General features: G+C 35.9%; 1 long non-coding RNA gene across 2 annotated transcripts; it reads left to right on the forward strand.

The window, feature by feature from the left end:
- The first annotated feature begins 24,639 nt into the window (after positions 1-24,639).
- Positions 24,640-49,140, forward strand: LOC106030468 (uncharacterized). 2 transcript variants are annotated; one of them, XR_007168719.2, is made up of 6 exons: positions 24,640-24,736; positions 27,224-27,282; positions 32,777-32,818; positions 37,528-37,647; positions 38,161-38,446; positions 48,445-49,140. It is a non-coding gene; the product is annotated as an uncharacterized lncRNA (long non-coding RNA). The 2 variants fall into 2 exon arrangements; XR_010830561.1 differs by lacking the exon at positions 37,528-37,647 and having other exon boundaries at positions 38,380-38,446.
- Positions 49,141-72,089: the final 22,949 nt, after the last annotated feature.

A 72,089-nucleotide genomic window follows, 5' to 3' on the forward strand; every position in this document is an offset into this window, starting at 1 on the left:
TCCTCTTCCTCTTCCTCTTCCTCTTCCTTTTCCTGCCTCAGAGACCCAACTGCAAGAATCCTAAATCCAATCCCTGGCTCTCCTCTCATAAATCTGAGTCTCTTTTCACCTGTTTCCAAATCCCATGTGACTCTCAGGTTTTAGTGTACACGCATGCATGTGCCTGTTCTGGTAAAATGCTAGAGGAATTTGACCTGCCTCAGTAGGAAAGTTAAACCTGGCCAACAGAAAACTTATTGGGAATGGTTTTTGTATAGGAAGAACAGGTTAGGTAGACAGTAGGAATGAGACATCGTGCTAGGATTCATCCTGAGACAATGAATCTTCTTCCTCAAGTACTTCTCGACAGAGCTTGAAAGCTTTGTTTGTGAAACACTTTCATGCAGAGATGCACATCTCCTCAGAAGAACATAACCCCACAGGAGGCAGGAAGACTACAAGGAAAGGAAGAAAGAGCATAAGCAGAGTTTTCCTCCTTTCAGAAGTCATGTTTTCACAGTCATAATTTCACAGATTCCCATTTTTCTGCCTTGAGCTTTAACTTTCCAGCAGTCCACACAGAGTGCAGCTGGTGACACACAGCTGTAGTGGGGTGAAAAATTAACTGATGATTTGAAAAAGTCCTGTGGGCTAATTCTTGTGTGGAGAGAGCTGAATAGTGAACTGATTAAGGGTATGAGATTAATTATAACAAAGAGCCACTAACCTATGAATATATTGGAGTGTGTATTCGTGTCTGAAGCTTGGAGTATATGGCAGTGGAGTAAAAGGAACCCTAATAAATAGGAAAGAAATGAAATCACTTTTAATTTTTCCCTCAGCAAAAAGGTAGATTTCACAGGCAAAATATCTATTTAAAATTCCACTGTCCCCAAGGGACTTCTTGCATTCCATTTTCATTATTTTTCCTTATTAATCAATTAGATTGAGAGATTTAATGCCACTCAAAGTTCAGACCTCAGTGTTGCCTTAATATGAAGTCTTCACTGCCACAGCTGGATCACTTAAAAAAAAAAAAAAAAAAAAAAGTATACATTTGATTTTCTCTGAGGCTTTTCTCGGAGGAAGGACTACTCTAGCTTTTCAGAACTGAGACAAACCCCAAAAGCTTAATTGGTCTCTATAGGGAAACTGATGTTTAGGATGCAAAAAGACACCAACTACAGAAATAGAAAAAAGAATATGACAGTGCTGGGCTATTAGCTGAGTAACGCGTGCCAGTGTGAGCCAGTATGGACCCTAATTGCCTTGATATAAATCCTTTCCCAAGGCAGTAAGAGTTATAATGAGAAAGTACTGTGTAGGACTCAGATTTTTTTCTTAATTTTTGTAAATTTATTTATTTTTTTTCTAGACAGCTGTCTGCAAAATAAATCCCATTTTCTCTCCTTCAAAGCACTGATTTATTGACTCTGTTTGGACTGATATGCATTTTCTTGCACTCTACACAGTACTTTAAAAATAGTCATGAGGGCTTTCTCTTCAATAGGCCTCTTGCTCTGAAGAGATTCAAAAGGGACCTTATTAGTTCTACTGTACTGAAAAGACTATAAGATTTTTCTTGACAAGTAATCTTATACCAATGGAATTATACCTTTAAAATAATAGTTTATTAAAAGTTCCACCTAATTTTCTATAAGATCTTGTAAAACTTTGTGCAGCTGCAAAAATTGGTCAGAAGAAAGTATTTAGTTAGACTGACCCTGTTCTATGCTTTGAAAATCATGTCCTTCCCTATACTGGGAATTAATCTTCCTGAAATCTGTATGCTGCTGAAAAGAATAGAGTATATTTAGCTGCCTTTTTTCTTGAAGGAAAAAGAAAAAAAAAAAAAAAAGGAACATCTTCAGTAAAAACAGGTCAAAAAGAGGTTGGGAGTTACAGCTTTGGGAGGTACTTTATGCTAATTTAGACATTAACCTGGAATTTTGTTCTTACATTTCACTAAAGTGCTCTTTAATTTCTCAGTAATATAAAGCTATCCAGAGAGAGAACAATCTTCTCTTCTCTGCTAAAGCTGTTGTCTTACAGGAAACAGAGGGCTGGTGTTAGACTTTTGGAATTATTGCTCAAATGCATGAAATAAAGTACAGAGTAAACAGTTCACCTTGTACTATATGTATTTTTAACTCTGCCAGAAGAAATTGCTGTACACTTTGAAATCTCTGTCTTTGCACATTTCAGCTATCTGCCAGGTGCTGATAGCAAGAATCAAAGATTTCTGGTAACTGAAGTTGAACCCTATAAACTGGAGTCTGAAATCAGGTTTGAAATAAAAATCAAGTAGCAAATGTGGGTTTAACTAAATTTCATTATGCTTCATTAAGTTTTTCCCTTCTATAATTTTTCATAGATCACTCCTCAATAAAACATAAGTCTTAAATCCATGAGACACTGGGGTACAATTAGCTCTCTTAAAAGGAGAAAGTAGAATACAGAAGATATTACCATTGGGCCTAGAAGATTGTATTGATCTATCTAATACTTTGGCCACTCCAAATATCTTACAGTGGTGTCATCAAACTTGAAATTTTAAAGTGTGATTGCTTATGCCAAAGTTTCATTTCCCCTATTATATTACAGTCATAAGCAATCATACTGAAAATATGCTTGAAAATCTCTGTTATTATGCAATTCATACTCCACTGCACTAAAGTACATACAAATATCCCTTTTCTTCTGCTTAGGTAAAAAAGATTCGTAATAAAGTATTAATTGCCTCCTAAGTTATCTCTTCTGCCACATGTAATTTAATTTTTTTAAATTGTAAACAAAGAACTTGCTCTTGCTGTAGTTTCAGGTTTGCTGAAAAAAAAATTTATAGGTCATTATTGATTGCTCTTATGACTGTACAAACATGTTGACAGTTTAAAGCACAATACAACCCACTCCCAGCTCCTTTGGTATTTGTAACAGCAGCAGTCAGAACTCAGGTGCTAATGAATTCTTACACTATATTAATGTAGAATATTTAAGCATGTTAGGATGGGAAGATAGCGGGTGGGTCGAGGGAGGCTTCCTCAGCTAAAGGAAGAGTCCTAAAAGCACGTACTTTTCAGTGAGTTAAAACTGACTTACATCAAGTAATTCCATGAAACTGAGATTCTTCCTCACATTGCCCGTTTTTGCTTAGCCATATTCAAGATATAACTTTCAAGTCTTTAGCTCAAGATTTATTGAACAGAATACATTACTAATGCATCACAAGAGCTGTCCCAGTAGGACAGTTTGGCAAGAACAAATGCTGTGTACATTTTTAAAAATTTCTTCCCTTCATATTAAAATGTTGCAGCACTCTGAAGAAATTAAATGGATTAGATGACCATGTTAGATCCCAACCCTAAATTTCTATGTTTATTAGAGCTATTTATGTAAGCATATTTAGGTTGCCCATTGATAATTTGTTATCATTTAGTAAATAGTTTACCAAAAAAAGCAAATTAAATAATGCATTGGTCAATTATCTGTTCAGATGTCAATTGATATCAATCAGGGAGTGACATCTATCTTGAATGTTATTTATTTATTTTTTGTTTAAAATTTAAAGTATTGCTGCTGAAATATATTAGTATATAGTGCTTGTTCACCAATAACGTTTTGCCTCATCTTGGAATCATTAGTCTACCACAGGCTTTCTTAATAACTCTAAGTAAAGATCAATAAAAAATTGTCTCATTAATTGCCATTAACTAAGTCAAGAGCAAGAAGGGCAGTGCAAGACCAAATCAAATATCTATTTAATCTTTTTTTAAATCTGTATCTGACAATGGCACATGGTGGATGTTTATGGAAGAGAAGAATATGGTAATATAGTGATATTCCCTAGCATATCATACCTGCACTATCATTTAGTGTTTAGCTTTCTGATATATTCTCAGCTCTATGGGAGCATTCCTTTAAAAAAAAATATTCCCTCAAACCTTAACTAATAGGGAAAAGCATGTTCCTAATTAAGACGTGGAACCATGCAGTATTTGCACATAGGAGTTCTGAGTCTATGCGTCCTTCAAAGGTCTCTTTCTTATGCTGGTGATCTTTTGGATAGACCGGAACAGGAAACAATAAATCCCACACAGGTATCCATAGTCCAGATGTATTTTTGATACCCAATACAAACTTGATATTGTCACCTAGAAATAAACTACATGTTCAAAAATGACACAATTCATACTTCATATCTCTGAGTAATACAGTATCATAACTGTGAAAGTGAACAACTCAGCATCAATTTACTTTTATATTACTGATGAAAATGAAAATTATACCATACCGTACCAAACCATGCCATACCATACCATGCATTTTCCTAAAGATTTTGACCTAGCTGTGCAAAATATATTTTCCTGTGAAATTTCTGACTGTAGTTCTTCTTACCATTCCAGTTAATGTCCACGTATTATTACTGATTTGAAAGGAACTTAGGTTGTTTCTTTTCAGCTACATTGGTGGGGTTTTGTTTTGTTTTGTTTTGGTCTGGTTTTCTGTCACTCTCATTTACCTCATATTCTTTCTCGGGAAGTAATATTTCCCTGATATAATAATAGTAATATGTATAGTAATATTTCCCTTTTTTCAAAATCATGATACAACATCCTAGAATTGTGCTTATGATCAAATGATCAAAGCTTTCTCATCTTGCTGCTTAGGTTGGTATAATGAAAACTTGTTTGTATGGGGACGCTTAGGAAAATTAAGACAAGTAGCTAACAATATAGACTACTGTGCATTAGTTAAAGGACATTAAACAATGTGAACAATCTCAGTCAGAATGTTAACTTCAGGCTGTTCGATTTCAAACTGGCTTGAATGGCAAATCCAGTTTAATTTGTCCCCTAGTGTCATTCCTCTGTCTGCCTGCTCCTGCCTCTGCTCAGTGCTGCCCCATCGATTGTTAGTTTTTGTAAGTTCATACTGTAAGTTCACACTCTCCAGGCAGAGGCATCTGTCTTCTAGTTGTGAGAACTGAACCTCACATTCAAGTACACTCTTACTGGCAGTAGTTAGGCCAGAGGGGGTGAGAGACATGAAGAGACAATGGTTCCTTTTCCTCTCAGGAAAGATATCTTCCTAAGAGGTGAGTGCTGAATGCTGCCTTAGAGGCAGGATGTAAAGCCAAGGCCTCTTCATCTGTTTTCTGCTGTGTTCCAGGAACATGGGTTTTCTACCTTAATGGGAAATAAGCACAAAGAAGATACTTGCTTCCATCACTAGTTTTTCTTCCTCATAGGAAAAGCCCAGGGAAAAAAAAACAAAACAAAAAAAAAAAAAAAAAAAAAAAAAAAAAAAAACACCTGAATCTGGCTAACTTACCAGAATCAAAAAAGTCCAACAATACCACTTTACTTGGAAACCACTGTGTACTGCATTAGTTTTATCTGCTAACATTAGCTTATTGTTTTTATACATTGCACATTGCAAAGTGCATCTTCTGGTATAAAGACAAAGGCACAGCCAAGCTGCAGATGCTCTTATTAAACGTTGCGTACATTACAGTATTCCTGCTAGCTTAATGATAGCCTAAACAGTTAATTTAACAGTTAATTACTGGGAGGATCATAGAGAGAAAACAGTAATTCTTAAAAATATACTAAGTCTAGTGCATAAAAGTGTATTGAAAAGACCAGAAAAGGTTAATGATAAGAGAAAATGAACAGATACACGATAATATTAGTGTTAGGTTTTACAGAGCAGAAACATTGTCTGAAAGCAGGCAAAGGAAACACTCAAGGGAAAAAATATTGTTTTAATATGAGAACAAGAAGCAGAGAAGAGAAACTTAAAGGCAATTCAAGCTTATAAGCTAACTGAATTTAGCAGAAAGTAAGGAAGAAATAATATCTATTTCAGTTGCCTGCAACAGAAGCTGGTTATAAAATGGAAAATGACACTGTCAAAAGTGATCGTTTCAAAAATCAGAGAGAGCTGAAATAAGTTGAAGTTCCAGATTATAGCACGAGAAGTTCAGATATCAACTTAAAAACTTCTGTCATATTTTCTTTCTGTGGTGTTTCAAACACCATTTAAAAAATAGGCATGGGAGCTAAGTTTACTAAAACATGTCTGTAAAAGATCCAGAGGTCATTAAAATCCTAACATTTCTGATGCTGTTTGTAGAATAATTGTGGGAAAGATATTTGCATATTAGTAATGATAGCTTACTTGAGGTGAATATTATGGCAAGTACTTTTAAATAGCATTAATGTGCTCTCTCAAACCCATAGCCACCTGAATTGGGTTTATTGTTCACCACAATGAAAACACAAATAAACTTTGCTTCAGACAAATAATGTAACAACTATTTAATTTAATCTGTTTACATACATGCCTATATATGTTTATTTTACTCTGTTTTTAAAATTCTGCCACATTCAAAGTTAAAGATCACCTGACATTTATTACCACTGAAAAAATACTCTTGTGCTGTGACTTTTATCTATTTCAGCTTAGAGGCATATACATGCATACAGTTGTGAATACAAAACCACATAGCAAGCCTTAAAAAATGTTTTGAATAGAAGGCTCTTTGTAGTTTACCAGTGGTTGGCTTACTTTCCTTTAAAACCCTTAAAACTTTGAAGATAATGTTGTTACTTTGAAAACTTTACAGTGCTCTGCTCATATGTCGACCCATTTGAAAATACCTTGTCAGAGTCTTGGGAGACAACGTCTGAATGGTGCAGGTCTGTGAATGGGACTGGCTGCATTAAATTTCTTATGCTGTGTGGATCCTTTCCTCTTGATGCAATATTTTCTCTTTAAATATCAGTTCGTAATTGATGTCTCAGATGTCTCTGATGTCTCTGATGTCTAACCTCTTGCCCTTGGCTGGACTTGATAAGCAGATGATTCAAACAGCTCATAAAATTCTTGCTGGGTCATTGAAAAAAATGACCAGACTGCTGAATTCCCTGGTGCAGTGCCATGTGGCATCACTGACTGCTTAGAAAGGGATCTGATTTCGTGGGTGTCCATAGCTTTCAAAGATGGATATGCAATCTGGCTTGCTCTGTTCTTTATTCTTTTGGCATAATTGTATGCACTTCACTATTAGTCTCTTTACTGAATGTGTTGAACTGACGACAGATCTTGAACAGACCAACCAGAGCAGAACAGATCATGGGCAGCCAGATCCAGAGTAGAGAGTTCCTTTGCTTGGGCCTGACAATCCTGTTTAGAAATGTGTAAACCTGCTAAGAATCAGTCATGGAATAGCTTGCACTGACAAACAGTCATGGGGCCTCAGAGACGCCTCAGAGAGATGATTGGATTAATGTTTTGACTCTGAACTTTTCTGTAGCCTCAAAGTAAGTCACTTCATTCCTATCACAGTTTCTCTACCTGTAATAATGAGGGAGGTTAGGGACTGTAGGAGGTTAGGGAGCTTCAGGCTTCCATGACTTGCAGCTCTAGGACAGTAAGCGGTGCAAAACCAGAGACCTTGCTGACAGATCAATACCATCAAAAACATCAATACCTTGTCTTGGATCCAGGTGTGACTCCCTGCTCTGCCAGTTGAAGCCTGAAGCTCTCTACCCTGGCACCAGAGATCTGGGCTGGCCTTCCCATACCTGGTGCAGTCCACATAGGAACTGGTCTAGATCTGCAAACACTCAGAGTGGCAGGCACACAACAATCACTGATTAAAATTTCATACTTCTCAATCTCCTGACAGATGATAACTACCATGAAATAAGTAAGATGCACATTTTATTTGGTAGCTGATAAGCTTTGGGTGTTTGCTTCATTTGAAAAGTATTCTATTTCAGTGTTGTCTAGCAAAGCGTGGGATTTGGGTTTTAAAAGACAAGTTTGGGATAAGCTTGGAAAAGTCTGGTTTCAATACAGTTTTTAATTAAAAATTAAATGCCAAGTTTTGTATTTTGGCCACTGGTATCTAATTAGTTTTTTTCTTCTCCTTACTATGTGAAATTTTTGAGTTCACAATAAAAACAAACAAACAAACAAAAAAAACCCACCTAGACAGATTCAACATTTACCCTCTTCTGTTTTCTTAAACTGAACTTCCTTAAACTGCAGGTAGTCTGAGGTTCTTTGCTTAAAGTAGAATTAGACAGATGCAGGTATTGAAACTGTTCTCTAAGGCTAATTTGCAGACTATTCGCTTCCTCAATCTTTATAAGAGCTCTTGAACTTTAAATGGCATTCTTTTTCCTTAGTTGTTGTGGAAAAGAAGAGAAAGGAGACTGAGCTTTGGTGTTATTTGGTATTTTGGTAACTGTTTTCTGAACTTGGCAGTCAGCAAGTGACACTCATCTGTTATTTAAAATAAATGTTCTTTTGATAAATGGCATCAGCCTAACACTGGAGAGAGCTCTAGTTGATGAAGTGGTACTATAGACTTCTACCTCAGTTTAGGTTAATGAACAGGAAAATCTCTAAAATCTATACTTTTAAAAATGTAAGTGATAGCTCTGTCCAGCTTTTTCTTTGGCAGATTTCCAATTTTCATACAATTTAACACTGAAGCTGACCTCCAGCGTATGGCTGTGGGTCAGGTAGATGAATTTCAACAGAAATCAAAACTAAAAGGACTCATCTGGGGAGGTGATTGGTTTGGGTTAGGTTTTCATATTTAATGGTACAGAATCATAAATATTCTTAGCACAAATAAAAGCACATAAAAATAACACCAATCTGTTTATCTTACATTATTTATTCTTAAAGAGAAATGATGTAGGTATTCAATCTGGTGTTATTTAAAAGGAATAATTTGTATTTAGTTTCCTAATTAATTTTCATGTCCTGACAATCTAACTTCTAGAAACATAATCCTGAGATATTTAATAACAAAGAAACAATTAGGTTTCTGTCTCAAACATCTAGACATTATTAGAGTTGATTATCAACATTTTCTTTAATTTACATAAATATTTCTCAGATAACTAGATTTTCTAGTGAACTGTGCAACCAGTAAATAATGTGATGTGAAATTCTCCTAAAATGTATAGTCCGTTTTATTAAATAGACTCTTTCAGCCTACAGCTCTGCCCATGAAAATTCACTGCTGTAATTCATATATGTCAATCATGGGTACAAGTGGGAAAAATGAAATGCACAAGAAGGGTCCATGTCAAGTTTCTCTAAATATTTCTGTAAAGTCTGTGCTAGGCTGCCTAGAAATAAATAGGCTATTCAAATACTCCAGATTGCAATACATTTTAACATATTCTGCAGAAAATGAAAGTGTTTCAACTGAGTAGGAATCATCACAAATTTATTACTACAACCTCTAAATGGATCTTGTGAGATCTTTTTTTGTTGTTGTTGCTGTTGTATTGTGGGTAAATATATGTTATAAAACATGAAATTACTACAACTAATTTATTTCATGCTCCCTTTGCTTCTGGCTGATTAGTGCAAATCGGATTTCATGCTAGCCAACTCGAACAGTTAGTTCACTGTTAGGATCTTGGTGACAAAGATTATGGACTATGCAATACATTATTTTTTTCTGTTATTTTTACTATTTTTAAAATATTCATTTTTCTTAGTCTCAAATACAGAATGAGTTTTCAAAGAACGTTAGGGCACAGAGTCTATGTCTGTGGGCTGTAGCAGATGAGAGAACTTTAAAATAAAACAAAAAAACAACAAAGGCAATTTTTCTGTTCTTATTAATTCTTTATTCTGTAGATACCATGAAGTTATCCATACAGGTTGTAATACTCTTGTGCAATATGCACAAAAATGCATAGCAATTTGTCTGGTATTTTGGGCAGGAAGAATATGGGGTGATTTGGGCTTATTTGGGATTTTAGCTTTTATTTAAAGCCTTTGTGTTAAAGATATGAACCAAAATTGTGGATGCTTTCTCATAAGCTTTGAATGATTAGAAAGAAAAAAAAGAAAGAAAAAAAATGAAAATTTTAGCCAGAAAAAAAATCTTTGCTAAGGTCTATTTTGTTCTATGTACAAGTATTTCATAGACTATCTACCTACCTGCCAAAAGGCTTTTCCAGTGTCTTTTCCAGGAAAATAAATCTAGAAAAATATGCTAATGTGTTTTCCTAAATATTACATATCTCCCACAACTTCCAAATAATAGTATCTTAAAATGCAGAATGTTAAAATAAATGTGAACCAATTCAGGCAAGCACTTAAATAAATATTTAAAATTAAATGTGCCTACAATATATATTTTTTTCATGTTAGATGTCATCTATTTGTTGGGTTTACTGATATCTGAATTTTTTAATGCCTTGTTTTTCATTAAAGAATACCAGAAAGCTTTAGAAGCACTAACTAAAATTTCAGACAGAATAATCCTGCTAAGAATTGTATGTTAGAAATGGAAAAATAGCATTGTTTAAGGTAAAGGACTTGCCCCAATTCACATTACATTTTAGTGGCAAGGGAAGGAACAATTCCTGGGAACTGTCATTCCTATTCAACATTTTCTATATATAATATCTGAATACATGTCAAAATGTGATATCACACTTTTTTGTGCTTTATATGCACATGGGTGACCTCTTGCATAAGTTAACCTACCCTTAGAAGATGTAATGATTACCTACAAAGTCTTAAGCATAAATGGGTGGTTCATTTTCACCTGTTCTGTTGAACCATATCTCTCTGTAAGTTTCTCTTCATTTTCCCTAGAAGTGAAACATTTTTTGTTGTCCCTGATGAAAGCTACTTCGGCAAGTCTTTTCAGTCTCTATGTTTGTATGTGTGCTTCTTTTTAATTTCTGCTTTCTGTGTTTTAATTACTTAGGATGAAATCAATCTTGACTTTCTTTAAAGCCACCATTAAGAGTTCTTTTAATTTTTATTGTGTGCATCTGCACCATAATATCATGAAACAATATATTCACCTGCCTCCTCAGTGAATCTGAGTCAATGCATTATTACAAAACTGACTACGGTATTTGGAGTTTGGGAAGCACATCCTTAAACCTAGTGAATTTGGGAACTGACAAGAATTAAATATTTGAAACACAAAGAAGGTTGCAAAGCTTCACTTTCAGTCATTACTTTACCAATTACTTATTGATCCTGGTCTCTGTTGGATTTGTTGTATACTAATTGCAGACAATAAAAAGGAAATATTTGCTTGACTGGGATATAGATTTACTGAAAGGACTCCAGAGATTTTAGATTCTTCTCTCTTCTTTTCTCTCATTTATTCCTCTCAGTTTGGTGTGGCAACATGAAGTATATAAAGCTGTTGTGGTTAAATGTTTCCTCGGCTCTGCCCAGTTGTGTTGGAACTGGTCCAGGTAGGTAGTTGTCCAGAAGTCAATCAAATAGTAAAATCTGTTAGTTGAGATTTCATGTAATATGCCCATATTTCTAATCTTGTTCAATAGCTGGAGACTATTTCTCCAGCTATGATTCTCACTGATTAAACTGATGTTGTAAGAAGACAGCTTATGTGTCTCATCAGTTCCATCTGCCAGCATGTCACCTTTTCTCTTGCACTTGGATTATAAAGTCTTTGGGACAGAAGACGTTTTTTTCCTTGGGTTTCTGCCATACTTAATAGTGTGGCAGGCTGGTTCATTTTGAGGGTTCTTAACCCCCCCCACCCAGTAAATAAATAAAAAAATAAATAAACACAAAACAGAAGTTACCATGGTCTTGAGTATAGGAAGCTAATAAATTGCCCAGAGAAGCTGTGGATGCTGCATCCCTGGAATTGTTCAAGGCCAGGTTGGGTGGGGCTTCCACTGGTCTAGTGGAAGGTGTCCCTGACCAGGGCAGGGGGGTTGGAACTGGGTGATCTTTAAAGTTTCTTCCGACACAAACCATTCTGTGATTCTATGATTCCAAGAAATTTTGTATAATGTCCTTGTGTAGGTTCTTATTTCATAGTTAGTTCTGCAAATCAAGTGATGGGGGGTTAACATGACAAAATGGCAAGAACTTTATATACTTCATTCTATAATGAATACTTTGCATTTGGAATTAGAATGCTCAACACAACAGGAATTATCTCTTACTATGACAGTCAACAAACAAATTGTGAAAAGGTATAGTATAGCTCAGGCATGCATGACTGAAAAGCAGATTTACAATGCTCTATTAGTCACTTAGAGTCCCTACATGTACAATGAAGAGAATAGGATTCACAACCCCATAATCTGTATGTAGAAACACGACTGCTTTTATAAAATGACTATGTAATTTTAAATGCAGAAATCCACTGTTGCCCCTTTTTTAACTGCTGTGGGCTGATGGGATAATTAGTAGGTCACAGAGTCAGTCATAAAGCAACAGAACCCTGGTATCTTACTTTGTAGGAAATTACATGAACTTCTAATTTAGTAAGAATAAAAGAATGTGGCCACCAAGGGAATGAGAACCTTTCTGAATGAAAATTACAATGAATACTGTGCATTGTGCTTCAAGCAGCTCAGGTCTGTTGCTGTTTGTTACATATGCTTGGAACACACCTAGTAGATTGTATCTTGAGGAGAGGCATTTCAAGTTTGAGAACAGGCAACCTGTTTTTTGCATCTTGAAAGGTCTTGATGGTACCTTTATATGTGGATAGCACTATTATTTTTTCACCAGACCAAGGAATTGTATCAGTGGTGTCAGTGAATTAGTGAACGGGACATGCATTTTGTATGAAGTTCCATGGTTCTTGTCTATAGTTGCATATCTGGCCAGGATCTAACTTAGGAAGGAAAACAAACTGTGTAGAGGCAGCTTCTTCATGTTTCACTATGTTGTGAGCTGCGAGAGACAAGGATTCATGTTGCACTATGAGCTGCTTCTCCATGAAGCATCAGAACAGACGTGCTGTGGATAGGTTTTATGGATTTCAGAACTTGGAACCCAATATAGTCAGATTTCAGGAACTCAGTTGCTATTTTTGGTCAATACCATGGTGCTTCTGTATTCTCTAGGTTCTAAGAATGTTTCATAGAACCTTGAATCAAAAAGAGCCAAATATTTCTGTAGTATGCATAGCAGCACCACACAGAAAGTATGTCAACATACAGCATGTAGGAGTACAACAAATTTCCATTATAAATTTGTTATTTCAAGAATATCAAAAATTCTGAAATATGATAGGTAAAATCTCTAATTTTAAAAACAGCCAAAGCATTTTTTGTGTGTACTCAGTAGTCCAGTCAAACCGAACTTACACTTTTACATTAGTATAACTGGTACAACAGTCTGTTATATGGAATCTTTCATTATTACCTCATTCATAGCATGTTAGAAATTTATGCATGAATTTTTCATTAGCTGCTCATACAAGAGATAATGATTTTTTCTGGTTTTGATGTTAACCTTCACCAATTATTTTTATTACCATTTAGATTTAGAGAGAAATGTTGAATGCAAAATAAAAGCAAAAATCTAATTGAAATTATGATAGATTCAAGAAACTATTGCCTCATACATAGAGAAAGATATGACACATGCACGGTGAATCTGATTTATGATAGATGCATTTGGCAGCCCACCTTCTGTTAAGATTGATTTGATACATCTGCAAAAAGAAGTACAAATGAAAAGTAACTATATAAACATTAAAGTTACCTAAGGCAAACTTTTAATATCAAAAGGTAATTCATACATACATCTAATCAGAAGTTTTACATAGTGTCTGTACCAATATACAGGATATACCATGCTCGTTTTATCCATGTTTAGATTAACACACATGAAAAAGTAAGAAGGCAACATTTATTTTTGAAGTTATGAGGAAATCCAGGTATGACGATTTGTAGTGACCAACGCTAACAGTTGCAAATCAGCAATCCTTTTCCCCTGGCATTTGTGGTTAGAAAGACTGCTCAGGCAAATACATAACATAATGTCTTTGTAGTGAAGGCATTGGGGATTTACATTTTAAAAACACCGCATTCCAGTTGCACTTAGGATTTATCCTACTCTCAGTAAAATCTCAGTCACATCAAAACTGGGATGAACTTAGTGAGGCAGGCTGAAGCACTAAAGGCTGGATTCTATAGAGACATCCCAGAAAAGACTCAAGAAGACTTATTTCTGGATTTTTCTCTTTTACACCATCTCCTCCTTATGAACCTTGTGATTCATTTCTGGACTGCCATACTGTTGCAGCAGAAGAAATGAGGTTTCATCCTTTCAACTTATTCTAGACCCTAGTAATTAAAGTGCTTTTCGGATCAGAGAAGTTTTCCATTTAGATTTAGGTTGAGATGAACCCATGTTGCTGCTCTTAAAAACAAACAGTCATTCCCAGACATGTCCTAAAAAAAAAAAAAAAAAAAAAAAAAGAGAGAGAGAGACAGACAGACAGACAGAGACAGACAAAAAGACAAAACAATGAACCAATTCTTTCAAAGGAATGATATGAAAAGAAGGAAAAGTGTTATATGGAGTTGTTGTTTGCCTGATTCCTGATTTGCACCGACATTCCAGTATTTTGGTTTCTTACTTAGAAATACCAAAGTGCTTTCTTTGATCTAACTCTAGTGTAAATAACAAACTTGTTGAAAATTGTTGGCATGTAACCACATACATTCCTGGAAAATCTAAAGCTGTTGAAGAGGAAAACTGCATAAATTCCTTGTGTCCCTTGAAAAATCCATACTATATTCATGACATGGGAATTTTTATTATTATTTTTTTATTATTTTTGTTATTTTTATCTTAAAAATCAAGTATGTCATTTCTAATTTAAACATAGATTTATTTAAAATAAAGATTAAAATGTGTCAGAAAATTTTAGTCATTTGCAGAGAACAGTGAAATGTTGCGTACACTTCTGCCATTTGGACAGCTTATTAACATGGGGCTCACATAAAATTAAGAGTGTAAATAGTTCTTCACTCCACCCGTTTCCCAAGATACCCAATGATAAGCAAACTTATCTGACAGCTAGTAAGTGAGTTAGCTCTGCCTGCTGTGAGCCCAGGCTAAGCCTTCCCCAGGAGTAACCATGTTAGCTTTTGTTTAGCATGACTGATAATGGTCATTACGTTAGCTTCTGGAGCACATCTGGCTCATCATGAAGGCAGAGCAAAGAGTGACAGAGTGAGAGCCTTGCCTTGAGACAGGTTTGTCATGAGACTACAGCTTTAATGATGATATTACAATGTAAGATGTCTTCTCATCTTCTTAACATTTTATGTTATAATAACCCATGAAATGACAAAAATTCATGATTCATATAAATTAGATTAGTTCAAAATACGTTTTAGTGAGTTGTGATTGACACAAGAGAACAGCAGTTAATCAGGGTGGGGCAATAACCGTTTTGTGGTGACTGACCTGAAAATCTGCCTTCAAGAGATAGCATTACAATTATCATCTGAACTCAGTGTCTCTTTTCATAGAGACAAAGCGCATTATCTTAACAATTTCTTTTAATTTCTGTTTCACAGAGAATACAGTAAAGCAATGACAAATTAGCTTTCATCTTTCACAGAAATCAAGACAAGGAAAACAATCCTTATCAATTTGACAATGTCTCCATTAATAACCTGTTTTCTCCATTGCGAATTTTGTTTCACTTTACTAGTGCTTTCCAGCTCCAGAGACATCCAATACTGATTTTTTTTTCTATTGAGCTATTTGATGTCAGTTTATCTGAATTATTTGCTTTATATTATTTTATATTATTTTCTTTATATTATTTATTTGCTTTATAATATTTATATTATTTTGCACATATTCTTCCAAAAGACAAGGATGTTATTGATGTGTTTTAACATTACTACAGCATGAAAGAAATACACTGTACTCTATACCAACAAAAACAGACGGCCTGAGTTACTGACATAATACATAATGCTTATTTCGTTTCCTGCTGTGAACATTAACATTTTGCTACATTCTAGCCCATTTTGCCATCTAGTTGAAAATCAATGAAGAGGGGAAAGGCAAGTTCTATTTATAGAGAACCCCGACACTTTTTATGAGAACCAAATTTAGCTCAGTCCCTGTGATGTCCTATAAAGGGCAAGGCAATATCTAGATTTTAAGAACAGAATGTTCTTACTTCTGTTGGCACATGTCTGTCTGGTCTTGAAGTACAAGTTAGTGAGACTGTGTTTCTGTAAACTAAAAGTGTGTGTTATCAATGTGTATGTCATGCATTGGATGATGGTCTTTCATCTGCAACAATTATGAGTACTCTATAAACATTTCGTGACTGTATAATCTCCAAACAAGAAAACAGTTCTTAGCTCTTATCACAATAATATTATTCAGCTTAATATTTTGTGATATCAGGATGTCTCTGACAAAAGAAAAAAAACGCAAGTCTTGTTAAGGTCCAGGAAGGCCAGTTGTAATGACTGTCAGTTGAAGTCATAAAGATGTTAACACCACAATTTACAATTCCAGCAAACATAATATTTCAGTCTATGTATTCAATTAAATATATACTGAAATGCCAGATTAAAAATAACTGAAAAAAAAAAATATCTGGTTGATGTTTCAATAAGGACCAGTCTAGTCTATTGTCTGAATGTTCTGACAATAAAAAATATATAATGCCTGTTACACTTATTCATAGGAGCCCTGAAAAGGCTCTCCTCCTGCAGCATTACTCACGGGAGGTAGAAATAAGTGTTCTCCAACTCCATGAGCAAAATTTCTTCAGCCTTTGGCAAGTAAGTCAGTCAGAAAGCCAGTTCCGCCATCCATCTCTGGTCTTTCCTGCTGGCCCATTAGAACAAGAAGGGACAAGCAGCAGGGTCAGCAGGGTCAGAAGTAATATGTTGGCTCTGATTGGTGGTGCTCAGGGACTATCATGCCCAGGTAGCAAACCATGTAAATGGAAGGGATACAAGCGTTTCATGGAGGGAGGGATGATGTGAATCACAGAGCAGAGTTTGGTTGTGACCAGAGTGATGACTCCAATAAATTCTCTGAAGTGGAAGAAAAGGTTAATGACTGAAGACAGAGTGTGAGGAATGTTGAGAAGAGGTTTGGTATGGGCAAGTAACAGGAAGCTGCCACTCTTCCACACCTGCTCAAAGTAGAACATAGGCAATGACCAGCAGGTTCCTGTATCTTGTCCACCACTGCAAACATATGGTTAACTGCTTGATTATATGAATACAGTCCAGTAAACTCTGAAACCAGTTGAAATTCTTTTTTTAAATGTGTAATTCTGAAAGTCACTGCAGCTTGCACAAGTTCACTCTAAAACTGCACAAGCAGAACACAGTAACCTTTAATATTTGATAAATACGCAGAAAGATTAGACTTAGTCCCTATGCCGTAGTATCATGTGACAAAACTTATAAAACATTGCTGTCCTCAGAAAATAAAGCTGTCTGCACAGTGAAACTTGTGGGAAAAACTGAAGTTCCTTTTCATTTTAGCTATTTATCTAATAATTTCCATCAGAAGTGCTGATTTGTCATACTATGCTTCCATAGTCAATCAGAGGAAAACAGTGCAGTTTTCTACTTCTGCTGATTTTCTAGTTAACACAAGCAGAGCTATACTGATCTAACCTGGCATGCATCTACTGGCCCAAAGAAAGGTGGTATCTTTTTACAAAAATGCATGTAAATCAATGGCACTTCTTTGGTCTGATTACAAGCATTTTGCAAGGAAGACAAACTTAAATTTGATTTGGGACTGCACACAGAGAAATATATACCTACCTACAATAATACCTGCAGGTTTTTACTCATGGCACCTGCTTATCTTGGTGAGAGAGACACAGCCATGGGTCAGGATCACTGTTTTGTGTCACAGGCGTGTAACCATCTTACTATGAGGCTCTAAAACTATTTTGATCTAAACAATGCATCTCTCTGTTAGGACCAAATCATCAATCACCTTCCATGAAGCAACTGTGGATTATTTTTGTTTGCTTGAAAAAAAAAACATTAAAATTTCATTTGGGGCATAAAATGAGGTAAGAACAGGCCTAGTTATTCCTTTGTGTGTGATTACACAATTAATGATTTTAATTGTGATTTTAAAATTTGATCCTAAAAACATTTATTTATTTATTCAATTTAAACAGAAAGAACAGGTTACCATATTAGTTCAAGTAGTGACTTTTTAAAAAAAAACTTTCAAACTTTAGTGGTTAATCCCCTCCTTAGTGCATTTCAACACCTTTCTAAAAGCAGTTGTACTAGAAATTATATTACCTTAAATGGAGGCTTATAACCTTATGATTTTGCTTCAAAGGATATGCTATTATGTTCATGCCAAAGTTAGAGGAGTTCTTTTGTGGGTGAAAGTCAGTGGAGTACTATGGAAATTAGAAGTATGAAGCTGAATTATACTTTCCTTTAAAACTTTAAAAAATATTATTTTGTCTACAGTTTTTGTCCTACAGGCTTTGCCTTTATTCTGCTAATGTATTTTATTATTTGTGAGGCCAATAGGAGAATTACTAGTAGCTTTCCTTCAGATTAAAGTTAACATTACTTTCATATTAGGTAAGCAGGGACTTTCCTAATGTTTTATCAGATAAATACCAGGAAAAAAAAATCCATAAACAAGAGCAAAGATTACCTTCTCCTATAATGACAGGGGATAAAAACCATTGTGAAAGAAAGTTGTGAATGAAGGTCACTTTACCTATAACAGGGAACAGAACTAAGAGTCTTCCAGATGGAATACAAGAGATTAGACTGTATTATCTAAGTGTCCAGGCTTTAACTTTGCAGACTAGCATAAACAGTATAAAAATGATCCCATTACACAGCTATTAAATTATTCTTGAAGTACTTTTTTTTATTATTATGAGATGAAATTCTGTTGTTTTCAGCATTGATAACTAAAATAGTGAGTCAGAATCCTGGCATTGGATTAAAAACCTGAGGGTCTTCTTAAAATAGGGAGTATTTTATGGTTTTGGTTTGGATTTGGCTTGGGATATTCTCATGGTAAAAGTTTTCTTCATAATATTTGCAGATTTTTCTCTAAAATAATATAAACTTATCTTTACCATTCAAAATATGTTTCTATCTAATATTCCCATGCCTACAAAATCTACAAAATCAGATTCCACAATGCTAAGGAGTGATAGCCTTATTGTATACAGAACATGCAGGTGCTGCAGATCATTAAAATTCCATTTCCCATTTCCCCTGCATTCATCAGGAAAGAAAAAAAATCTCTAATAGAGCTGTAAATTCTATGTCTTTTTACCAAAGCTTGCTTTAAACAGTAAAACTATTTGAAGTAAAAAAAATTGTTTGTGATATAGAGTTTTGTTCCTAGCATATCTCAAATACACACACACACACACACACACACAAACCTTTAGAGATTGCTGGAGTAAGGGTTGATGCATATGCTGCACAGACATTGGTATAGTTGTAAAAGGCAGATGAAATGGAAAATCTCTGGCCACTGAATACAGAATAGAGAGAATATGTACTCTGTACTTTATGTTGTACTGCTTTAAATATGTATAAATAATAGTATAATGTTAACTAAAAAAAAAAAAAAAAAAAAGGAAAATTCAGCCAAGTCCAGAAGACTTAGAGAAAAAAAAAATGCAAGCAGAGATCCAAATGGTTGTGTCTTAATTTAGATCTGCTCTTCTCCTTCAGTTTATTTTAAAGCTCATGTATGTTGAGTTTTGAGAGTACCTCATTCTCTGAAATGATAAAAACAAAACTATTTTAAAGTCAAAATTTCTTACCAAAAACATAGGATGACTTTTTGGGCTTCTTTTCTATATCCACTTTGACAGCCACCAGCATGCTCTGCTTCTCAGGCAGAGATGAAATGACTAAATATACAGAGGGGTATTTGCTGGGTCCCATCAGAAAGGGAGTAATTTCTGAGGCAAGAAGAGATATTTACAAAGTTATCTTTTGTATGATTCCTCCAAGGACATTTCAGACAGATGGTGAAATAACCTGAAGAGTATCTACATGTACCCATTGTAAAACCAGCAGGAAGGACTAAAATGTAGCAACAGATGACGAGTAATTCCACTGAATCTCAGGTCTCCAATTTCTCTCCTCAAATCACAATTCCTAGTCATCTTTCAAGACTGTTAACAAATACCAATTCCATACATGTTTCCCTCCCCAAAATTAACCATCAGTTCCTATAGTCCTATTCCAAGTTTCCTGGAACCAGAACACTTCCTTCAACACATACGCTTTAATGAGGCTGTCTGAATTTATATTAGTCTATCTGAATTTTTGTCAGACAGATTCTTCTTTCACAAATCCTGGAGGAATTGCTGAGAACATTCAGTATCTGCTCATTTTAGGTACCCACCTATACATGATCTATAGCAGCCCAGAGTGACAATTTCAGAAAAAGTCCTTAGAGATGTAAGAGGAAGGCCAAGGCACAGGACTATATGGAGAATTTAGCTACCAATTTTTTAGCAAATCTGAGCATGTGTGCAACATTGCTATTCAGAGACTTACAGCTAGATCAGACCTTGCTGGATATTAGAAGAACAGGAAAAAAAAAAAAAAAAAAAAAAAAGATATCTTGCTGAAGAAAAACTCCTTTCCCCACTTTCCTGCTGCCAAAGTCCGGTTTCAAACTATGGTTTCTTGAAGAAGATTCTGTCTGAATGTTTTAACCTAAAGCAATGTTTTTTCTCTATCACATTCTTGGATGTGGTTACTTAAAAAAAATTTCAGGTGAAGTAACCATCCTGCACAGATATTTTCTGCCTTGGTTTGGTGTTCAAAAACATAGCCAAATACACTGAAATGATGAACAACTGTAAACAATAAGATAGATAAGGGGAAACCTGGTGAATAAAGTATTGGAAAATATGAAAACTGCAATGGCCTGTGTTGGACATTCTGGTGACAAAAGACAGCATTTTGTTTGCTAGAGGTAGTTAGGCTGCCAGCATACTTCTTTATTAACCGTATAACTCAGCTTTATTTACTATCCACACAGTATCTCCTCATATAACTCTTTTTTTACAGACTGACACACACACAGTTAATAAAAATTTCTGTTAGACTTTCTAAAGTCTTTTAAAAATCTGTGAATCAAACCATCAAAAACAGCTATTCAATATATGCAGTTAAGAGCAATAGGGTGTCTATAAATTTACTGGAAATAAATAAAAATAATAAATTAGATAATCGAATTCAATTTGTTTAGGGATAATGGGAATAATGGCCTTAAATGCTGTTCTAACTGAACTTTTACTCTATGAAGGATTTTCTTGTCTCTTGTTTCTTGTTTTCTTGTTTCTTCAAGTCTCTACATGAAGACTTCCAGTACTGGAAACATTTCACTTTCTTCACTTTTCCTGTGCTTCAATATTGTTATTAAAAGTTTCTCCTAAAATTTAATCTTTCTTGCTGCAAATTAAGACCCCTGCTCTTTCTGTCATTCATAATCAATGAACAAAGCAGAATAGTTTCTTCCTTGGTATCCTAGCCTTGAGGACTATTATCTCCCAAAAGCTTTTATTCTCTGGGCTAAATAATTCTAATTTGTTCAATATTTCCTTATAGATTTTATTTTCTGGACTGCTGGTCATACTCATAACTCTACTCAAGACTTTTCAGAAGGTCCAACTCATTCTGGAAATGCCTTTTGCAAAACTGGAAGCACTATGCCAGCTAGAGCTTTTCCATTTTTGGTTGAGCAGACTTCACAGGTCTGACAAGTTGCAGTTCTTTTTATATAATCACACATGGTGTGTGTCTTCTTTGCAATAGCGCAAAATGTTTCACAACAAGGCAAAAATTGAAATGCTAATGTTCAGCTTCATAACATGCAGTGCACTTTCTATCTACCAAACACCTTCTTGCTCACATTTCTGTGTTTGTGTCACTGATTATTCTTGCCCAGGTTACTTTATATCTCGCTCCCAGTATTTCTCAGAGTGCAACTGCCTGAACATAACAGGATACTGGGGTTTCAGTACAACAGACACTTTCTGAATTCCTACCAGGTTCCCTAACGTTTTTATTGCTCTTCTGATCACATTATGATAACCATGAAATTAGTCTTGGATGCTTCAAATTAATTTTAAGCACCTAAGTCCACTTGAGAAATACACAAATCTGCTCACTTGATTAATGGTTCACACACATATGAAAGAAGAATGTAATTTACCCCAAATTCCCCTAAATTGTAATTTAGGCATCTGATAACTACATGGCAATCCAGTCTGCCTATTTCATTATCACCATTTTAGTACAAAAATAATTAGGTTCTTCCTTAATTAGCTGACAGCATTGTATAAAACTAAACTTAGTTACACATGCTTGTTCAGAAGTGCCTATTACAGGTCTTGAGCTTCCTATTAATGCAGGTTTAAGTGTATAGCCTGTAACTAAAATGAAGTTCTCTGAAAAAGCCTGATCAGCCTTACGAGTAAGGAGGAGTCAGACTGTAAGCTAGACTGTCTCCTAAACATGCCAGGGAAGGAATTAGTGACACTTTCTTCTTATGAGCCAATAATAATTTAATCAATGTAATTAAAAATAAATAAATTAAAAAACATTACAGCATTATTGTATGACTGTCTTCAGACCAGCTCACTTGCAGTGGAATCCACTCATCCTTATAGCCTTTAATTTTCCAGTTAAGGATCTGTACTTTGTAGAAGACTGGATCTTTAAAGCCCTTTCTGTTGCCCCAGGGACTAAATTTAGTTTCTTATGTTAGGAGGAAAGTACTACAGGGCTCGCCCTTAGGCAAAGTAATACTTAAATTAGGTGAAGTGATCTCCATCATAAAGTTTAGTCACTAAACCAGCTACTGAAATCCTGCCAGAGTATGCATCTAATGAAGGTGCCGTTTTTGCCTATGCAGATTTCCTCAGTGCCTGATTTATATTCATGCCTATGCTGGAGGCCCTCAGTGGGTTAGATTTGAAGATTCTAGTCAAAAACAGATATTATTGATCAAAGTAGCATATCTAAAGTATTCTTTATTTTCAAAGCTCCCTGCAAACACGAACTAAGTCAGGCACCTTCCACATTATAATTGAAAACCCAAGTGGCAGAGAGCTGATAATCTTTCACTGAAAACTAGTTAAAAGACATGTGGCTATACACAGTAAATAAATGACATTATCCTGCTATATGTGGAAGCTGAATAGAAAAGAAATGGACAACTTCTATCCATTCGTGCCTGGACACTTGAGAATATAGTGCTGTTACTAGTTATTGTGTCAGCATAACACATCTTAAAAATAGAACTCCATCTTTGTAGTGCAATAAATTCCAGATAAGAGCTCAAAATTGCCAAAGGAAGGGTGGAATCTGTCATGTTAGACAGTATGAGTTTTATTTCTCTACCAACATATCTCAGAATGCTTAGGAAGTTTCAAACACATGAACTCCATGAAATGGAGAATTAAATTAATTAACTCTTGCCCTGAGTTGATTGCCTGTAATGCCTGGCTTTTATGTCAAAACATCCTGAATATGAAAACTTCGTTTGTCTCTGTTGTGATCTGAAATCTTCATTTGGAAACCACTTCATCCCTTCCCCCAGTTTCCAGCTGTTACTTTTGCAATAATAGTATTTGACATTAAGTAACAAGAAGTAAGCTGAAGAGAGGATGTTAGTTCAGCCAATGTCATATCCAGGTACAAGTGAAATCTGATGCAGACGGTGTAAAAGGAATGAGCTATGAACTGAAGCTGCATTTTCGTGAATCAGATGCAGACAGAGATATTGATATGACTTGAGCTTCAGAAGACCCAGTTCAGACTCTCACAAGACCTTGATTACTTTCTCGATACAAAAATGTGTTATTAGAAAACAACCCACAAGCTTAAAAATCAGGCTTTTATTATGTTATAAATAATGTTAATATAAAAAAGGATGTTATAAATTCAATGCATGTAGAGAAACAATGTATTTTGTTTACCTGCTAGAAAAGAACATTCTTAATCTGTTGTTTCCTAGAGCTGTGTGGAATCTATACTTAAATATTGATTGAAAATTTATTTGGCAATTGTAAAGGTAATATTGGGAATGGCAAAAGAATAAAAAAAAAAAAAAGGAGCAGCAAAATCAAAAGAACTTCAATAACTATTTGAACATTGCCCATGAAGCTCCTGAACATGAAAAGAAATCTACAGAGGGGAAAAATAGATATGGGATGAAATATGTTTTTAAAAGTATCCTACTTGAGAAGGACCACTTTGAAATATTGAAGGGATTGCATTGTTTGTTTTCAGCTCTTAGAAACTAGAAGCTAACTCAGAATGAATCATCGAAGTAGTCAATTTTGAAAGTATTTATAAATCGATGTAATGGTGTATAATTTTTTGCACTACCTGACATTTTTTTTCTTTTCTCTTTTTTTTTAACCCTTTAATCTTTTTATTATGTTCATGTAATATTTAAGAAAGAAACAGCTTCTGATTATCAAACGACATAAGAATGCAACAAAATAGAAACAGCTCTGCTACATTAAATAAGAAACCAGTCAGAACTGGGACCCATACAGATGTCTAAGGAGAATATAAGAAAGGACATAATGTAATCACCTTTTGCTAGTTTTAAACCTGTTACTTCATAATTTCATTAAATTTTTATTAACAGTAGGGTATCATAAAATATTCTCATAACATGGGGGTTAAGGAATATTTAATTTCTATTAACTTTACTGTTGCACAGTCTTAAAGACCTCTTTAACATCTTTTTTTTTTCAGCATAAAATTCCTCACTTACTTACTTGTCCTTCATATAGAAGTTAATTCACTCTTTTCTTCATCTTCGGCAGTTCAACCATATCCTTTTTGAAATGGTCTGGCCAGAACAATTATCAAGATGTGATCATACTGTGGATTGTATAATGGTGTAATGAAGATTCTTGTTCTTCCAGGTATTCATTTCCAATTAATTTTTAATATTTTACTTGTTTCTTTTATAAGTACTGGGTACTGAGCTGATGTTTGTATAAAAATTATTGATTTCACTTGTGAAACTTCTTTCACTATCCTATCATTGTGTATTTGAAATTAAGATGTGTTTCCCCCATACAAACCATTTTATTTTAATACACTTTGAATTTCAGCTGCCATTTTCTATCTCAGCCACATAGTATCATGATTCATTTGTGACATGTTGTTGTTCAATATTCAGCTTCACTACCCCAAATAATTTAACAACCCATGTGTTCTCATTCACATAATTTTATCAATCACTGATTGATATGGCAGATTCTAGCTTTAATTGCTATAGGATTCTAATAGTGGCTTTAGTCATCTATTCTTACCAAACAGTTATTCTTACTTTTTAATTTTACTCCTTTAAACAGTTTATTTTTTTTATGAACTTACCTTTTATTCAGTGCCAACCCAGTTTTCTTGAGAGTTTTTGCCAAAAGATTTGTCAAAAGTTTTTTGGAGACTGGAATAGCCTATAGCGACTTGATGACTCTTGTTCTTGCTCACAATGACTCCTTTAAAGAATGCTAACAAATTTCTGAAGCATAGCTCATTTCTTCAAAAGCCAGTGGTTCTTTCTTTCCCAGCATGTCACATGTTGCTGTGATTATGTATATGTATCTGTGCACTATCTATTCTCTATTAAACTTTCCACCGGTTTTGTTTTTTCTTCTCTTCATTTTCTTTTGTTTCAGTATAGAAATCAGATTTCTTACTTTTCAGGTTTGGGGGATTTCTTAATTTTTATTTTTTTTTTTCTTCTTTATATTTGTCACCCTCCATTCCCCCTCTGCTGAAGCAATTTTAACAGACAGCAGACACATCACAGCTAAATGGGTCACCTATTTTATACTTTGAGGAATGCCATTTGGGTCTGTCAAGTCATTACCATTCATTTCTCTAGTTTATTCTAGAATCTTTCCTAATGACACTTCAGTTTAGAATCATAGAATCAACTGTATTGGAAAAGAACTTCAAGATTATCAACTCCAACCATCAACCTAACCTACTGAGTCCCATCACTGAACCACATTTCTTGGTGCCATTTCTTAAATACCTCTGGGAATGGGGATTCCACCACTGCCCTGAACAGCCCATTCCACTCCTTAACCACCCTCTCCATGAAGAAATTCTTCCTAATGTTTGATCTAAACCTCTCCTGGCACAACTAGATAGAATAAAGTTTGAGACTGATCCTTCAGTAAGTTTCTCACAATGAAGGCTTCTGGCCTGGGTACCTCCTCTATTGTGAATGTAGATGCAAAGAAGTTACTTAGCTTTTCTGCTAAATTCTTATCTTCTTTACCATCCTTTTACACTTTGATCACCTGTTGGCCCTACATATTGTCTAGCAAACTTCCTCTTTCTGATCTGTTTGAAAATGGTTTAATATCAGTTTTTATGCCTTCCGTAAATCTTTTTGACAAAACCTATTTTGACCCATTGTATTGTGTTTTTAGATTTAACTCATCAGTGTTTGCATCCCTTTTTGTATTTTTTTCAATGTGATATGACTTCAATATTTTAAAGGATGTCTTTGTACGTTTAATAGCTTCCTTTATTTTGCTGTTTACTGCTGTTTACTGAAACCACAGGGTACTTTTACTTAGAAAAAAATGACTGTTTTTTTGGAGGAGTGTTTTTTTGTTGTTGTTGTTGTTGTTTGTTTGGTTTTTTTTAAGTCTGCTGTAGTAGTTGCTTTAATTACTATAAATTTTCTTTCAGCCTTTGCTGAATTATCTTTAAATAATCACCTTGCTACTTCTTAGCACTTTTTCATTTTAGGTACTCCTCTGAATATCTTATCCTTCTATTGGGTTCTCAGTTGAAACAACTAAACAAGCTTGAAGAGACAGATCTAAAAAGAAAGTTGTATCCCAATAGTGTGATATGCCTCATTTTTAAGATCTAGTTATGTAAAAGAATTCAAAATTAAGTACCTGTACTCTTTGTACAGTGGTTTATTATAATCTTGTTTTAGTCTTCCCATAAGTATCCAGAAAGAGTAGCTCATTGAAAAGGGAATTGTTTAAAAACCCTGGGGGAGCACTAAAGACAAGATTACCCAATAAATTACATCTCTCTCTTCATCTGAGATGTTATACAGAAGTATGGAGAAATACATTCTACTCAGTATCCAAAATCCCCTCTAGAATTGAAGGGTTATGACAATGGGGACATACAACATATCTGCCCTAGGGTGCCCATCCTCACTGTGAGCAGATGCAACCCCAGTCTAAATGACACCATTCATGGGATGGTGCAGCAATACTCTTTCCTGAGGTGGCAGGGCAGAGGCTCTGGTCTGTGAGTTGGAAAATATTTGCCTTTTCTCTCAGGGATTCATACTCCCAAGGCACACAAATTCTAATAAAGAATTCTGCCTGCTTACCCAATCAATCCTTATTCTGCATTTCTTTCAGGAACACACAAACAGCTGCTAAAGAAGGCATGGAGGTTATCATGCAGTGCTGTTCTCAAGGTAAAAGGAAGTGTGGGCTACATTTCAGTCTCATCATGCCAGGAGAATAATTGAATGTGTTTTTTCTTTCTCTTGGATGAGTGCTTTAATTACTGAGCTATTAAATGAATGACAAATTGTGGCACAAGCCTTCACGAGGCTTGTGTCACAGGAAGTGTCTGTGATCACCAGCAAGTACTGTGGTGACAAATTGGCAAGACATGTTCCAGAAAACCCTTGCAGAAAAGCCCTCTGGGGAGACACAGGTGAGTGAATTCTGTATTGGAAATCTTTATTGGTTTTAATCACTCTGCTGAGGATCACTGTCAATAAATATATAAATAAATAAATAAAATAAAAGGGGGGCTTGCACATGTGTAGGAAAAAAAAATAAGTAGCCTAGGAAACTTTAATGTTTCATATTGAGGTCTTCATAAAGTTTACTTCATCTCAGATGAAACTATAGAGAAAACTGATTTCAGGCTTAGTTGCTCTAAGAAATAGTCTATCGTTCTTCTCTGGACACTAGAGGATTTTGTCAGCTGAATAGTAGATATAAATTTATAGACAAATTATATGTTTAAATATCAAAGATATTTTCATTCAATATCTTTTTACAAAATGAGGTTCATAGCTATTTTTTTTTGAGCAAAAATATCTCCCGAATTTTGGTTCAGATTATTTCATTTTCAATATTTTAAAGTTTTATCTTTCAGCACTAACCTATATGTTCAACTTTAAAAGAATATACCATTATTTTCCTTTCTCACATCAGCAATTTTTCTCTCTTCATAACTAAAAGATTTTTCCACAAACTGCCAAGATTTTCATCAGCATATAAATTTAATCACAATCTTTAACTAGAAAATTCTTAGATTTTTAAAATCCCATAAATATATGTAGTTTTTATCTCCAAGATAATCATCAAGGTCCCTAGGACATTGTTTTGTCACATACACAATTTACAGGCTTCAGATTTTCATTTTTCATTCATTTATTTATTTATTTTAGGTATGTGTTTATAAGATAATTAAGCTATACTTTTTTTTTCTTTTTTCTTTTTTTTTTCTCAGAGAGATAAAAATACAGTAAAATATACCTGTTTGCAATTTTATGTTTATTCTCTTCCGTCAAAATGAACTAATTGATGTCAGTGTGCCATAAAACTCTAATATCTAATAACAATTTATACTTAGGTCTTGAAAAAAATCGTATTACAAAGTAATAGTAATGATTCAAAATAAACACTAACCTTAGAATGAGTTATGAGCATTTACAACTGGTAAATCTGCAGCATTTGTCTATCTAGACTGGCAACACAGAATAATTCCACTGAAATCTAGACATAAGAAGGACAGAAGTCTAAACTATATGTCTAATTTACTCTAGATGTGGCCAGTTAAAAAATAAACAGAGCCAAGAGCTCCTGAACTACACACTAAGCTCGGAAACGCAGTAACAGATGCAACAGATGTGTGAATAGTGATTATTACCTATTTTCAACCATTCTCTTTTGAGCAGTTAGTACTTTGGCTAAATCCCAAGTAAAGATTTGGTGTTCCTCAGCATTTTTCCTGTAATGCGTAAGGGAAAGTAAAACTTCAGTGGTCACTGCCAGACCAGAGCAGGAGCATGAGTTATTTTCTTTTTACAAGTTCAGCCAATGTTTTCACAATAATATTTGCTAATGGCTGCACTTCAAAGAGACACAGGCATTCTGCAGCTACCTCCTCCTGTTCATCGCACTAGCACCGTGCAGTCCACTGAGCTGTTTTCACATCTAAATGTTTGTTTTTAACAGCTGTGTCTGTGGTGAATTAAGCCTCAGTTGTAGCTGTTTAAATAAACACTTAGATCACAGTGTGGTACCTACACACTGAGCAGTGGTGAGATGGGCTTAGGAAACAGGAGTAAGTATTCTTTTAATCCAACACATAGAAAATATATGCAAGTTATTTTTTTTTTGTGTGTAAGTAGCTCCACACTTTGGTTATAGGTCTAAAATATAGAGGTTTAAAATAAGTTTAAAGTGTAGCTCCTAGTCTGCAATTGCAAAATGATCTTATTATATGGCCTAGATACGTTGAAACCACGTCTCTTCCTACATTTTTCTTAACGTTCCTAAGAACTATGACTTTTTCAGAACTGTATACACTTTTTTTGTGTTTTCTGACTTCCTAAAAGAAAGAGAAAACAAGGTGAAGTTCCTGATTCAGCATGTTTTTTTTTCATTATGTGTGAATATGCTGAATCTCACAGGTGTCAACAGGCACACAGAGGTCAGTCTTTTGTTGATTTGAGTCAAATATACACCTAGAATTTATAACAATCAACTGTATATTTTTTTCAGCATTTTAACCATGAATAATATGTTGATGCAGTAAGTATAGTATGAGTAGGATACATCTCACTTGTCTTCAGTCTCTGAAATGTTAAACATCTGTTATAAACTAGGTACTAAATTCTTCTGTAGACAATGCTGATGGTCTCTACCGGGGTCTTTCGTAGCACCCATCTTAGATAGCTATTTTTGGATTGTTTGCATTTTCCACTGCCACTATTTATCTTCCTTAACAGAAGGTATCTGTCTTGAGACCAAACTGTTAGCTAAATAATGTAAGATGATTATCTCCCTGAACTGTAGTACATACTACAGAGTATAGGAGTATTACAGAACTCTCCCACAGCTGTGAATGTGTTAAGTGATACCGATGTCTCAGTTACTCCACTTCTTCCATTAGCAGTTTCTTTTTCCTAAATCTTTCCCATCTCTTTGGAAACACTTTTTTATTTGTTCAAGTAATAAGAGTATCAAGGAAGTTGCACAGAGGTGCAAAGAAACATACAGTGGTAGTTGTTTCTTATTTGGGCAGCTCTCTCCTACTGCTTTTCCTTTTGCTCTCCTCTGTCTGACTGATTTTTAAGATAGCTGCAAGGTACCACTTGATGCATTCAGCAATAACTGAGGCCAAATGGAGTTCATCATGATAGAATCATAATTGTTAATGATAATACATGTTTAATCCAATTCATACTCCAGTCTGATATGAGATTTGCCCTTTATTGGAACAATAACAGAGAATTGGACAATGTTCTATATTAATGCTTGTAAAATGCTCTACTTAACTCTCTGCCATAGGGACAGTTTTCTCCCATACATGGTTTTGTAAGTTTTTATTCTCTGGATATAATACTTAATATAATTTGATTTATTCACCTTTCAAACAGAAATTACATTTTGAAAAAGAAACAAAAAAACACCCTTTTCAATTTCAAATATCAACTTTATTTTAATGTAAATTTAAATGTCTTTTTAGCCTAAAAGACTTAACATAAATGTTAAGGTTTTTCCCTTCTTTATTTTTTGCCTTTCCCTGTGAACAAGAAGAGAAGAAAAAAAAGTGTGAGAGGGGAGAGTTAGATAAGTACAATGTTCTTAAACATCTACGTAAGTCAATGGAAGTTATGGTTTCTCCATTTCCCATATTATGCATTCTAAATAACAAATTCTAAATAACAATAACAAATTCTAAATAACAAACCTTAGTAAACAGTTGCAAAACATGGCATAGTGCGAGAGAATATAAAACCAGTTTTTCACATTGAAGGTAGAACAAGGGTACAGATCAAAATATAATAAAAATAATGAAAATCTGTTATCAGATAATATTTTCATAGGAATTTGGAAAAATGGAAATGTAATATTGTTCCATGTAATGTAAATGTGATTAATAAGTGCAAAACATTCACTAGGAATTTAGAAACAGACATAAGGCCTGGAACCTAGGTACAAACTCTTTAGCATCCATAAAGTTAGCATATGATTTGATGTTATGGCAAAACTAATACATAAAGCTTTGACACAATTTTTGTTTTTTAAATTCATTTTTAAATGATATTCGAAGAGGCAGAACTGCAGAATACTTTTTGTGAAATTATAAAACTAAACTACTTGAAGTAGATATCACATTCTTGATAAAAACAAATGAAAAACAAATGTACTTTTTATCATCAATATGGAAACTTACAAGACTATTTTTTCTTTAGAAAGTGTATTAGAAGTTGAACATGATAGTGATTCTTTTTTGTTGCTGTTGCATGTTTTGAAGTCACTGGAATTTATTATATGCTTCAATATAAGTTCTTGAAAACCTGCAGCTCTATGATAATGTCCTTTTAAAATAAAAATCTTGTAATGAAAATATATGTGAACTGTATATGAATATGCTCAGCTCCACTCAATTCCATTGAACATACATCTGGATGAAGTTCAAGTGCTGTTTTTCAGAATGGAGTAGTTCATCACCTGTTGTCTAGCAAATCTGACTACAACAATAACATAACTATGGTTGTAGGCAAAAGACTTTTCATATAGAAGGAGTAATCATAATCACAGATCAGGTGTTTTACAATATGACTATATTAAGTGTTAGGATAGGCCTGCTGGTAAGAAAGATCAATGGGCCTACTTGGGACTTCTTGCAAACATAGTAGGTGCTGTGAAGTACATCTCACAGATCCCTGCTTTGAACATAGAACAGGACCAACCCATGTTTGGTACTGATTTGAAAAAAAAAAAAAAAAGATCAAAACAAAAAAGCAGACAAACAAACAAACAAAAACAACTGACAGACATTAGGATTGCTGTGTTCAAATGATACTTAATTTTCACTTTTATGTTATTATTTCTACAATGCTTTATTAGGAGTGCTATGAAAACGATATAATTCGTTATACAGTATGCAAATAACTGTTAAAATTGTTACCCTAAGACTAAATAGTTCAACATTTGATTTTATGTAAGAAAATGGATTTGCTGCTTCTGGCAATGTTAATGTAATTACCACTGGCTTAATTTGTAGCATGAAGATCTGTAAGGCTGTGTCCCATGATAGTTGCCATCTTGTTTTACTACTGTTAAATTGTAATTATAGCTTTGGAAAACCATATGTTTGGGGACATTAATGGTGGCAGCAGAATCTTGACAAAATGCTTGTTGCTTAGCTACAACTGGATGGAACAAACTACTGGTAGAGCTGTAGAAACATTTGTTTTCCAAGGAGTACGTTTAAATGAAATAGCAACTGTGTTGTGACTGTTACTGCTGGTTCTTCCACAGTTACTAATACACTGTCAAGAGAAGTTTACAGATATTGCAAACCTTTTTTTTTTGTTTTTTTTTTCCCCATGAAAGTTACAGATTAGAATTGTAGAAAATGTTAGCAGTTTTTGCCAAGAGAATTTTCTTTAAATTGTGTTTCAATTTTGAAATGTTGAAAAGCGATGTTATAAACACTTTCATGACTTTGCAAATGAAAAATTCCTCTGGTTTCAGTTTCTAATGCTAAAGTAAATGGAAAATTACCTAGGTGTTCATAACTAAAATGAACCTTATCAACTGATAGAAAGACATTTTTCTCTCTCTAATAAGACTCGCTTAAAATAAAAATTAAACTTAAATTTTAAGACTGAAATTGCCTACAAATTTTTATTTATTTATTTATTTTCATCACAGGTCAGCCCACAAATCTGAAACAAGACAAATTACATAGAGTTGGTAAGTTCTGACCCACATTTTTCTCCGAGAGATATTTTGCATTCCATGTTTGATTTGAGCAAAAGGCCAATAAGTAATGAATTAAAGCAAGAAGTTTGAATTGATGCTTATGGCCCCCCTATTGTTTTAGCATAAAGAATATGCAAATATTAGATTAATGAGGCTCTGCTGCTTCTTTTGTTAAAGATTTGTTGAAGCCAAACATATCAGTTTTAGATTTTAGCTTTAATGATCTCTTGCTCGTAATTTTATTATTCAACTGTAATCAAAATTAAGCTGAGACAAGACAATAATTTAAATGAAAACAATTGATAAATAAAACTTACACTCTGACATTGTAAAACCTTCTAGAGCTTGCTTATAACTTGCACTCTGCAGATCTTTCTCTCTTATCTATAGAAGAGTGCTAATTTCCTTCATCAGACCTATTTCATTATTTGAAAAATTAATATATTTGTGTCTTATTAAACGATTAAGCTGTAATTCTACACCAGTGAAAATTTAGGAAATGAAGATACAGAAGTATTCAAACTTTTATCAGTGCAGTTACACTACCATAAACATATAACTTGTTTTCTTGTCTTCTCATTTTAAACACCCTTTGTGGGCCAGTTCTGGGAAATGTTTCTTCTCTGCTCTTCTGCAGAGGTCCCAGTCAGATTTGCCCCATTTCTTCTGCTCCATTAGGTGTACTGGATAGTCTAATATTAGTGACAGAATTTCCAGTATTCTGATGTTTCCCTTTTGGTAATGATTATAGCAGTAAGGTTTTTGAGGGGTGAATGACGTTGTGTTCACTAGAAGGATTATGCACATTTTTCTGCTTTAATTCAACAGATTTTGTTGTTAAGCACGTGACATTGTCTGAAGATTTTCCCCAGTTCCAATCGCCCCTATATAAATAATCATTGCTTAAATTATATCCTACCAGATTTTTTAAAATAAAATTGCGTCACATAGAAAGATGTTGCAGTATTAGGTAGCAGACTTCAATCTTTTCCATATTTTGAGTAGCAAGCATAGTTCCAATTAAAAAAAATAAAATAAAATCCAGAACTTAATATATAAAAAAAAGAACAACAAAAAACATGTAAGCGGAAGAGTAGACGGTGCTAAACTTTTTGTCATAGATGGCAATCTCCATCAAAGCTCCAGTCTCTTAAATGTAATTTCTGACAATACTTGTTAATATTGATGAAAGTTAATACACTTTTTGTTGTTTACACAATAACATTATCAAAACCACTTTGATGTACAGACCTCTGTGGAAGAGAGTAGTTGAACAAAGCTGATAACATTATTTCCATTTACAGTTTGACAGTTATCCATCAGATTTCTTACCATTGAGAAGCCTAAGTTCTCAAGGAGCCTATTTTTCTCACACGCTGCCAAGGGATAGAATTCTTCCTACTCTGAGCTTTGATAGAATTCTTCCTACACTGAGCTTAATGATGACATTGATCAAAATGTTAATTTATGTAGATTTATCAGGACATGATGATTATGGTGATAAGGCCTCATGATTGGAAATTCCAGAGTAAATGTACTGAAATGATAAATATATATTTCCCAGACCAAAGAAATGGATTCAGCACTGCAGTTAATGTTTCATACAGCCCAACTTCACTAAGCACAACTCAGCTAATATCATCATGGATTTGTTTCATTTTATTAAATTGCATTAATTAGGGAAATGCATTGAAAGCTGATTGTGAAGAAATTTACTTTTCCTTGGAATAACTAAAAAAAGGGGAGTAATTGGATTAATTTGTCCCTTTTCCCCCTATTAACTTGGAGCATGATGATTCTCAACTTTATGTCGTGAACTACTTTATGTTTAACATGATTCTCATTAGCCAAGTTAATTGTAGGGTTTTAAGCGGGAACACTCACAGGCTGGACCGATGCCAGCTCATTCCTTTCCAGTCATATTAAATGCCATCTCTCCAGAGATACAGGCCTTTGTTAAAAGCCTGTTTTGCCATTATTCTTTATAATGTTAAGAGAAGCAATCAACAAGGTCTTGCCATGGTTCCTTAAATTATTCACGCCTGATCCATTGTATCAAACTACAATGTTTGTTGCAAAATTGTTGTCTTCTGAGTTCTGATTGTGATAATGAGGCTCTGCAGGATACATATGATTCATAGTAATGTCTCTGAGCTCTTAAAAACATTGTTGTGCTGCATTTAATTATAGGAACAGACTCTACAAACAGTTGAAAATCACATAATTTGCATGTAATTATGGGTATTATGTAGATTGGAAAGGGATAGGTGGCTTTAATTATGCAGAAAGAGTAGGTCTTTCTAGCTTTAACCTTCTGTTGTCCAGGATTCCTAGAAATTATAAGTTTACATTCACAGTAAAAATCGTCTGAAAAATCAGGCTGGGAAACAGCTGTTAATGCATTTTTCTGTGTAATGTGTCATAGGCACTCTCTCTCAATCTTAGCAATGCCTGCCAGTGTATTAATGGTAAATTTATTACACTGAAGGTAAAAATAAATGAATAGAATATAATAATCCCTGTTATTAACTGATCATTTTTTATTTACTTAAAAATAAACTAACAGTAACTTTTTCAAATATAAAAGTTTCCAGTATTAAACTGTACAAAGATGAACTGTTGGTCCATATCTGCACTAGGAAACAAAGCTTTTCAATGGTGTGATGGTCAGGAAAGGTTACAAACAGGCATATAAATATATCTAAAGCAGGAACACGAACACATCTGACCCAGCTCTGTTAATGATAAGCAGAACAAGAAGCAGCACATGCATGGTGCAGAGCTCCCTGAGCTGACTGGATGTGAATCAGCTTGGGTCTGACTACGGACTAAGCCACATTTGTGCAGCAGTGCATTCAAGCTAGTAAAGATAGCTGCAGAGCAGAGCTTCTTAGGTCAGGCGTAGAGCTGATTCGCACCATGTGGATTTCCTGACTTACATCTCTGCTAGCTCAGGGATCTCCACACCAAACTTTGTGCATAGCAGAGACAGGCTGATAAATAGTCTGGAGACTATGACTGAACATATAGAATCAACTTGGCTTTGTAAATTCCTCAGCTGACATGAGCAACCACACACCCCAGTGCTCCAGGAGAAAGCCTGCCCTGTGGTAAATTTCACTGGGCCACTTACAGCCAAAAAGAACCTGCAGTGACATTTGTGACATTCTCTTCCTCCACATTTTTTTTTCTGGATGATTAAATAGGTCATAGATTAAATATTTGTTGCAAGGAAAGTTTATATATTCAGAAACCTGTTTGCATTCTTGAGAAACTCTTATAGCAACATAATGATACAACCACCATTGAACTTACAATACTAGTATAGATGAGTAGATGCTCCTATTCTGAAACTGCTGCATTTTCATGCTTATCTAGGAAGTTTTACCAGTACAGATATACTGGCTTAGATTCATACATTTACTAGTAATGTGTACAATAACTAAAAATCAAAGCCATTATCAGAACAATAAGCTTGTCAAGTAATGACCTTTATTTGGAATACAGATAGCTCATATGATTTCTGGTACACGATGACATCAACTTATGTCTCCAGATTTTGCACAGAAGTAGAAAGAGGAAAAGCAAACTTTAAGATATGACTATGGTTGTATACACTGCTAGAAAATTTTAGTGATTATTTGTATTTAAATGGTTTATTATAAACTGCACTTGTCCACAACCACTATAATGCATGTAACAGGTGTTTTTAACTGTCATTTTTGTCATTTACTCTCATTTTTGTGTCATTTGCTGTCCAAAACAGACAATTTGTAACTTCCTCCAACACATCCATCACCCCAAGATTAGCCATAGGGATGTACAAACTATTTCTTCTAGCAAATGTACTGAATTGTGTTTGAAGTTGAGCATATTTTTTAAATGGTCACTCTACTTATTGCATCAGTGTATTCGTTTCAATGTTAATTTTCCCTACTGTAAAAAAGTCACTTCTTATTTCCATTTTCACTTCATATGACTTCCATGAAATGTAATTAAATAAATATTTACAAATGTAGCAGTAATCGTTTCTACTTCTAGAGAACACTACAGCCAGAACAACTTAGCTTTCCATATCTCTATGGTCCAATCATCATTACATCTAAATCACTATGAATCTTTCATGAAAGTGAGGACCAAGTGAGTTCTCAGTTTCCAAACATTTCTTATTAGAGACAATGCTTCAGAAAGCATGCAATTTTATTTTTAAATTATTCTGAAAATGCCAGGGAGGAGGGCAAACTAGGTTACAGAACAGTGAATAAAATACGTTAGGTCCTAAACATGCTATTATGTCAACAGCAAACCACTACACTGTTGTGTCAAATATCCAATAAAATAGTTTGTTAGCATGGTGTAGAATTCTTTCAAATCTCTTTCAAATTCTGACATGAAATACTATGGGATCATCTGAGAAGATGCATTATCCCTGAAGCTATACCAGTTGATATCAGTTGCAATTCCTATACTTCTTCGTGTTACAAATGTATATGATTATACTAAGAATTGTATGATGCAGGATCATGTGAGTTGTATAGTAATATATGCAATTAATTATGTGCCTAGCTCTGCAAAGAAGTACACACCATCAACTTCCACTGTCTTTGCTCATGTCTTGGATTCTTGAATAGCAGCAAACAAGAAAAAAATGAAAAACTGTTTAACATTGTGCTGATTTTTTTTTCTTCTTTTTTTTCAAGGTGTAACAACATTGCCAGTCACTACCTTATTTTAGTGCAAAAAAGATTTTATAAAATATTCATTCTGAAATTCAAAACCCTACAGTGCTGAATCAAACGTTTCTAAAACAACATCTCCAGGTAGATATGCTTCCAAAAGTGTTGTGTTATTATTTTTTTTTTCTAGTTACAGCTCAGCCAGCTGTCATACAATAAATAGAAAATGACAACAAAAGAAAGAGAAAGATAATGTATCTCTTAAATGTTCAGGTTTTCTATTATTCATATGAATGCAAACAACTTGGTTAATAACAGAACTGAAGAGGGAAGGATGGGTAAATAGCTTCTCAAATTTTAAAAGGCAGAATCTCAGAACCCAGTGCCATCTAGCCCAGAACTGAATCTTTTATCAGCTAAATTTCTAGTATTAAAATGCTGCATGGTGCCTGTGATGCCATTGCTAATCATTGCCACCACAAAGTCCAGGCAACCTTCTACCACACACCTATCTCACACAACATTTCATATAACTAACAGTTTAACCAATATTTTAATAAAATTCCTGGCATTTTGTATGCTTTTTTTTTTCTTGCTTATTGGTCCAAATATTACCTTTGTTGTTGTTTTTTTCTTTCTTTCTTTCTTTCTTTCTAGAAAGTGGAACATCTTTCACTCACTCAGGAGTCTGAGAGCCACTGAAAGGACACTAATTATGTCACTCTCCTATGAGACATGAAAGCCTACACTTTCAGATGAAACTAAGCAAAAGAAGCTAAATTTTCCAATCCTTAGTGAATGATGTGGCCCTGGGGTGAGTGATGCCTCAGTGGGACTGCAGGAGATGAATAACATCTATCCTCCCTTTGTCCACAGCTTGTATGAGAAAAGACTGACCTCATCAGACACCTACCACTAGGAAAGCCCTGGCTGCGAGTACCAGGTAGGTATTTCACTGCTGCTGAGAGCACTTCTGTGACCTTCATGTCTCTCCTTGTGACATTTTGAACTATTTAGATTACAGAAAGCTCTGCCAGGCTTGCTAAGGTTGTGAATTCCAGCTGCACCTTAGTTAGGGAACACTGATTGCCATCTTGGATCTGTTTGTTGTCCAAAAGAGATGTTTTATAGTACAATACCACATCTCTCTGCAGATGTATCATTGGAAGTTTTTTAATGTCCACTTGAGTAAGTGATGTATCACAGTTAAAAATTGTTCACAACAGGATTATTTCTGACAGTTTGACTTGGTGCAGAACATAACACAGAGCTTCTATACTACCCTCCAAATAATGTTTTTTTCTAAGATCTCTGAAACATCTGTGCAAATCATGATAGCCAAACACGCCAAATGAAGAGACTGAAACTTGCTTGTCATGTTCTCAAACTATAGTGAAACCAAAACTACCCTGCAAGATTTTTCTAGCTATTTTCCATAGGCATCAGTGACACCCTCCATTAGATAGTATGTCCTTTTAAAAGAACTGGGGTTACATCAGACATAATTGGACAGAGGTTATGCATTTCATATAAAAGTTTGACATATCATGAGATGTTTGGAAGAGCCTTTTAATAGCAAAAATAATGGCATTTTCTGGATTTGTGAGTTAGGGCAGGAAAGCACCACTCTTTTGTCTGATAATTTTATCTAATTTTAGTTTGAAAAATGAAACTGTACAGGTAAGAGACCAACTGATTTGTTAGCAGACTAAAAGCTTCTTGCCCTTTGTTAGGCTATGGACAATGATGGCAGTACTTGGCCCTCAGATATTGGGTGTGGGCCTCTCACATCTCCCACTGTTCTTCACCCATAGCCAAACCCTAGTAAAGAAAGGTAAATAGATGATGTGACGAAAGAAGTGGCTACCTCCAAAACACTCAAAAATGGGTAAAGAGAGAAAGAAGGGTAGACGAACTTTTATTTAATTAGTTCTAGATGAGATTGCTACTTTTTTGGTCTCCCTCTCCTAAGTCCTATGCTTGGCTTGCTCAACTGAACATTTCACATAGTAACATATTTAAGAAAAAGTCAGCACAAAAAATCCTTATATGAAAGTACAAACAGCTTGCTCCAAGCAGCTTTCAATAAGTAATGACAGTCTTCTTTCACTATTTCTCCATGAAGACTTAAACATTTTAAGTAATGTTTAATAAATTCTAGTGTGGTTCTGCCTCTTATTTCTGTCAGGAATAAGAACTTAAGCCATACTAACAAGCTGTAACAGCCAGTAGTCACTCAGCTCATATAAGTGTGTGGTAGGGGAAGAAAATCACTGATTAAAAGTGCGTAAGTGGCAAATTAAAAAGGGAGGCCAGCTGCCATCCCAGTGGTATCAGAGTTTTCTGCTCTGTCATGCAACAAATACAGATTAATTATTCTGTGTATTTCTACAAGAGATGATCACTTTCCAGAAAAAAATAAAAAATAAAAAATAAAAAGGTTAATCTCTTATCTCTTTTCCATATTTTAATGATCAAATTTGAAGCTACCTTTTTTGAAATTGAAATTATGTTTCACTTTTAGATTGTCTACATTTTTCCTTGTCTCTAGTACTGCTACCACATGAATTTTATAAAATCTGTAGTGAAAGTCCCAAATGTCTCTCAAGAAAACTTTTAAAATTTGTTGCAAGTTTAATAGATTCAAGGAAGTTCCATGTATTTCAGAAAAAAAATAAAATAAAATCTAAATCAGGGATTATGTGTTAAAAAAGGGCTTGAAATTTCACATTCCTCATCCTTCTTCATACACAGAAGATGAGTCTAAAACTAAGTCATTAAGTAATGATGACTGTTCAACTCTGCAGTTCTGTGAATCTTCTATATACGTTCCCCCCCTGCCGCCCCCCCCCCCCCCCCCCCCCCCCCGCAGTGTTTATTTCTACCCACATAAAAAGATGGCAAAATTCCCCGAGAGTACACATGGAAGCTTTTTACCAGGAGGATTAGATCCATCATACTTTTTTGAGAAGAATCTACTTAAGGTTTTGACAGGAATGACCATCCCCATGATACAGAGGAGTCTAAACTGTTTGGTAGAGCACCAAATAGTGTCTTTGGAAAAAAGTGGGAATGTACTTTTCATAGAGTACAAGAGCTCTCCATTTCATGTGTAGGAAATCAAACAGGGAAGGAAGGAAACCAGCATGGCTGAGCAAGAACCTGCTGGTCAAACTGAGGTGTAAGAAGGAAGTGCACAGGCAGTGGAAGCAGGGACATGTGGCCTGGGAAGAGTACAAGGATGCTGTCCGGATGTGCAGGGATGGGATCAGGAAAGCCAATGCACAGTTGGAACTGTACTTGGCAAAGAATAACAAGGGAGGTACATTGGTACATTGGCCAGAATAGGTTAACAATAGGTCAATAGGTCAATAATAGGTACATTGGCCAGAAAAGAAAGGCCAAGGAGAGTGTACCCTCTCTGATAAACAAGAAGGAAGAACTGGTAACAACAGACATGGAGAAGGCTGAGGTACTCAAAAACTTTTTTGCTTCAGTCTTCACTGCCAGGCTTCCCACATCTCTTGAGTCCCTGAAACTCTAGGCTGGGACTGTGGGAGCAAAGTCCCTCCAACTGTGAGCCAAGAGCAGGTTTGAGACAACGCCATGAAACTGAACAGGTACAAGTCTATAGGGCCCAATGTCATGCATCCCAGGGCCCTGAGGGAACTGGCTGATGCAGTTTCCAAGCCTCTCTCCATCATATTTGAAAAGCCCTGTCGGTCAAGTGAAGTCTCTGGTGACTGGAAAAATCACTCCCATTTTTAGAAAGGGTAGAAGGGAAGACCCAGGGAATTACCAACCGGTGAGTCTCAGCTCTTTGCCTGGAAAGATCATGGAACAGATCCTCCTGGAAGCAATGTCAAGGCACATGAAAGACAAGGAGGTAATCTAAGACAGCCAGCATGGCTTCACCAAGATCAAATTGTGTCTGATCAATCTGGTGACCTTCTATGGTGGAGTGAATGCATCAGTTGACCAGGAGAGACTGACGTCATCTACCTGGACTTCTGTAAGGCCTTTGACATGATCCCACATGACATCCTGATCAGGATGAATTGAGATGGATTTGATATGGATTTGAAAGGTGGACTATTCAGTGGATAAGGAGTTGGCTGGATGGCTGCAGCCAGAGAGCTGTGGTCACTGGCTCCATGTCCAGGTGGAGGCTGGTGTTGAGTGGTGTCTCTCAGGAGTCCATCTTGACACCACTGTTGTTTAATATCTTCATCAATGATATAAACGATGGGGTTGAGTGCATACTCAGCAAGTTTGCAGATGACATCAAGCTGAGTGGTGCAGTTGATACCACAGAAGGAAGGGAAGCCATCCAAAGGGATATGGACAAGCTTGAGAAGTGGGCCCATGTGAACCTAATGAGGTTCAACAAGTCCAAGAGCAAGGTGCTGCACATGGATCAGGGCAATCCCAGACATAAGGACAGACTGAGTGAAACACTCATGCTTGCAGCCCAGAAGGCCAGCTGCATCCTGAGCTGCATCAACAAAGGAGTGGCTAGCAGGTTGAGGGAGTTGATTATGCCCCTCTGCTCTGCCCTTGTGAGTCCCCACTTGGAGTCCTGCATCCAGGTCTGGGGCCCCCAACACAAGGAAGGGGATCTGCTAGAGTGGGTCCAGTGGAGGGCCACAAAGTGATCAGAGTGCTGGAGCACCACGTGTATGAAGAAAGGCTGAGAGAACTGGGGATGTTCAGCCTGAAGAAGAGAAAGCTCTGGTATGACCTAATTACAGCTTTTCAGTACTTAAAGAGGACTATTTAAAAAAATGGAGAGTGACTTTTTACATAGACAAATAGTGACAGGACAATGGTAACTGTTTTCAACTAAGAGATGGCACCCTGGGCAACCTGATCTTGTGGGTAGCGTCCCTGCCCATGGCAGGGGGTTGGAACTAGATGCTCTTTAAGGTTCCTTCAAACCCAAACCATTCTTGTAGAGAAAGTGAAATACATTCTCTTCTATTAGTATCTTGAGAGGTTTATTAACAGCAAACATTAAATAAGTTAAATATTTTTAAATCACAGAAAAAAAACATTGAATAGCATTGACTGTGAACTACTGCTCTTGAATCAGAGAGTGTCATTCATTTGAAATGACATGGAAAAAGAGAGAGATGGGTGTATTAGTTAGCCACAGAATACCTATGAGCTAGTGATCTAGTGTGTCTCAGGAAAAAAAAGTGATGCATTTCCTATTAAAATAGGAAAAATACAATTCATTAGACATTGCTAAATATTTGGTCACACATGAGAAAATGTGTAAGCAGAACAGTTGGAGAGAAAAGCTAATATTGTGATCAGCAGAATGGAGTATTTCTCTTGGTTAGACTAAGAAATGATACCTTGTTTAGCATAGAAAAAGAAGAGCTGAATTTGAAAGAGTATAAATACTCCATATCAGCAGAGTAGGGTGAAAATATTGGGAAGGAGTATGACCATTAAGGATAAAAGATAATGCTGGTCTAAAGGTAAGTATATGCAAGCTGGCTATGAGAAAAAAATTGGAACAAATCTGTAATAAATGTATTTGTTGGTGTGGGGGAGAGGGGCGTGAGGAAATGGTTTTAAAGTGGACCTCAGTATGTGTACAGAGGTACTTCACAGTTTTGTGGCCTATGACAGCTGGAAGTGGCAAAGGATGTTTTTCCAGTTCTCAAATATCAACTTATTCAGAGTTTTAGAACAATCAGTAATTTTTGTTGCACCAAAATTTAAGGAAGATTAAGTATGTAAACTCAGAAAGCACTGATAGGTTAGCTTGGCTTTCATCTAGGCATCAATAGAGAATAATATGGGATGTAATCAGTAAAGACTAGCATAATTAATGGCAATTAGCATAGTTTTATAATAAACAGCTCTTATTAAACAAATGGTGTATTTTTGATGAGAATACATTTGGTTTAGGGTAGTACTTGTGCCTTTATAATATACCTAGAGATAGAACACAAAGACATTTGCTTTAAGAAGGCATAAAAACCTGCAAAAAATATGGCACTGTTCAAAATTCACAAAATCCATATTCAATGTATTAAAGACTGATCATATGAATGGTTATAGTTTACAGACTCTCCTGTATGTGCATCCATCAGGGACCAGTGTTGTTCAGTGTCTTTATCAATGTTCTAGAAGAAAATATAAAATCAATACAAATAAATCTGTGGATGACATAAACACTGGTAGAGCGGTAAATAATACTAGAGGCAGGTTAGTAATAAAGATCGTTATGCGTCATTTGGTAAAGAGATGGTAAGGTTAATCTGAACTTGTACAAGGTCATATAACAAGAAAAAGAGAATGTACATCATAGTTATGGAGTAGAGAACTGTTATTTGGAAAGAATGGACTTGGAAAGGCTTTAGAGTAACACTGAATGAAAATGGATTTGTGAGTTTGTTAACTTTTTATACACATATATATTGATATAAAATTCTTTGCTTTGAAATGTTTTAATTTTTTATTCAGTCACAGAATCACAGAATCATCTAGGTTGGAGGAGACCTCCAAGATCACCTTGTCCAACCTCTGACCTAACACTAACAAGTCCTCCACTAAACCATATCACTAAGTTCAACATCTAAATGTCTCGTAAAGACCTCCAGGGATGGTGACTCAACCACTTCCCTGGGCAGCCCATTCCAATGGCTAACAACCCTTTCAGTAAAGAAGTTCTTCCTAATATCCAACCTAAACCTCCCCTGGCGCAACTTTAGTGCCAATCACAAGTTTGAAAAAAAAAATTGATTAGAATGTTTGTTTTCAATGAGATAAAAGGTATTAAACATGCCAGAGGAAAGTTTAGAGTAAAACACTATTTTTAAATTAAAAAAAAATCAAAATGTTTTAAGTTTTGCAAGGTTGAAACTCCAGGGACTAATGATATAGACATTACATTCCTCTATTAAGTCCTCTTGAAAGGTTCTCTTGATTGCTCTGGACACATCAACACCATGGACATACTCAAAACCTTGCTGCAGAATCTTCCTGCAGCATCATTAGGTCTCTCTAAAATTCAAGTCATGTCCCATGCATGAATATAACATGCTGCCTTGTATGTTAAAACCCTAGCAAGATACACCGCCTGGCTTTGTAAATCAGTACTATTTCTAAGGCAAAGTCATTTGCTTTCCAGGAAACACCCTCCATAATCTTGGTGAATGCAGGATACTTTTCCGACTGTTGATTTAGCATTGGTTGAACCAAAGCTGTTGGCAATATCTGGGACTGCACAGAACAGCTGCCTTTTCCACACAATATAAGGTTTCTCGTGCCCCTGTAAACTATCTTCCCTGCAGGTCTCTCATGGGAGTACACATCGTCCAATTTAGTAACTTCAGCTTAGTTTACATTTGGAATTAATTACAAATCTGTATAATACAATGCACATTTCTGATAACAACAGCAAAATAAAGCTGATAGTGTGCATTCTGTATGTTTAAAGTAGAGCTTTTTCTTGTTACCTGTGTCACTGCAATGAAATATCACCAAGGTTCCCCCACTCTGATCTTCACAGAATGCCAGTAATATTGCAACAATATAAAGAAATGCATACTAGCAAATTGATGTGCTTTTTAATGCTTGAGCTATATAATTTTAGTACAAATATGTCTAATGTTACTAACTATCTTGCCAGGAGGAAACATGCCAGCTATTGGAAGCACTTGCTTGTTGTGAGTGAGACAGGACTTCTCCAAGTGTTCAATCCCACAGCTGCAGTGCATAATTCTTCCTTCTTATCCCCAGTGCATCTTTCAGTCTCTTGCAAGTGGTCTGTTATTTCTGGATGGTCTCAAAGAAGGAGCCAGAATTTCCAGCTCTTTGCTTTTCTGGTTTGATCTGTTATCTCATTGTGTACTGATGTTGGTTTTCTGCCCTCTCCTTCTCATTCTTACAGATTGTCTCTGTTCTTTCCTTCACTTTTATTTATTTATTTATTTATTTATTTTTCTGTTTATTTTTTTCTGTTCTCAATGTTTCAACTGTCTTATTGCTGGTTTCAGCCCAGGATATCAAAATAAAGAGTAGTAAACATACATCTAGGTCTTCCTCATCTCACTTGCTTGAGTCTTGTATCTCATTTTCTTGTCTATGTTGTTGTCTATGCCCTGTGTCATTCCCATGCAAAAGCAATCAATTTTAAGCACTTTTAAGTCGTGGTCTTTGTTTCTGGTATTCCTACACCTAAAACATTAGCTTTTCATTCCTCATCAAACACTTTTAGTTAGCCTGGTTTGCACAACCAATTTCTCTCAAACTTTTCTTTATTCTTGAGTGTGCCACTACTACTACTATTACTACTACTACTACCACTGCTGCTACTACTACTACTACTACTACTACTACTACTAAGTCTAAAACCTTTATTTGTATTTTGGTTATATTGGGGGCATTCTATATGAAGTTTAAGCACATAGTTAAGTGTCTTCTAGCATCAGGATTTAAATTCCTTTCCAAATATTTTATTATAATTTTCCATTTGACCAAAAAGAGGTCAAAAATGAATATTTAATTGTTTCAAGGAGTGAGAACTGTAGAGTGAAATAGAAGAACAAAATTGAAAATGCAATAAGTATAATTACAAGACAGAATTTTTATTTTGTTCTTATTTATTATATGTCCAGCTTGAGAATACAGCTTGGCTATTCACTCAGGCAAAGAACTAGATGATGTGTAGAAAAGTCCTTTTGTTCTTTTTCTCCTCTGAGCTCTGCCCCATTTAGATTCTATGTTTTACTTAGGTAGTGACTATATGGTCTTGACTACCTAAAAATCCGTTCTATAAATTTGGTACTACCAGCAACAAATAATAAGATCCCAAAAATATCTCAGAGACTTTCATCCCACTCCATTATGAATGAAGTTCACTGTTATGCACAGGGACAGCGCATACATTAGATGTTATATAAATCTCAGTTGAGTTCTAAATGCAGGGTTTGAGGAGTGTCTAGGTTCTTACTGGGAAGCACTACAGAAAGGATTAAAGGTATACCAGAGCAGTTTGAAAAGATTAAGAATCATTAGAGTTTTTTTGAAAGAAAGAAACAAACAAAACAAGTAAGGGAATAAGGTACTGAGACAGGTAAGGAATTCATTGATATATTTTGTGATAGATGGTAGACTTAATTATTAATAAAATAGATTAGGAACTGAGTATAAGAATAGAGGAAAGGTCTGATTTAAAAATGAAAGACCTAGAGAAAGAGAGATCATACCTAAAGTAATACCTGAAAGATCATACCTAAAGCACTTGCTGGGAGCCGTTACTATAATAGGACTGTACAATCCAATTGTGTATGCAAAAATGTGTTGTTTTTTTTTTTTTTTCATCCTTATTTTTCTCTTCAGTTGGGTTACTTTGTTTTTGTTTATAAAGTGGCCATCTCTGGCCTCTTGCTGGTGGTACCTCCCTGAAACATCTTCAGTAAAATATACAGTGCTACCATGCACCTGGCCCAGGACACCTGGCCCAAACTAATTGAGAGTCTCTAGAGAGGTGAAGGTCAGGGTGAATGATATATACCTGACAGCAGTGAACAGTAGGACACCCCAGATGCTCCCTTCCAGCTGCTGTGGTATTTCTGCTTGTAGGGTAGGGGTGTTGCCAAGGTAGACACAGTTAGTCTAGAGCTGTTAGAATTAGTTTAGAAATTGGAAATTGGGAAGCAATTAACTGGAACAGCACTTTCTTCTAAAGTTTTTTTTAAATAAAATTTTGTTTCTTATTCTAGCATTGCACTTGAGACCACTGTACAAATCTTCCTCTTCACATACAGTTTTTACTGCTCTAATTAATTCCCTTCTTTTCTTCTCATCTCCAGTCCCTCCTCCCTTCTGAAATTGGATCAAATAATAGGGGCAGGCTTCCAACTTTGTTGTTTGATGTACTTTTATCATAAAATGAAGCAAGAATAAAAAGCATGACTTCCTTATTATGATATTGTTACTTTCTAAAATAACTTCTCTGTGAAAAAATAAAAAATAAAAAATCTGGTTATAAGATATGAATCAGCCATGTGATAAAACCTTTCACTCTTCTACACATGTGCCAAATCTTAGAAACACACCTGTTGTTGTAATATTAGTTTAAAGAACTCAAAGATGAAGGATATAAAGTATTTCAGACACCAAGCAGACTGCAGGATAATCTCTTAATCCAGACAGATGAAAGGAAATGCAGATTTTATGCCCTCTTGAGAGTGGCAGCCTGTCAAAAAATAGATCTTTATGTTCAGGTTGCCAAAAAAAGAGAGAGGGAAATAGAGAGAAAAGGTCTCTATCTCAAGCATGCAAACACACATACAGACACAAAGAGAATGTCTGTGCTACAGCACTACGTTAATCACACTCATTTAGAAATCAATGCCAAAACATATATTGATAGATAACCCTCTTTCTTTTCTGAAGAGAAAGAAAGTATATTGTTTGAAAATAAGAGATTTTTGCACCATAAAATATAAAGAAAAAAGAAACACTTTAGTGTATCTAACAGACTGAAATCAGAATAGTAATATTTTCTCTTACTTAAAATAAAGGTTTTTATTGCAATAGACACTAAAAATGTTAATTGCAGAACACTATTGTTTTAGACAAATCTTAAGATATTCTGTTCAAATAACGATCATGGTCAATGCACACTACTTGTTTCAGAGATTTTCTGGGCCAGATTGTGCTGCTTTTATTTGTGTCAAATACTAACTCTGATTTCAATTAGTATACTTGAATAATAAGGGACTAAGACAAAATGTAGTCTTGAATTTTTAACATTACGATACCCTTTCATTTGAATCCCACAAGGTATATGAGAGATTCTTCTTACTGGAGAAAGTGACAATATTACTTTGAGTATAGGAAAGCAAAGCTGTGTGATTACTTCAGTTTCTTCAGCTCCCTTGCATTTAATCTATTTTTTATCTTTTATGTTCACAGAGTGCAGAAGGTGAAGGTGGGGATGGAAAAGCATATCAAGCAAAATGTGGATAGAGTCAGCAGTAAAAGAAAAAATGCGTGCTGTCCTCTACTGTGCAAAGCAAGCATAATCGCTGACATGAAGCAGTTTGCACTTCTGGGAGGAAAAAAATAACCAACAAAGATTCTTTACCAATGACAATAACAAACCTGGAAAAAAAAAAAAAAAAAAAAAAAAAGAACACTGTTTTACAGCATAACTTAATGCTTACTCTGATTTGGACGTATTACAGTAATACTTCTACATTTACCTGGACTATAATCTTATATCCATACTATTTGCACTTTGTAGGTCTTCATTTTGTATTTTAAACTGAGTACTGGCCATTCTCCAAAACAAACTCTTTCCCATGTCCACAATCAAATGATGATATGTGTTTAAACATAATGTATTTCTTTAGTTAAAAAGCAAAACAAACAAATTCTCTTGAACTGTCAACAAAGAATTAGTGATGTGCTAGCATATATAGCATTGCTAAAATGTTTCTGAATACAATATTTGCAAGATTTCTTCACTTTTTATAAAATACCTTGCAAATCTGACCTATCTACCCCTAATGCGAATTCTAATCTGTTGGAGAAGAAGATTCACCATTCACAACACAATTGCTGCTTTTAGCAGTTGTATGAGATATTACAAATGTTTCTTCCCCATGTGTAAGGAAGCAAAAGAGCAGTAGGAATGGGAAAGTATTATACTCTTGGGAGAGGGTGTTATCATTGTCATAGAGAGACACGTGAGGAGAAACCCAGTGCACACATTATAGCAGTGCAGGAGAACCTAAGACACTTTTACCTCCCTATTAAACCCCACCGTGTAATTCCTTGCCACAGTGTTGAGGACCCCTGTGTTGCCAGGGAAGCATCATGATTTCTCAATAGCTCTTTATTCTATATGTAGTTTGAATGACTTCCAGCTTCTGACACTCATGGATGCAGCAGAGGACATGGCCAGGTACAAGTGCACAGGGAGGAGCTTTGGCTTCATGAGAGATAAGTGTGGCCACAGCTTCCCTACCTGCCTGCTGGTCACAGTGGGTCTGGTCTCTCAAGGCTGCAGTTTGCTGGAAGAGGTTTTATGCACTGAAAACCCTCTAGGAAAAATTTGTTTCCTTAAATGCTGCGTTAGATAGGAAGATTTGATACAGTGTTAAGTACCCACTGTAGGGATAATTCTGAGAGTCCCATGAAAAACAGAGGTCATAGCACATTTATTTCTTAGTCATTCCCATATCTTTTTTTAGGCTTTTCAGAAGAACAAACTGTTAAGAAGAGATTTCAAACAGAGCAGTGAGATGACTTTTCGTATACTTATGAAAAGAAAAGGGAACAAAGAGGGGAAAGTATGAAGGCTTTGCAATATCAGAGTATTAGTATTTGATGTTAATATTCATCCTATTATGCAAAAATGCAAAATTAGACTTACCTTCTTAGTCAAGAATGCTCTGAGGCTTCAGCAAAGATAGTGGAATTTAAAATATTAAGATAAAAATGATACATAACTGCAACATATTTTAATGATTATTTATTAAAATGGCAGTGCAAGTACAATAATAACTGAACATAATTTCATAACATACTAGTTATACCTTTCATAATGTTCATGGACATAATGACTTAATTGGGCTTTTGGGTACCTCACTGGGCAGAAAGTAAAATGATATGCTGCAACATGCAGTTCCTTCTCATGCTTTCCTTGCCTTAAACTTGATTATCATTATCAGGAAAAAATAAATATATAAATAAATAAATCTGAAGAAAGATAGTTTTATAAGGACTCAGTAGTGGTACCAACATAATCTTCATTTTGGTTTTGTTCTTTGCTTTTTCATTTTACTTCAACATTTAAGTTACCGTAGGAAAAAATATTTCTATTTTACTAAGAAGCATGTCAGAAAGGAGTACTAGGTGCTCACACCTACATAGAAGGAGGAAGCCTCTCCCCCTTCAGAAGGTGTATATATAAATTGGTCTTGGATTCAAATGCTTTTACTCTTAAGGGAATTTGAACCCACCTCCATTCTGACAGTAAAGTGGTGGAGCTATTAAATGACAGTCTGAACGTGGATCTATGAATACCATACTCTCCTACGTCTGGTGCTGTAGATTAAGTCTAAGGAGCCTAAACATCATTCCTTCAGGTGTTCTGATCTCAATCTATCCTGTTAGAGATAAATTACCTTGTGCAGTATACTTAAATATTTATTGAGAGTAATTCAATAGCCTGGTTAGGACATTAAAAAAAAAAAAAAAAAAAAAAAAAAAAGGTGACAGCCCTACTTTCTGCCTGATTCGTATTAACAATGAATTTTCTGCATAATGAATATTTAGGTTACCACCCTCACCTAAGAAGTGAGTAATCTTAAAGGTAGTCCTTGTTCCAGTGCAAGTTTAATTAGTTATGTAAGTAAAATTTCCCTGGCAAGAAAAAAAAAAAAAAAAAAGAAAAAGAATTAAAGCATCTTCTTCAACTAGTAGCTTGGACTGTCTTTTTGAAGGAGGTTACTGATTCAGACCAAGCAAAGATGTAAAACAGTTCATGATGCTCTTCTGGTGGGATTTATCTTCTGTAGCATTAAAGTTATGTTTGCATTAGGATTTTTCTTTACATTGGAACTGTGTTTTTCAAATGACTATCTTAGTCGCTTCCATTTCTTGTGCATTGGCTCACATAGGGAGCAATCCTGGATTGCACAAACTGGGCTCCTTTTGGATAAACCTGTACTGGGAGATGCAGCTATATTTTCACCTTTTTGCATCTATAAATTCACCTTTTTGCAGTGACTTCACTCTGCATACATGAGTTATTTAGGAAGGACCAAGCCTTTTTACACTAGCGTTATATTTTAGGAAAAAAAAAAAAATCAGGACACTATCTGGACGGATGCGCTAATTCAAATTCAGTATCGAAGTGCCATAAAAGATCGTCATGTGCAGGACTGTCCAGTTGTTTATGATGAGGGGATAGGAAAGTTGACAATACAGTTTTTAAACTTCTGGAAATGTAAAGTTCTTGCTTTACACTTTCCTTAAGAAATTCCTAGATATTGTTGTCTGGAGTAAATCTAATGATCATTAGCTATTGACTAATCCTAGGCTGCCAAATATTAATTTAAGGATTGTTTGTGCTATGCAGTTTCTCAGATAATTCTCTTCCAATGTGGAGGCATTTTCTGTCTAGTTTATTTATAAGAAGTGATAGCTGTTGAATTTTCCATTACTCCAGCATACAATATTTATTTTATTAACTGTACCACCATTAGTGTATTTGGGGTTCAAGCCATGGACTGCAGTCATCTCCAAAATAATGTGAAACAATGAAAGTGAAGAATGAGTAATTTACATGAGCCACAAATGTACCATTCACCCAAATACAGCAAGTAATTCATTTCAGAAGCTATTCTAATGAATGGTATCCATACTTCTAAAGCAAACAAATGAGGGGTCTGCCAACTTTTTTCCAGAATAGTCTTTGATGTGAGACAACACTGAATATGCAGAAGCTTTGAACAAGCAAGTTCAGAAAAGTATTGGGAATATGAGAAATAGTCTGCAATATGATTGCTCAGATTTGTCTGTTATGGGAAGTTCACGAAAACTGGTTCTGGATTATTCACTTGATTTTTTTTTTCCTAAGATATTAACTACTGTAATACAGATTTCTTGCTGAATTACAAACTACACTCTTTTTTTGCCAATTCTTTATTGTTTGGCTCTCACTTGTAGCACAGCTGAGTTTTACTCTATTTTAAGCAATCTTTTTACATCTCCTTCAAATCTCACACACAGCGCACAAAATCTTTCTTTCCTGGAGAGACATTGCTGGACTGAGATGAAGTCAAATGCAAGTGAAAAAAGAGGAAGGACTAGAAAAAAAGGTTTGCCAGCTTGCATCCTAAAGGCATATACATGATTAACAGAATATATTTTCAACTTCCACTTTCATGCATTCACATGCAAAACTAGAGGATATTTTCTGAAGCTTTTTACTTCTAAATTGTTTACTGTTACAGAATTATACATTAACCAATTGATTTTGATTAAATAGATGGCATTTTGAATGCACATAAAAGAAATTAATTTATAGTAGCTGGTTCATAACATTAATATGAACAGTGTTTATAGTATGAGGATATGTCCTAATAGCTTAATATACAACTCTATCCTGCTGCATTTAAGTACTTTGTAACCTTTCCAGACAAATATCACACCTATCTAAATTTAGGTGAAATACTAGTTAAATCCATTCACTTGGTTCAGACAACTGTTTCTGTGTAATAACTTTGAAGGAGCTCTGTAGGTTTTCATGTGAATTAAGTGACAAGAGTGTTGAAGAAAGCAATACTCTAGCTCTCAAACGGCAATGAAGGCGAAAACATGGGCCATCACAACCAGAGAACCAGATTACAGTCCTTTAAAACAATTTATAGAAAAGAAAGACTTGGAAACAAGCTTTTAAAGTGGTAGGAGTTCAATATCTTGTACAATGTGGGATTTATATATTTAAAAAATAAAAATAAGAACTTAAAATTCTGGGATAAATATGTGCAACTATGGTATAATCAAACTTGTCCAATGTGAATGAAACTCATCTGTTATTCTTCCTGTATCTTCTATTTATGCCTTTTCTACAACCACCTGTCTATGTTGCCATTCATGAATTTATACATCCTTTTCTTCATGCATGCTTGGATGAAAGTGTGTGTACAACTCTTTTGTCAAAAAAGAGCAGACTGAGAAGACACAAGATTGGCCAGATTTCTCTGTTGATGCACCTGAAAATAGAGATTCTCCTGCTAACAACATCCATGCTGTTTCATGCAGAGATGAAACCTTTCCAGTAGGATATTTTGCGTTTTTATTCACCGTTAAAGATTTATCAGTTCTGAGAGCATTTTCAGTAATAATTCCAGATAAAGAAATATACCTAAGTTTAGCTGTCCTCAGTATCAAGTCTGTGAAGGAAAAACAAACAAACAAGCAAAAGCATACAAACAACCAAACAACAACAACAACAAAAGTGAAACTAAACTGAGCTTTTTAAAAAAGAGATGTAATAATGTTCCCACCATCATTTTGTTGGTCTTATGACAGTTCAGAGAAAAAAAAAATTAATTCAAAATATCCACATAAGATTGATAGAAAGTTATAAGATGACAATAAAAATAAATAAGATTCAAAAGGATCAGCTCCAGTTAGCAGGGATGTACTACCCAATGTTGGCCTCAAAGGAAAAGTATATCAAGAACAGAAGGAAGCTTAGATGAACAAGGCTGTTGAAGATTATATTTTGTTGTCTTCCCTGAAAAGCTCTCTGGAGAACCTCAGTAGATTTACTAGATTCAGTAACATAACTTCCTGATGGCTAATGGTGAAAAAATGGTTGTCAAAGAGATACTAGTTTTATTGTGTGAAAAAGTAATATTGTGTCTGCAGCTAGCTGGACATATGGTGTTGCCCTCAGAGTTTTCATTTTGAGTGAAAAATCATGCCTAAAAATTATGGATGCCTTTAAAAAATCATTCCTTGTCTCTATGATGCTCCTTACATGGATTTTGCTCTTCACAGCAGTTTTCTTCCAGGGTGACATGTCTGGCCACAGCTGTGCATCAGGCACAAACAAGTTATCCTACAGAGCAAGTGTTTTCAAGGGGTGTAGTACGTGGGCTGTATTATAGCCCAACGTCTGCAGCTGGATTAACATCAGCCATTTTAGCTAACATCCATGATATGAAAAGAAATTTTCCCTAACTCTCATCTTTGAACCATGCTGTCAAAACATCTTTTAAAAGTTGGCAGCATGGTATTAGTAATAAAGTATCACAAAAAAACATTCAGTGTAGAAAACTGACTAAAACATGTTCTCTGGATTCTCTCATGGATTTCAGTAGGCTCAGTTATAGAGCATTTTATGTCTTAAGAGAATTATAGAATTTTTGTGTGATTAAGTTTGCAATTTTCATATTAAATTATATATATATATATATATATCTTGACTTGTTTCTTCTTCAGGCTGACTTCCCTTTGAAGTTGCATTTTGCCTAGCATTAATAGAAAGATATTGAACCAAACAGACTTTTGCTAAGTTGCATTTCTGGAAATGTTTGGTTTCTAAAAATAATATTTACTTTTAATAGATGTTTTAAATATCAAATATTGTTTTGACTATGTCACATTATATGATGTAAAAACCTGTCTGCACATCCACAAAGGAGCACAGAAAATAGAAGGGCAAGCAGATAAACAGAAGTGGTCATGCGGGGCGCCAGCAGCTGAACTGGACCATGGGAAATGGTGTGTGCCTGAGTGCCCGTTACTGGGATGACCTGAGTGAGTGACACCAAGTGCCAGCCCCATGGTGGGTGAGGGTCAGAGCCCCTGTGTCCATGGTACAACACCAGGAGCCAGTATAAGTACACAAGTACCTATGTGTACATGTATCCTCACTTATGGACCTCCATCCTGCCCAGCCAGAGGGGAGTAACAGGATGAGGCCATTGGTGCTGTCTGTGTCTGTACGAGAGCTGTCTGGGTTAATTTGTGTGGCCAGACGTGCATATATGTATGTTCGTTGCCTGACAGTGTACATTGTATGAATGAGCTTTTATTTTGTACATAGCAGGCAATGGATCTCTTCTCAGGGTAACATCTCTGTTTGGCTAGATATGGATTTTGATAAATCAAGAGGTCTTTTACATCTCCAGCTTTATGAAGAATCTTTGAAATTATCAAAATGATGTAACTGCCATGTATTTTTTCCTGGACATGTGACTATAACCTCAGTTGGAGTCCGTTTTTTTTGGTCAGAGAACCTCATTCTTACATTTTCCTGTCTGAACAAACACAAAACCACATAAAGCCAAATTGCACAACCAAGCACACAATTATAGCCAATGGGATCACCCCACTCTATCTAGCAGATATGTTTGGCACAAATAGTACCCTGAAGAGTGAAGTCGGTAGTGGCAGGCGTCCCTAAGAATCCTAGGTGCTAAAATACTGTTTGATTTCATTTTGGATTGTGGTGGTTTTTCTCGGGTGGGCAGCCAAGCTCCACCACAACCACTCTCTCACTCCCCCTCCTCAAAGGGAAAGGTTGAGGAAATACGATGCAAAGTGCTCAAGGTTTGAGGTAACAACAGAGAGATTGCTCAACAATTGACAGGCAAACCAGACTCAGAATAGGAATATTAGTAAAATTTATTGCCTATTACTAGCAAGTTAGAGAAGTGAGAAACAAAGGAAAGAAACTAAAAACACCTTTCCCCAATCCACCCTCTTCCACCTCCTCTCTCATGAGCTGAGCAGGAAATGGGGGCTGCAGTCAGTCTATAGCACTTAGTCTCCACTGCTCCTGCATGGTCATTCTCTGCCCCTGCTCCATGTGGGGTCCCTCCCACGGGATGCTGTCCTTCCCAAACTGATCCTGTGGGGGCTTCCCACAGTTCTTCTTCAAGAACAGTTCTTCAAGAACTGCTCCCATATGGGTCCATACCACGGGGTCCATCCCCCAGGAACAAACTGCTCCAGCACGGGTCCCCCACGGGTGGCAGCTCCCCCCAGACCCCCTGCTCCTGCGTGGGCTCCTCTCCACGGGCTGCAGCTCCGGCCCGGGGCCTGCTCCTGCGGGGGCTCTCCATGGGCCGCAGCCTCCTCCAGGCCACATCCACCTGCTCCACCGGGGGCTCCTCCACGGGCTGCAGCGTGGAGATCTGCTCCGTGTGGGACCCATGGGCTGCAGGGGGACAGCCTGCTCCACCAGGGGCCTCTCCCCAGGCCGCAGGGGAACTGCTGCTGCGTGCCTGGAGCACCTCCTGCCCTCCTGCTGCACTGACCTTGGTGCCTGCAGGGCTGTTTCTCACTGCTCACTCTCCCAGCTCCTGTTGAAGAACAGTTATTATTATTATTATTATTATTATTATTATTATTATTATTGTTGTTGTTTTGTTGTTGTTGTTGTTGTTTTGTTGTTGTTGTTTTGTTTTGTTGTTGTTGTTTTGTTGTTATTGTTATTATTGTTGTTGTTGTTGTTATTATTGTTATTATTGTTATTATTTTGTTTTCTTCAACCTGCTCTCACAGAGATGCAAACAACATTGTTTATTGGCTTGGCTCTGGCCAGTGGCGGGTCCCTTTGGAGCCTGCTGAAACTGGCCCTTAACTAACATGGGGCAGCTTCTGGATTCTTCTCACAGAAGGTACTTCTGCAGGCCCCTGCTACCAACACCTTGCCATGTAAACCCACTACTGGTATCCTTGAGTTTCAATGCACTTGATAGCTTATTTTAATTTATTTCTTAATTTTATAGTGTTTACTTTCAGTCTTGTCTAGTTCAAAAAATACTCAAATTTAAGTTCATAACAAAGACTGTCTATGACTGCAGTACTTCAGATCTGTGTCTGAAATTTTCTTGATGGAACCTGCCTTGACTTTAAAAAAAAGCATTGTCTAAATCTGCCTTTTCAAATTCTAGTCATTCAGGCTAAATGGGACATCTTTGACAGCTGATTAAAATATCTAAGTGTTATCATTTTCAGTGGTCAGTATTGTGAACAGCACTCTCAATGTTTTTTTTTTCCTCTACTTGTAAATTTTCATGATAGTTTTGCAAAGCAAATCTCAATTAAAAGCCCAATATTAAATCACATCAGGAAATCCTTTCACTTCAGTGAAGTGAAATAATAGAACAATAACTATTACTAGTCAAAAGAAACATTTAATACAACAGCGTAACCTTTCACAGTGTTATCATTAGCTATCATTAACTATCTAAATGAATGTTATAGGGCATATCAAATCACATGTCTAGGGAGCCCATCTCTGATGATCTGATAATAAATACTTCCTGTCCTTTAGGGAAATATATGCTAATAAAGATTTATCCTATTTCATGATTAAAGTAAATGGCAAAACTCTGTTTTGGTAAGAAAGGCATAAGGTCTTTTGCGTTACTTCAAAGATCAGTACAAGGCAAAGCCAGAGACATTGCAGTAGAACCCTTTTCAGTGGGTAGACACTGCCAATTTCAAAATACAGACATCTTCAATAAGCAGACAAGCAAACAAAAAACCCACTGTGTGATTGTCACTTCTTACTTTCCTTGCCTTTTGATGAGATTTACGTTTTGCAAATTTTCCTAGTTCTGAGGTTTCAGAGCAGGGTTCTGTGCAGAACAATGAGGAATATGAGCAGGCTCACAAAATAGCTGTGCCATGTTAGCCTCCAAGGAGCCACACTGGAGTACGAGACAAAGAATAAATGTACAATAACAAGCTTCACAGCCCTGTGGCTCGACACACTGAGGGACTGCTCAAAACTGTTATTGCCTCAGGTTCAAAGCAAAACAAAGCCATTGAAGTCAGTTTGAATGGCAGGCTGCAACTTTAATTTATATTAAAAATATGTCTTAGTACAAATTATGCCTTTAACTTCATCAATTGCATTACCATATAACCTCATTTATGGAATGCTGAAGTCCTTTGATCCATTTTTTTAAATCATGATGGGTAAATAGGAAGGAATCTGTGTTAAGGGAAAACAAATCTGTGGAACTTTAAGACCCAGAAGATTTCTCTTTCTTGGTCTCATTAAATGGAAGCTGCTGTTCTCCACTACCGGGTCTAGCCAATAGTGACACACACCCCTGCTTAGTCAGAGCCACCCAGACGAGATTGCCCAAGACCATGTCCAGGCAGCTTTTGAGGATATCCATGGAGAGAGAAACCAGAACTGTCTGAGCAACCAGTGCTCCATCATCCATACAGTAAAGAAGTGCTTCCTTCTTTGTCTTTTATGTTGAATAGTCAATAAACAAACATTGTTGCAAACCAGATGTCCTTGCAGGTATCCTTGCAGGTATCCTGAATCTGTGAACCATTTCCCCAAGGCTCATACACTGTCAATCCATAATCTCCTGGTATTTTCTCCTGCAAGATTAGCATTTTATTATACATTAGAATCTATCTGTCTATACTCTTCTTTTCTTCTGGGAATTGATCATTGGCAATCCACCTGTACTGAATCCTTCTGTCTGCATTATACAAACAGCACAGATATCTCTTATCACAGACATTGTGATGGGCCATCAATCATTACATCCAGCCTTAAGTAAGTTGGCAAATTGATAATTGATGAATAAACATCACCATAATAGTTCTGCTCTCCCATATTGTATTTTGCCATTTAGTGTATAATAATTTTCTGTTGGCCACTGTATCCTTGATGTGGTTGTAAAGCTTTTCCATGTATCCTAATAATTTCTGGTTTTGTGTAACTACTTTTACCACAATGGTCTCATTTTAAGTGACATGAGGCAAGACTGTAGGGATAGCTCTTCCTATACTTACTAGCATCTCCAGACCAGATACTCCTCCACAATTGTCCTGAGTGTCCAGTGAGGCTGTTGAGTGGCAGACTTTTCTTTGCCTGGATGATGTGGCCTGTGTTGGCTCCAACCATGTTCTTGCAGAGTCATCTTTTTAGGGTACGTTGTAGTGGGTTTACATGGTGAGGTTTTGGAAGCAGAGAAGTTGCCCCATGTTAATGGTCAGCTTCATCAGGCTCCAATGGGACACACTGCTGGCCAGAGCCAAGCCAATAAGAGATGCTGTTTGCATCTCTGTGAAAGCAGATTTTAGAAGGTAAAAATAACAAAAAACAAAAACCATCAGCACCACCACCAACAAAAAAACCGTGGTAAAACAGCAGCTGGGAGAGTGAGGAGTGAGAACCAGCCCTGCAGCCCCCAAGGTCAGTGCAGCAGGAGGGCAGAAGGTGCTCCAGGCACACAGCAGCAGTTCCCCTGCGGCCTGTGGAGAGGCCCCTGGTGGAGCAGGCTGTCCCCCTGAAGCCCATGGTGGGGCAGATCTTCACACTGCAGCCTATGGAGGAGCCCCCGGTGGAGCAGGTAGATATGACCTGGAGGAGGAAATAATAATTTCTCTAATCTCCATATGCTCCATATGCTGAGGTTTTTTTTGCCCATGAGCGATCTGTTGTTGAGCGATCTCCCTTTTCTTATTTTGAACCTTGAGCCCTTTGCATCATATTTCCTCAGCATTTCCTTTTGAGGAGGGCGAGTGAGAGAGTGGTTGCAGTGGACTTCACCCAGCTGGGTAAAACCACCACATATGTTTAACTGTCCCAATTTTGTATTACGTGATTATTTATCACTCTATCATCCCTATAAATTTGAATATTACTGATGGATCTTCTTTCCTCTGTTTAGCTAGGATATTATTTTGTTCCCAACACATTACAAATTCTCAGAGAGACTTGAGTTGGCAGTAACACTTACTCTTGCCCTCAGTGAATCCTTTGAGGCCCATTCTTTACTGTTGATGGAAAATGCTAGACCTTCTGATACATATAAACCTACCACTCCATTTTCAGTATTCAATGTTTAATAATAGCCAATTCACTCCTCCTGTATACTCCACAAATAATGTCAAGAATACTTTGTAGAACAAAATTGCTCCCAACTTGCATTGCAAGCATTTAGAAGCACTGCCAGCATCTGTATATGATCCATATCCATGGTCCTATGTCCCATCCCATGTCCTTTGTCATCTTGCCTGTGTCCAATCTTCTGGTAGGACTGGTCTTCTGATAGTTTCCAAGTAAATACGATTTCAGCCAAGAAACCTAGCCAAAGATGGGAAATGGTTATGTCTTGTCTGAGAAGATGTCTGAGACACCATTCTGGCCCTTGATATGTCTCTAACCAACTCAGAAAACCAAGTGGGACTGACTAGCAAAATGCTGTGTCTGTATTTGTGCAATTCTGCTGCCTGCTTATGGATTATTTACTTGTTATCTTCCCAGAAATGAAGAGGCTACAAAGAGATTTATTATTACTATTATTATTATTTCTTTAGTGATGTGTTGAATTATCTGAATGGATACTTAGAAATAGTCACCTTTAGAAAGTACTTTTTTTTTTTTAGAATGAAGTGGCAAAATTAAAAGCTCATCTGTATTGTTTTTAAACAAACAAACAAACAAAAAGATATATTTACAAGAGTACATCATCATTACTCTCCTAACACTGTCTGTTTTCTTATAATACAGTACTTACCTATTTACTAACATTGACTATATAGTTCCCTTGACAGGTAAGAATGGTGAGATTTGGCTTTACAGAGATATCTACAGAAATGAATCTAATACCTCAGAGTAGTGCACAAGACTAAGAAAAAATAAACAATAATACACTCAGTTAACAGAATAATGTTAAAGTTTTTCACAGAGTATATACAGTGAAATGGAAATAAAAAGACTAAATATAAAGAAGGGTAAAGATTTAAAGATAAATAAGGATGAATAAAGAACCTGTGACAGAGTAAAGCTCATATGATGATCTAGAAACAGTTTTGTTGTAAGGTTTTCTTTTGAAGGAAATGCTAGATTTTAGTAGAAAAAATATGGGTATTAGCAGAGCAAGACTCATTTTCCAACTAAAATAATTGTAATTATAGAAATTTCCTGAAATAAAAAATATATATTTTTTAAAATGTCTTATTTAAAAGTTAAGTCTATGCACCAGTAAATTGCTGATTACTTGTGCAAACTGTAATATCTTCCTTTCAAGTCTACGAAGTGATGACAACCTCCACCCAAGGCATTCACATGGGAGATGCTTTAAATTCTGAACTGGAACACAGGACTTCATTTAGTGCCTCTAGTTAAAACCCCAATCCTTTCGGGGTTAGAGGTCTCTCATTCTCTCCCCCTGCCACCCCCCACTTTCAGAAAAAAAAAAAAAAAAAAAAAAAAAAGAAAAAAAAAAAAAAGATATTCTTCATGTGGAATAGTACCAGAATAAAGATTTCTCTCAGCCTTCTTCCCTTCTTCGTCTGTAATCCTCTCCATGCTTTCCAAGGCAGGGAAAGGGTGCCTAGAAAGGGAGAAACTGTGAGTAGCTTGCCTGCTGCTAAAGTTTCATTAAATAATTTTCCTTTGCACCCTTGCATCTAGCGGGGAAGAAAATGACTGTTTGTTTGGCTGATTTTCACTGATCTGTTTATCTGTTTATGTATGTCTTTTGCACACTCTTGGAAAAAGGTCAAAAACCCCTGAAGTTAGCATGAATTAAACAGAAGGAGGCTCTTTATTTCTTCATAATTTTAAGGCTTTTTTTTTTTCCCCCCCGTGAAGAAAACTGCATAGTTTTTATTTTCTAGCTTTTTACCAGGTTGTTCCACAAAGTATTTCCCTAGATGTCTCTGAGCCTCTCTCTCCTGTTGTCTGGCTTAGACATGCCTGCAGCTTTCTTACAAAAGCAGAGACACTGTCTCTTACAATCAGCTCTTTCTATATCTATACCCTATGAAACCTCTGCCTTCATAACTTAGGTGTATGAAAGGCAAAAAAAAAGGTCTCTCACAGCTCAGGAGCTGCATAGCAGCATCACTGTTATTACATCAGGGACATAGGGAAGAATAGGGAAAATAGGGAAGCTTTGCATTTTTAATTTAGTATTTGCTGTGAATTAAGGGTAGCATATATTCTACTAACAACAGCTAACTATGAAAACAACCATACTGTGAAAACAGTAGCAGCTCTTAGGATAACAACTGCTAAAAGATTTACCACCACCACCATGCCCAAATTAAAAAATAAGTACATCAGCTCTGCATAAGAATCTCTGTCCTGTTGCAGTCCAAGACAGTCACAGAATCATGGAATGGTTAAGGTTGTAAGGGACCTCTGGAGGACATCTGGTCCAACCCCTGCTCAAGCAGGGACACCCAGAGCAGGGTGCCCAGGCCCATGTCCAGGTGGCTTTTGAAGATTTCCAAGAAGGAAGACTCTGCAGCCTTTCTGGGCAACCTGTGAGAGTGTTCAGTCACCTACACTGTAAAAGTGTTTCTTGATGTTTACACAGCACTTCTTGTGTTTCAGTTTTTGCCCATTGCCTCTTGTCCTGTCACTGGACACCACTGAAAAGAGCCTGGTACCATCTTCATTGCACCTTCCCTTTGGGTATTTAAGTACATTGATGAGTTTCCTCTTGAGCCTTCTCTTTTCTAGGCTGAACAGTCCCAGTTCTTGTCCCTTCATCATATTGGTGGCCCTTTGTTGGACCCTTTCCAATATGTCCATGTCTCTCTTGTACTGAGAAGTCCAGAACTGGACACAGTACTCCAGGTGAGGCCTCACCAACACTGAGTAGAGGGAAAGGATCACCTTTCTTGACTTGATGGTGATGCTTTGCTTCATACAGCTATTCTTAGCCTTCTTAGAAGCAAGGGCACATTGATGACTCATGTTCAACTTAGGTCCTAGGTCCTTCTCTGCAAAGTTGCTTTCCAGCTGGGTACCCCCAGTATGTCTTGGTGCCTGGAGTTGTTCCTCCCTGGGTGCAGAACTTGGCACTTTTTCTTGTTGAACTGCATGATGTTCTTGTCAGCCCATTCCTCCAGTCTGTCAATGTCCCTCTGAATGGCAGCACAGCTCTCCAGCGAATCAGCCACTCCTCCCAGTTTTGTGTCATCTGCAAATTTACTGAGGGTGAACTCTACCCTGTCATCCACATCATTAATCAAGATGTTAAACAGGACTGGACCCAGTGTTTACCTCTGGGGACCCTGCTTGTTACTGCCCTCTAACTACACTTTGTGCCACTGATCGCTACCCTCTGGCCCTAGCTGTTTAGCTTGTTTTTAATCCACCTCACTGTATGCTCATCCAGCCCATACTTCAACAGCTTCTCTATGAAGATCCTACGGGAGACAGTGTCAAAGGCTTTACTAAATCTAGAAAGACAATATCCACTGCTCTTGCTTCATCCATCAGGCTAGTTATTTTATTATAGAAATTTATCAGGTTGGTCAAGCATGACTTGCCCTTGGTGAATCCACGCTGACTACTCCTGATGATTTTCTTCTCCTTCATGTGCCTGGAAATGGTTAATGTTTGCACAAACATATTAGATTATTGTGAGTTACCAGTTTTATTCTTTTCTATTTAGAAAGAAAAGAAAGATTTTATTTTTAGGCCATGCTGAGAGTGCCTTCAGGATTTTTTTCTCTTTGTAAAACAATGTGTACATGTGGCTCTTCTATCAGGCTTCTGATTTCCTCACTGTTTTCAAATACATGCTTTGTCAGTCATTTCCTTACTTTTGGCAGGTTATTTGCAAACTGCCTTGATGACCCTCTTCAGCATCACTTTTGGATCCCCACTCAGTAGTATTGATTTCCCCACTGTGTACAGTATTGTTGTCAGCACTATATCTGTGGAACATTGCTTAACTGCTCTTTTTACTAAGTATCTCACCACTGATCTTTCAAAACTAGGAGCACTAATCTGCCAAGTTTTTTCACAGAAAGGTGATTTATGCCTAATCACACAATACAGCATATTCTTCATGCTGTCTTTATGGCCTAATTACAATAAGAGGAAAAGACACTTAACAGTGGACATTGCTACACACACTCCAGTTGTGCTTTTAGAAATTCAAAGGTAGTTGAAATAACAACAGTTCTGAAAGTTCATGTAAATAACTAGCTTGGTAGCCTGTGTGCAGGAGCAAGGGCTTACTAAAATTTATTTAATCTGCTCTTAAACCATGTGTATATGAAAAAATCAAATGAACCATGAAGTGGGTGGGACCTAGAGTTAAATAGACTGTCAAATATTCTGATAATGTCACATTTCTGTGACTTAGTTTCCTTTCTTAGTGAAAGCACAGCATGGCACTTTTGGAAACTTCTGTCCCAGTTTGCCTTAGGTGGCTCCTGCTGAGCAGAAGAGGATAAGAACAGCCAGCAGAACATAACAGGGCCTCCTTTACACTGTCTTACAGCTCATACAGCAAATGAGATTTTTTATTTTTTTTTTCTGATAGAGAGTGGCTGTCATCACTAAAGAGTTCTCTGCCTCTATGTCCTTCCTAAACATACTTCATAGAGCCTCCGGACCCAGAAAATAGCTGCAAGGAGGCATGACTCAAATAGGGACTCAGGTATTTTTGCACCACCTTATTCCTAGCTCTGTTCAAAGTGAAAAGTGGAAAATATTTTTGTTGAGAAACTGGAGATGTTTAGCCTAAAGTCCATTTGCTGGCATCAATGACCTATGGGCAGATTGCAATTTTTATTTCAATTTACATTCTGAAGCATCCTAAATATTTTTATCAAATTTGTTTGTGTATATTTTTACCTAACTGCTCTCTAGGGATTCATAAAGTCTGCCAAATTGTCGTACAGCAGGGGAGAAGGTAACTGTTATAGCACACAGCCTCATGATTAGACTGAAAGTGGTTATGGTTGAGGGCAAACTAATGACAAATATTTTTAGGAAAAAAATATTATCAAGATTGCTTAAAAATAAATCAAATGATAAGTAAGAAATTTACAGCAGTAAATTTTGGAAAGTGGTTTCTACAGAAACAGAAGACACAAGAACATGAACAATAACTGTTCCGCTGAGTTTGTTCACTTATCCTCCCAGGCTGGGCTTGTCAGTAGAATTATTGAAGCAGACCATAAAATCTCTCAAATATGTTATGTGATAACAAGTCTCTCAGAAGCTCACAAACAATCTTCACTGTCTTTGTGAGATTAAATAAACCATCTGGGACTCACTAAAAATGGTACAAAGTATATAATACTTTTAGTAGATGGCTTCCATTAGCAGTAGTTTGTCACAAAACTGCTATGTATTGTTTGTTACAGTCACTGAATCTTTATAGACATTATATTTTTATGAATACTATAAACAATGCTTACAAAATACCTTTGTATGTAAAAAAAAATAAAATAAAAAATGACATCTTACTCTATGCCAAAGAAAATTGTCAAACATGTTTGTCAGTGCGTTGAATTTCAAATTTATGTAGTAATTTTATTGGTGTTTATCAGAGTATTACAAATTTGGTTGCTTTAATTTGTTGCAAAATCCTAATATTCTCTGCTAAAGAAGATTAGATCATTCAGATGCAGCAAACAGATTTGAGCATGTTTTTAATTCTGAGCAGGTAGTGTGTTCAGTAAAATGAACATATCTTAAGTAATTAGGATTCTCATAGACCTCTGCTGTTCAGAAAATAAAAGCCCTAGAAACAATCTAACTGTATGGTTTCTAACGTCTAGATGAAACTATCATATATTTTTTTCTCTTCGCTATATGGCTTTCATCTTACTTTGTTGAAAGGTAGCCAGGAAAGCTAAACAGGAAAGTCATTTCAAAACATTTATAACATTAATACTGCATAATACCAACTCGGTTGCATAGATATCTATTGCCATTCAGTGGCAGAGTATTGTAGATATTGCAGGAAATTAGATGTATTAGTTCAAATTTTCAAGTTGGAGGCTTAAATTTCACCCAAATCTTATCTGCCTATAAAAATGTATGTCAAGTCCAGCTGTTCTCATCAGAAGTTTCAGTCACAAAGACAATACTCCATCAGTTTGCACATAAACGCAGATGCTTTGAATATGCAAATATTGTTCAGGTACACAAGAAACACATTAACTTATTGAGAAGGCACTGAGACAAGTGAGTTTACTACACCGTCCTACCAGCCAGTGTAAAATTCTCTTTTCCACACAAAAAAATCCTCTTCACTGTTGAAATTTCCATTGTACCAGAGAAGCAGTGTTTATCCTACAACTTTTTCTTGCAGTGTTAGATAGCCTTGGCACGGGTCATGGAATGCTTTTATGATAAGAACAAAGACCTTGAATTGACTGATAATCTCTGGAGAGGCAAAGTAAGGCAGAAAGGATAAATTTGATAATGCTTGTGATTGCTGGTGCTATGGAGAAAAGGTACTGAAGTATTTTACATGAGTTGGAACTTCCTAAGTGTTAAGGATGTTACATCCACCATATGGAGTTACAATACTCCAAATGAAAAGTGACATGTGTGAATCACTATAATCAAGTTATTGTCTGGACTGCAATCATCAAGCTAAAGGCAGTACTCCACCAGAAGGACAGCATTACTGCATCACTCTTTTTGGGATTGCTGAAGGTTGCCTAATTTAGGATTAACTGTAGATGTGTTAAAAAATAAAAATAAATAAAATAAAATAAAATGTTGTGTCTACATACCCTTCAAGATGTCCTCTTTTGTGTTTCCAGTTGGACATCATTCTTACTTCTGTTCACCTCCAACCAGTTTTTCTCCACCTGTGGATTGTTTTCATTCCAATAGTAGACGTCCTGATTGCAGGTGTTTGGTCATATGCAATGATGCAATGAAGTATAACCCTTGATATTTCCATATATTTGTGTTAAAGTTTGCTTTTCTGTCTCTCCTTAAAATAGCCACAGAAATCCCTGTGAGCAAATTTATAATTATTAATTACTCTCACCTATCATTTCTTCTGTTGTTTCTACCATTAAAAAAAAAAAAAAAAAAAAAAAAAGCTCTTCCTGGATGCTAATATACAACTTTGTAATAAGCTCTGTGTAAGCAGGCTATTGTTTACTAGTTGTGCACACTACACTGAGCATAACAGGGAGCCAATCTTTCTGAAACTTTCAGACACTTCAATAATATAAATCATAAACAGAAAAAAAAAAAACAGGTTTAGAAACATGCACTTTAACATTCTTATGAAAGGATGGGTGAAAAAGGCAGAGATGAAATCAGAGTTGGATGGGTGTCCAGCCTCAGTTCATCATAGCATTGCATGAATATTGCAAAACTATGTTTTTAACGATTAACAGGTTTGCAAATTCAGTAGTGATGAGATGGTTGATGTTAATGATTTACATCTTTTATTCAGAAAACAGATAGGAATATTTGAGTTTGCTTAAGAATTCCTGAGAGATTGTGCAATGGAGGAGAATCTACCTCTTTAGTATTCTCCTCCTCACACTATGCTTCTCCCAAACCACAGAAGCCAAACATTCAAGGAAAGATGTTTCAGCATGGTAAAAGGAAAGAGGAAAATGATGTGGCCATGATGATCATGCCCTTCATATTCTAATAAATTATGGTCCAGAGGAATAAGTTTGCTACTCCTTTCATTCCTTCAGTACAATATCAGACACTTATCCTTAAGACAGTAATAAAAGCATGTAATGAAGTGTAAATGTCATTTCTCTTCTCTCTGGAGCTCATAAAGGGGATCAGAACACACCTGTGAATTCATCTTTCTACTTAACTTAAAAATCCAGTTGGTCAAGATGTCAAACAAATGTTGCCAAAGGCCCAGAACTCATTCTCTTGAGCTCCAGGCATTAAATGGTGACAGATCACAAAATTCTGTGGATGAACAAGGATGCTTTTCAACCTTCACAACAGAAAAAAGGCAACATACCAAACATTTTTGCAGGTTGTTTGTTGTCAGTGCATGCTCAAACTTCTTAAGAAAAGTATCTGGCTTTTTTTTTTTTTTTTTTTTTTTTTTTTTTTTTTTCATGTGGATTGAGCAACTTCATTCAGATAACAAAGGAAAGTGGAACACTGAAGTTTGGAAAATTCATGTGGCAGCAATAGATGTGTAAGCATCAGAGGCAGCAAGAGGTTAATGTTCACCGCTGCTTCAATAAGTGCTTCAATAAGTGACTTACAGCATGTTCTGATGGCAAAAGGAGTTGGCTGAGTTAGATACCAAAGACTAGGATGGATGACTGAGCTTAAGTTTTTAAAAGAGGACAGAAAGGAAGATGTGCATGGTGCAATGTGCATGGTGTTTCTGCCATCAGAACAAGTATTATTATTGCACATGTGTGCAACTTTTGTAATATTTCTATTTTTATGCTATTTTAAAAGTGCCAGATCCATCTATTTTCTGGCTTCACTCTTACAACTCTGATGCCAAAGAACTTGGCATCCTGAATGTTTTAGAAAACCTCAAGTTTTTCAGAAACTTTTTCTCTGACCCTGACAATGGCAAGAAAAATAAATAAATTCCATATAGTTTTGGCATAGATGTTTCGTTAAAGATTTGTGAATAAGTCCCTTGGAACACAAATTAACTCCACAACTAACTTAAGTAGCAAGATCCAATAGGTGGATGACTGCCAGAATTCATCTAGAGAGCATTTTCAGGTTGACAGTGCAGCAATAGCAAAGGAAATTGGGGTTTAAATCAACAATAAAATTCTCTTAAAAATATATCCTACCAATGTTTTAATAAAGCATTGTGTGTTTTTTATTTTCTCATTTTAGTTTTGTATGAATCAGAATATATAATATTTGGGGAACTTAAAAAGTCAATAAACTGTAAAATGAGTCTAAGGCATGCAAATTTACTTATTATTTTCCTATTTTATTCACACAGAAATCATTATCTGAAGTACATTACATTTAAACACAGTGAAACATATATTTAAGAATCTCTAGCCCTGTCTCTTTATGGTATTTACACATACACATATCTTTTATGTCCTTGAATAGTCCCAGTAACTTACAAATATGCTTACTTTCTTTGGAGAATCATTGCTTAGTTTCATATTCTCCTGCTGCATTCAGCATTCTGTTTCATAATAGCCTATGGAGAGCTGAATATTGTAGGTTGTTTAGTGATATTCTTAAAAGCTAGTGAAATTTTACAATGTTTGCTATAGCACTATGTACCTTGTATTAATAATAATAATAATAATAATAATAAAGACTCCTAAAAAGACGTTTCCATAAACTGATTGTCATTTTGTTGCTGTTCTGAAAACATTGGCATTCACCCTTTCTATTCCAAAATGTTTAAGTATTAATTATTTAAAAGATTCATCTGATATAAACCAGAAACCAAATGTTTGTGTCTATCTCTCATTCAGGTAATAGAGGTAAAAAAAAATAAACACTTCTGTCCTTTATTTTTAGTTACAGAGAAGATGGCAGGCAATCTAGTGTAACTATCTAATCTATTGTTTTTCTGTATCACTTGACCTCTTCAATAATTTTACATTCACTTTCTTAATTTGATTTACCCGTTCCAGTTAGTTCAGGGAAAGTCGTGGAAAAGGAAATAAGATCTTTCCAGCTTTTCTGAAAATAAGAAGATAACCTTACTTAATCTACTCAAACCCATATTTATTACATGCACTACCAAGATAACCAGAAATATAACTTGTTTCAAAGCAAGTCAGATGTTATTAAATGGGTCCTAGATTAAAGCAACATCATTGGCTATCAAACTTACCCAAATTTAAGCCTAAAGTGCCATGCTATTTAATTTTTTTTTCCCTCATTTTGGATTTCTTTTGAGTACTCTTATTTAGTTAGTACATATTGTACTTGCTGAGAAAATCTAACTATGTTTTGTACTACTCAGTTTGTGGTTATAATTAAAGTTGAAATACTGTTTGATGTCTCAACTGAATGGTTTTCTCTTTAAATCCTGATGTTGATAGAAGTAATGCAGAGTAAAGTCAGAGACTATAGAACTGTGTAAGGCATGGAAAATGTGTGACTTCTGAAACAGGATAGTAGGATGACATATTCATATCTCCTGCCTGGTTCCTGTAATGCTTCATTCATGGGATGAACACCTTAAAAGTCAAGAAGCAATTGAGGCATGGATAAGCTCAACACCACTCAATGCAAAATGGTGAGCACCTGTCTATTTTATCAGAGAGGACAAATCTCTGTATTAGATGTTTTTTGGTTTTATTTTTATCCTTTTTTAAGCCATGCAGGTGTTCTTTGCCTTTACTTTGATTCTTTAAATTAAGGCATCTGTTTGATGAACCTGATTCAAAATGACTATAATTTGCATATTATTTCTTCCTTTAGTAGCTTGTGGGTAGAATCAAGATAAGAAAACAGATGCTTATCCAGTTATGACACTCACAAGGAAATACCCTTTGCCCATTGGAGTGATTTGATAATCAGAGTTGCAGGAGATATCAAATCCTATTAGATGTAATATGGAAACTAGGCCTTGTAATTGTCCTATAGTAGTTCATGAATGATTTGTGCACAGATACTGCACTTTTTTTCTATTGCATTTTCCCATCCCTACATCCTGTTTAGTGAAAATTTGCAGAGTTAACTCCCTTTATTTTTGATAAAATGCTTTTTGAAATAGAAGTGCAAGACCACAAATCACTGAGAAGACACATTTCCAGTGTACTGCAGATATGGGAATCTGAGAATAAGAAATTCTGCCTAATATTTTAAGACCCTCTCTGAGAGCATTAAATCACTGGATTTTCCTCTGTGCCTACATGCTTCTCCCCTTTTCTTCAAATTCCACTTAATGAACAATGCAGTGCCACTGAATTTATCAGAAGAAAATATACATTTCTCAGCAGAATGCAATTAATGCAAGTTGTCTTGCCAGCTTATTCTTGTCATATCCTCAGAAGGAACAAACTCTTATATTTACATGTGGAAGCAAACATCTACCAGTTCAGGCACACTTTTTGATAACAGCTTGATAAAATATTGGTGGCATGCTGTTGCAGTTAGCATTTCCTTTTGGGCATTACTTTGCTGTTTGCAGAGAGCAAACATTAACTGACTGTGGTAGCTGAGTTATCTGGGAAGCGGTTCATCCGGAACAGAGTTCAGATGTACTGTTGGGCTGTCTGGAGAAAAATCAGAATCACTGCTGCTTTCATTGTATCTGTTCTGACCAGAGTGCACACAGTTTCAGTAAGTAGAGAAAGTTCTTAAAATTATATGTAGCAAAGATCATAAGGTGAAAGAACATGAGGACCCCAAATAAAGTGGTTTCCCTTATGTAATTTGAGATTTATGACATTTTCTACTACAGCTAATGATGATACCTGCCAATTAAATGGTGGTTTTAACTCCAGATCTAAAAGAATTTGACAAATGGTGGCTAGAGATTACTAAACCTTTTTTTCTCAAAAACAAACAAACAAACAAGCAACAACAAAGAATCTAAGGGACAGAGATGACAATTAATGTCTGTGCAAGTGAAATAATGGAAATGGTGCTTTTGTCATTGGGTAACACTATGATTGTTTTGTAGAACTGAAGTCAGAAAAAAATAATCATTACATCTCCCTTGGTTGTATTTTAATAGCTTGTCCAAGTACTTAGGTGCAAAAGAACCTAACTGAAAAAAGTATATATAATCACTTGTAACAGCAATGCTGCCTCAGGACATCTGCTTTCATTACCTCTGTATTCCTCTATATCCTCCCCAAAAGAAAGAGCATTAAGTAGGAGACTGCAAGAGTTAATGTAGGCAATTGGAAGAGTAGTCTACTATAGACTGTAAAACAAATGTACCATGTGAAATCTTGTTCTTCAGTATGCATCTCATGAGCTTCAACAAGTCCAAGTGCAAGGTGCTGCACCTGCATCAGAACAATCTGAGACATGAGGACAGACTGGGAGAAGTACTCATTGAGAGCAGCCCTGCAGAGAAGGACTTGGGGGTTCTGGTGCATGAAAGGCTTGATATGAGCCAGCAGTGCATGCTTGCAGCCCAGAAGGCCAACTGCATCCTGGGCTGCACCAACAGAGGAGTGGCCAGCAGGTGGAGGAAGGTGATTATGCCCCTCTGCTCTGCCCTTGTGAGGCCCCACCTGGAGTGCTGCGTCCAGGTCTGGAGCCCCCAGCACAAGAAGGATGTGGACATGTTAAAGCAAGTCTAGAGGAGGGCTACAAAGATGATGAGAGTGCTGGAGCACCTCTCCTATGAAGAAAGGCTGAGAGAGCTGGGGAT

The sequence above is a fragment of the Anser cygnoides genome, chromosome 3, assembly GCF_040182565.1.
Source record: "Anser cygnoides isolate HZ-2024a breed goose chromosome 3, Taihu_goose_T2T_genome, whole genome shotgun sequence".
Classification (NCBI taxonomy): domain Eukaryota; kingdom Metazoa; phylum Chordata; class Aves; order Anseriformes; family Anatidae; genus Anser; species Anser cygnoides.